Here is a 72,089-nt window from a genome sequence, read left to right as displayed (position 1 = left end):
CTATAGCCCATGAATATGTCTTGTCAGGCACCTAAATTAAGTTCGGTCTAAATGGCTGCTTCTTCGCATATATCACTTCCCACGCATGCGCTGACGACTGGGTACGCGGTAAATAAACGAATAAGCAGAGAATAATTTTCTCGCAATAATAGAAAAAACGGTAAGCCTATAGCCCATGAAAATGTCGTCTCAGGCACCTAAATTAAGTTTCGTCTAAAGTGCTGCTTCTTCGCATATATCACTTCCCACGCATGCGCTGACAACTGGGTACGCGGTAAATAAACGAATAAGCAGAGATTAATTTTATCGCAAAAATGGAAAAAATGGTAAGCCTATAGCCCATGAAAATGTCTTGTCAGGCACCTAAATTAAGTTCGGTCTAAATGGCTGCTTCTTCGCATATATCACTTCCCACGCATGCGCTGACGATGGGTACGCGGTAAATAAACGAATAAGCAGAGATTAACTTTCTCGCAAAAATGGAAACAACGGTAAGCCTATAGCCCATGAAAATGTCTTGTCAGGCACCTAAATTAAGTTCGGTCTAAATGGCTGCTTCTTCGCATATATCCCTTCCCACGCATGCGCTGACGACTGGGTACGCGGAAAATAAACGAATAAGCAGAGATTAATTTTCTCGCAATAATAGAAAAAACGGTAAGCCTATAGCCCATGAAAATGTCTTGTCAGGCACCTAAATTAAGTTTGGTCTAAATTTCTGCGTCTTCGCATATATCACTTCCCACGCATGCGCTGACGACTGCGTACGCGTTAAGTAAACGAATAAGCAGAGATTAATTTTCTCGCAAAAATGGAAAAAACGGTAAGCCTATAGCCCATGAAAATGTCTTGTCAGGCACCTAAATTAAGTTTGGTCTAAAGATCTGCTTCTTCGCACATATTACTTCCCACGCTTGCGCTGACGACTGGGTACGCGGAAAATAAACGAATAAGCAGAGATTAATTTTCTCGCAATAATAGAAAAAACGGTAAGCCTATAGCCCATGAAAATGTCTTGTCAGGCACCTAAATTAAGTTTGGTCTAAATTTCTGCGTCTTCGCATATATCACTTCCCACGCATGCGCTGACGACTGCGTACGCGTTAAGTAAACGAATAAGCAGAGATTAATTTTCTCGCAAAAATGGAAAAAACGGTAAGCCTATAGCCCATGAAAATGTCTTGTCAGGCACCTAAATTAAGTTTGGTCTAAAGATCTGCTTCTTCGCACATATTACTTGCCACGCATGCACTGACGACTGCGTACGCGTTAAGTAAACGAATAAGCAGAGATTAATTTTCTCGCAAAAATGGAAAAAACGGTAAGCCTATATCCCATGAAAATGTCTTGTCAGGCACCTAAATTAAGTTCGGTCTAAATGGCTGCTTCTTCGCATATATCACTTCCCACGCATGCGCTGACGATGGGTACGCGGTAAATAAACGAATAAGCAGAGATTGATTTTCTCGCAATAATAGAAAAAACGGTAAGCCTATAGCCCATGGAAATGTCGTCTCAGGCACCTGAATTAAGTTTCGTCTAAAGTGCTGCTTCTTCGCATATATCACTTCCCACGCATGCGCTGACGATGGGTACGTGGTAAAAAAACGAATAAGCAGAGATTAATTTTCTCGCAAAAATGGAAACAATGGTAAGCCTATAGCCCATGAAAATGTCTTGTCAGGCACCTAAATTAAGTTCGGTCTAAAGTGCTGCTTCTTCGCATATATCACTTCCCACGCAGGCGCTGACAACCGTGTACGCGGTAAACAAACGAATAAGCAGAGATTAATTTTCTCGCAAAAATGGAAACAACGGTAAGCCTATAGCCCATGAAAATGTCTTGTCAGGCACCTAAATTAAGTTCGGTCTAAATGGCTGCTTCTTCGCATATATCACTTCCCACGCATGCGCTGACGATGGGTACGCGGTAAATAAACGAATAAGCAGAGATTAATTTTCTCGCAATAATAGAAAAAACGGTAAGCCTATAGCCCATGGAAATGTCGTCTCAGGCACCTGAATTAAGTTTCGTCTAAAGTGCTGCTTCTTCGCATATATCACTTCCCACGCATGCGCTGACGATGGGTACGCGGTAAATAAACGAATAAGCAGAGATTAATTTTATCGCAAAAATGGAAACAACGGTAAGCCTATATCCCATGAAAATGTCTTGTCAGGCACCTAAATTAAGTTCGGTCTAAATGGCTGCTTCTTCGCATATATCACTTCCCACGCATGCGCTGACGATGGGTACGCGGTAAATAAACGAATAAGCAGAGATTAATTTTCTCGCAAAAATGGAAACAACGGTAAGCCTATATCCCATGAAAATGTCTTGTCAGGCACCTAAATTAAGTTCGGTCTAAATGGCTGCTTCTTCGCATATATCACTTCCCACGCATGCGCTGACGATGGGTACGCGGTAAATAAACGAATAAGCAGAGATTAATTTTCTCGCAATAATAGAAAAAACGGTAAGCCTATAGCCCATGGAAATGTCGTCTCAGGCACCTGAATTAAGTTTCGTCTAAAGTGCTGCTTCTTCGCATATATCACTTCCCACGCATGCGCTGACGATGGGTACGCGGTAAATAAACGAATAAGCAGAGATTAATTTTCTCGCAAAAATGGAAACAACGGTAAGCCTATATCCCATGAAAATGTCTTGTCAGGCACCTAAATTAAGTTCGGTCTAAATGGCTGCTTCTTCGCATATATCACTTCCCACGCATGCGCTGACGATGGGTACGCGGTAAATAAACGAATAAGCAGAGATTAATTTTCTCGCAATAATAGAAAAAACGGTAAGCCTATAGCCCATGGAAATGTCGTCTCAGGCACCTGAATTAAGTTTCGTCTAAAGTGCTGCTTCTTCGCATATATCACTTCCCACGCATGCGCTGACGATGGGTACGCGGTAAATAAACGAATAAGCAGAGATTAATTTTATCGCAAAAATGGAAAAAATGGTAAGCCTATAGCCCATGAAAATGTCTTGTCAGGCACCTAAATTAAGTTCGGTCTAAATGGCTGCTTCTTCGCATATATCACTTCCCACGCATGCGCTGACGATGGGTACGCGGTAAATAAACGAATAAGCAGAGATTAACTTTCTCGCAAAAATGGAAACAACGGTAAGCCTATAGCCCATGAAAATGTCTTGTCAGGCACCTAAATTAAGTTCGGTCTAAATGGCTGCTTCTTCGCATATATCCCTTCCCACGCATGCGCTGACGACTGGGTACGCGGAAAATAAACGAATAAGCAGAGATTAATTTTCTCGCAATAATAGAAAAAACGGTAAGCCTATAGCCCATGAAAATGTCTTGTCAGGCACCTAAATTAAGTTTGGTCTAAATTGCTGCTTCTTCGCATATATCACTTCCCACGCATGCGCTGACGACTGCGTACGCGTTAAGTAAACGAATAAGCAGAGATTAATTTTCTCGCAAAAATGGAAATAACGGTAAGCCTATAGCCCATAAAAATGTCTTGTCAGGCACCTAAATTAAGTTTGGTCTAAAGATCTGCTTCTTCGCACATATTACTTCCCACGCATGCGCTGACGACTGGGTACGCGTTAAATAAACGAATAAGCAGAGGTTAATTTTCTCGCAAAAATGGAAAGAACGGTAAGCCTATAGCCCATGAAAATGTCTTGTCAGGCACCTAAATTAAGTTTGGTCTAAAGATCTGCTTCTTCGCATATATCACTTCCCACGCATGCGCTGACGACTGCGTACGCGTTAAGTAAACGAATAAGCAGAGATTAATTTTCTCGCAAAAATGGAAAAAACGGTAAGCCTATAGCCCATGAAAATGTCTTGTCAGGCACCTAAATTAAGTTTGGTCTAAAGATCTGCTTCTTCGCATATATCACTTCCCACGCATGCGCTGACGACTGGGTACGCGTTAAATAAACGAATAAGCAGAGGTTAATTTTCTCGCAAAAATGGAAAGAACGGTAAGCCTATAGCCCATGAAAATGTCTTGTCAGGCACCTAAATTAAGTTTGGTCTAAAGATCTGCTTCTTCGCATATATCACTTCCCACGCATGCGCTGACGACTGCGTACGCGTTAAGTAAACGAATAAGCAGAGATTAATTTTCTCGGAAAAATGGAAAAAACGGTAAGCCTATAGCCCATGAAAATGTCTTGTCAGGCACCTAAATTAAGTTTGGTCTAAAGATCTGCTTCTTCGCACATATTACTTCCCACGTATGCGCTGACGACTGGGTACGCGTTAAATAAACGAATAAGCAGAGGTTAATTTTCTCGCAAAAGAATGTCCGAGATGACACGAAAATGTTGTCTCAGGCACGTAAATTAAGTGCGGTCGAAAGTGCTGCTTCTTCGCATACATCACTTCGCACGCATGCGCTGACGACCAGTTGCGCGGTAAATAAACGAATAAGCAGAGAATAATTTTCTCGCAAGAAATGGGAAAACGGTAAGCCAATGAAAATTTCGTCTCAGGGAGGTAAGTTCGGTCGAAAGTGGTACTTCGCCTACATGACTTCCCACTCGTGCGCTGACGACAATTTACGTGATAAGTAAACGAATAAGTATAGATTGTTTTTCGCGCAAAAATGGTAAAATGCTAAGCATGGGGAGGGATGTATGCGAGGAAGCAGCATTTTCGCCTGAGGCTATTTTACTTGTATGAGACAATATTTTCGTGGGCTATGGACTTGCCCTGTTTCCATTTTTTTGCGAGAAAATTAATCTCTGCCCATTGTTTATTTATCGCCCAAATCGTTGTCAGTGCATGCGTGAGAAGTGATGTATGCGAATAACCAGCATTTTGTGCCGAACTTATATCACGTGGCTGAGACGATATGATCACGGGCTACAGGCTTGCCGCATACAAAACAGAACAGTCCGATTCGCGCGGAATCCAGTCCTTCACGCACTTGTAATGTTGTGGCGAATCAACGCCGCTGCTGGGCGCCGCTCACGTCGTTTAGTTTTCATGTTCGGTTCCTCGAGATGGTGCCGGTTAACTAAATCGAGAACACAAAACCTAACACTGGCTTTTGAAATGAACATCCTGCATGACATACGTGAAGCGCGGCAAAGTTTCGGATGCTGCTGGTACTCTTGCTCGTGTATAATGAAAGTGAATTGAAAGATACAGGCTGCTGGGAACGGCAGCTTTCGTTAAGGATTTGATGCGTATGCCTACATCTCAACGCGAAGAAATTGAGAAGGTACTGTCCTGGTGGTTCAGGCGCCCGTGAAGTGGCAATCTCGCTGTCAGTTGCCCATTTTTTTAAAAAAAAGAAGCAGGCCGCGCAGGTTCCATCTAAAACGGACAGAATGATTTATGCGCGGGCGTTGATATTCGAAGAAGAGCGCGATAACATCGGTTTGTTATTTGCGAGAAAATTAAAATGCCCCGTCAATTTCCGAATAAAACGATTATTCTTGATGTTGGTTTCCTTTGTTTAAACGAAACTTCGGATAAACGGAACAATTTATTGTGTCCTTTCGAGTTTCGTTTAAGTGGATTGTACACTAAGTAAGTAAGTAAGTAAGTAAGTAAGGTAAATAAAGTAAGTAAGCAAAGTAAGTAAAGCAAGTCAGTAAACTAAGTAAGTAAAGTAAGGTAAAGTAAGTAAAGTAAGTTAAGTAAGTAAAGTGAGTAAGTAAGTAAGTAAGTAAAGTAAACAAAGTAAATAAAGTAGTAAGCAAAGTAAGTAAGTAAAGTAAGTAAGCAAAGTAAGTAAAGCAAGTTATGTAAGTAAGTCAGTAAACTAAGTATAGTAAGGTAAGGTAAGTAAAGTCAGTAAGTAAGTAAAGTAAGTAAAGCAAGTGAGTAAGTAAGTAAAGTAAGTTAGTTAAAGTAACTAAGTAAAGTAAGTAAGTAAAGTAAGTAAAGCAAGTTAAGTAAGTCAGTAAACTAAGTAAGTAAAGTAAGTAAAGTGAGTAAGTAAGTAAAGTAAGTAAGTTAGTTAAAGTAACTAAGTAAAGTAAGTAAAGCAAGTTAAGTAAGTAAGTCAGTAAACTAAGTGTGTGAAGTAAGTAAGTAAGGTAAAGTAAGTAAGTAAGTAAAGTGAGTAAGTAAGTAAATAAATGAAAGCTTCACTGCATAGCGCTGCGCCGTTGAAGTGTCTAACTTTCCCACTATCCTGCACGTTTGGAATGAGTGAACCCTTACGACCGCAGCGCCTATGGCGGGCGGGACCTTGAAAGCTCCCATCGCCGGCTCCTGCAGCGCCTCCTGGCGCTCGGGGACGACGCTGCCTGCGGCTTCCGGGGCCGCCGCCGCCTTGTCTCCGCCGGGTTGAGATACTGCTTTATCACTGATCGGTTGAGGTTCTGCTTTATCACTGATCGGCGGAGGTTCTGCTTTGTCATTTGTCGGTTGAGCTTCCGCTTTATCATTGGTCGGTTGAGCTTCCGCTTTGTCGGTGGCCGGAGAAACGGCCGAGTTGGAAGGCTGCGTGCAAGTAGGAAGATGTCCGCAAAAAACGCCCTCTGTGCGAATTGCCTGCAGGGCTGCAGGTATCGTGCATGCGCATATTTCGGCGAAAATCTTTGCAAAATCATTTTCGCGCTTACCGCTGCTCTATTCTTGCTGAGATTTCGCAGAAATGTCACATTTTGTCGTCCAGAGAGTTCAGTGTAGCACTTGGCACAGTTACCAGCCTGATTTGTCAGAGAAAAAAATTTTGCCTTCGTCGGCACGCCTCACAGTATGTGAGGCTTACAACGTGGCGGCTGTCTCTTCCTTTGTTTCCCATACGGTAAAGCGTGGCCTTCGAGATTCATTTGCACTGATTCCTCGGGGGTGCACCCAATAGACGCAGACGAAAGCAATCTCGCATTTTTTTTCTTTCTTATAAGCCAATCAAATAACTGTGCCAAGTGTGCGATTGAGCGATCGGTACCACAAAATGAGGCCTTCCTGCAAAACTTGAGCAAATACAAAGCAGCGGTATGCGCAAGTTTCTCTTTGTGCCCCCACGAATTTCAGCGAAATATGCGCGTCCCTTAATATTGTTGATTTGTTCGTATAGTTTACCGGTGGGGCTGCTGAGTTCGGCGGAGCTCCACCAGTGGTAGTAACCCCGGGTTTCGGCGTGCCGTCCCCGCCAGCGGACACTAGTGTTTCAGGACCCACCGACGACGTGCCCGACGGGGGGCCTGAAGGAGCGCCCGTGGGAGCGTCTGGCACGGCGCCAGAGTCGACTGCCCCTTTCTCAGCCGTCGGGTATTCGTCACCAGCTACTCCGAGCTGCACAAACACGGAATCGCACCAAAACGCCGGAGCAACGAACGCTATTACGTACTGCCACAGCCAGGCGCTATCGCTTGTGGGAGTATGCATTCACACGCACCTTAGGGCAGAGAGAGAGAGTGAGTGTGTGTGTGTGTGTGTGCGTGTGTGCGTGTGTGCGTGTGTGCGTGTGTGTGCGTGTGTGCGTGTGTGCGTGTGTGTGTGTGTGCGTGTGTGTTTGTGTGTGTTAGTGGAAGCGAGATGTGAATGGGCGCCGGTGGGTGTAATCGGGATACAAGTGAGAATGCAGATCAGCGCGCCACTTGTCTTTCTTTAGATCAATCAATCAATCAATCAATCAATCAATCAATCAATCAATCAATCAATCAATCAATCAACCAATCGATCAATCAATCTTTATTTCCGCTTCAATCAGGAGAGGGCTGCAGGAGAAAAACCCGTAGCTTGACGGGCTCGTAAGTTCACACAGAGTTCGATAGTATATAGTACGCATTCAAGGCAAGAAGGATAAAAATAAAACACTGACCACAACCAAGGTTACATGCAGGACTGCAACAAGTATGGGTGACGAAACCATTTAGCAGAAACACAACTCGTCTTAAATAAAAAAAAATAAAAAAAAAGAAAGTAGAACTACAAAAGAACATGCAGAGTAGAAGCGTGTACAACGTGGCAAAATACGGGACATTTCCGGCTCACCAAGACAAAGGAAGAAACAAGTAATCATATAGTGAAATGAAAACCAACAAAATGAATATCTGCATTCTCTAGAAAGGAGTAAACGCTGCGTAATAGCAGTGATATGGCGAAATGACAACGGAGTTCGGCATTACTACACGTGCCTGCATCAAAGACCACAAATTTTATGCTGTTGAGCAGCTTAGGTAAATACTGTTTTAACATCTGCGATGCATGGTTTGCACATGGTGTGATAGAACAACAATATCTTATTCGGCGTAGATGGTACGTCGGTATGTGAAGGAAAAGTTCAGTTGGATCACAAATAACTGAAATGTTACGTTCCAGTTCGTGCTTGTTGCGAATCGAAAAACGGGCATCGTAGAGGCTAAATACCTTCACTGCGTTTGCATTCATAAAACTCTGAATTTGGACAGTCTGTACTGAGATTAAATATAATTCCTTGGGTCTTTTTTTTAATGATATGAAGTTATTAAGGCTCGTGTAAGCAGCAGCTCCCCAAACAAGATGACAGTAGTGAAGATGCGACCGGAATAACGCCTGAAAGAGAAGTTTCACATAGGTAGCGAAAAAAATTCTATGGCGGTATAAAATACCAACAATACGAGCAACTTTTAGGCTGGCGTGATCAATATGCGTATGCCAGAGTAGCCTATCCGAAAACCATACACTTAACGTTTTAAACTTCGTTATTATTTCGATATCTTTCGAGTCATTGCGAAGTATTATTGAGTTCAAACATAATTCTTTAAAATCCACTTTGAGCGATACAGAGCATTGTTTTGCCTTTTCAGGTGCCATTTATGTACGCAGGCGGGCGTTAATCATTTGAGCGATAAGTCGCAATATCCAGGCAGGTAATTGAAACGATTCGATTTTTTTATTATTCGATTTAGTAGGCCAGACAGGAGCCAGCAGCAAGTTGTCTGCACGGGCACATACAGAGTGTCCCATGCATACATACATTGATATTGCGAGAATAGCTGTCCCGCAAGCTGTTCCCAGTAACGATAACCGCATTACTATACAAACAAAGAGGCTAACAGAATTCAGAGAATTGCGGACGATAGACAAGAACTACTCAAGAGAGAAAGCAGCCAGCATCAATTTGTACATTCGAGTGCATAAGCAGAGGCCCACGCTGTCTGCTTTGCAAGAACATAGCTACTGGCCCAAGCTAGTAGAACACTTAGGTCACTGACTCACTGGGTATGGCGAAAGGAGTTAGATACATGCCGCACACTGGGTGAAGTACTCCGAGAATGTTAATTTCATTAATATATACTTATAAAGAAGAACAACAAGTTCAGAGGAATGGGGACAATAGCTAAATATCCCTATATTTCATCACAGCGTGTTCCATACATCACTGGACAAACTGGTTTACAAAGCCATCATCGATGAGCCTGCAAGGCTTCAACTATCTAGAAAAAAAATGCTACACGAAGATAAAGACTTCAGTGCTGGGAGCGTGCAGGATAAGCTTAGAATCTTGTTTAGCACCCCGATTGCTTTGTTGGGATCCATGCACGAGGTGTGTCATCCCAAAAGGTTTGCCTTTCCGCGCCGCTCATCCATGCTCCACGAAGGTGTGGTACCGATGGTACAAATGTCTCGAACTTCAGCGTTGGTGCAAAGTTCGTGCCACAGCGATCCGTCAGTATGCTTGTGGTATCACTGCAGTGTTCCTGGCTGATACATATTTTAAATTATTTAAAACAAAGTTTTCTTTGGTTTGCTCCTTCGACCTTCCTCGACCTTACTGCTGCTGGATGCTGTTATGCCGAATATGTAGAAAACTTGGACCATTCGGTATGTGCCCGAACAGGCAATTTGCTGCTCGCTGCTGTTTGGCCTAGAGTACAACCGCGACATACAGGTACGTGCTCAGACAGACAACTTCAGCAATGGGTATGTGCAAATGGACGTTTGCCCACCGGGTATGCGCCCATCCTTGTCCCATCCCCTAGAACGAATCTTCTGACGTGACGGCACGGGATGGGAAGCCTTGAGTGCATTTAAATGTGTGCCGCTTTTCTCTGCGCCGTATACCACACATCAGCATTATTCTCTCGACAAGCATCAGACATCGCCTACGTCCTCGTGACGTAGACAGCTAACGGCTACAGGCAACGAGGCCTGTGCTCGTGTCATCGACTACTGGTGCTACCTCGCTAACTCAAAAAACAAGAATCGCGGCATTTCAATTACAACATTATGCTGGACCTGCGTATGTGTGTTTGTGTTTTTAGTTTAGTCAACCTGACATGGAATATATAACAAGTTTACGACATCTCGCGATATCAGCCACTGGGAGAACCACTCGTTGCGATGAACACACCGTGGGAGCCTCCGGCTTCTGGTTGGCGTCTTCTTTCACGGTCATCTCTTGAGTCCCTGTTACTGGTCGGATGGCAGCGGCCGCGGTGATCTGCGTGCCGTCTGGCCGGTGAATTGGCGGTAATGGCTCACTCGGGGACATCCACACGGGCCTGTTGATAAAGAAGTATGCGGAAAAAAGTAAAAAAAAAAGTTTCGCCCGAATCGCGAATCATTGACGCCGAAAGCAAAGTTTATTGCTGCGTTCGTCGGACGATTCGAGCCCTCCGAGCAATACACGGGCGGCGGCGACTTGAGATGACGCAGTGCGCACCACAACTTTTACATACGCAACAGAAACATCACCCTGGACGCTACCACGCAGGCGTTAGATAGAGATAGCTCGACGTTTACTGCTCGTCCTATTCAGACCATGTGTATGCACCACGGTGCGGTGTACACACACTTGCTCAGCAGGTATACCGAAAGAACTGCGCATTGTCTGATGACCCATAACAGTGTCAATCATCAGGTGACTGAGGGGTTTGGAAACATTTATTTTTTGGTTTCTTTGAAACGTACGAAACCAGCCAGCTCCTATTGCTTGCGGTATGCGCGAAGCTCTTATACCAGACCGTAGCCATGCCAAGAGCTTTAGTACTGGAAAGCACGATAGCGCAGGCGGAACTCTAAGCACCGAATGCAAGCGAAGACAGTAAGGACAGTCACACTTCAAAGTTTGTACAGTGTCTGTGCAGGCAACTTCTGGACTGTTTTGTCGTGTCGGATTCTCTTCCTCGCCTAGCTCCACAGTTGATTGTCAATCCAATGATTGACAAAAGCCAACTAACCAACTAGCCCAACGCGGAATGCTCCATAATTGAAAAAGAAAAAAGAAAACACTCTACGAGAACGGGCGTAACCATAAGAAATGGTCAAGTTGCTGACCGTCGAATAAGTCAACTCCGCTCAAGAAAGTGTGCTTTGAAGTGTACTTTCCTCAGCTGCGTCCCTTTCTTTCTCTGCCACATGGATATTGACAAAGCAGCGCAACGACGACGGACAGTACTTCTCCATTTAGCTACACCGTTTATCATTTCTTTGCGTTATTTTATAAAAGCTTCCGCTACCGAAGGCCTCGCAATCTGTGTCGAACCAAAATGTTTTCGCGTTCGGTTCGGTTTGTAGTTTACGCTTTGTGGTTTTGGTTTAAGTTGAGGTTCGACACGAGAAATGATAACTTTCCCAACCGGTCCGGAGCTTTTCGAACATGCGGGTTTAAACGTCTTTGAAGAAAACGCATTCGCGTGCCTCCAGTTTCCTGAAACGCTGCGCTCCTTTGAGAGACGCAAGTTTCATTGGGTATTGCGTAGAAGTATCGCTGACGTTTTTTTTTTTCTCAGGTTATTTTCATATGCACGTTGGGATTCCAACATGGACGATACTGGGCTGACATGTGGTCGAATCAATTTGAAATGGTTTCTTCAAAAAAGTTCCGGTCCGTCTTCGATTTTAAGAAGGCGGGAAAAAACCCGTTTCTGTCTCAGTTCAGCTGCGGTTCCCGGTTCAGTTACGGTTCGGTTCGACATCCTCTCTAACTTCTAAGTTATCTTGACTAATGATGTTACGGATAAATTACACGCCAAACTGGGCGGAAAGAACGGAGGAGCAGGGGCTCCGAGGGACTCAATATTTTTGTTAGTCACAACCATATATGAAGAAAACAGACGAGTCTAAAGAAAGGAGAAATTAACTGTTACGATTAATTGACATGTAGAAATAATAATTAGGTTAAAGGAAAATGAAAGTAACTTGCCGCAGGTGGGAGCTGAAAAAACACCTACATTACACGTACGCGTTGCTTTACTAGTTAAGGTACCATGGCGACCATTTCACGAGCATTTGCGTATGCGCACGATAGTCATGATGATGATTATAATGATGATGGTGATCTATTGGCATCATCTATGAAACGGAGAAGTGACAAATAGTCACCTAGCCTGCTCGAGTTAATCAAGCATGCTATACATGTTTTTCATTCTAGCACTTTGGTATACATCACCTTAATCCTTTTTTCTCTTCGTTGAAACTTCTACATCTACCTTGTACCTATGCCTGTAACGGACTGGGCATAGCCATCTATTCCCTGCGTTTTCCCCCACCAATACTGTAAACGTCTCTTGCTTATGTAGACTGCTGACCATTTGATGCTTCCATACACTTTAAATCTAAGCGCTTCTGGAAGGTGTAGGTTACTTAAGAGTCTCGCATGGTGAATACCTTCGCATTCCATTAGGATGTGCTGAGTGGCCTCCCGATTTTTGTAGCAGCAGACACGAGCCTCCTCTTGTTGCGAATATTTGTTCCGGTATGTTTTTTGTCCTTAGGCGACCAGCTCTAGCTTCAAATAGCAAGGCATTGTGCATTGTGTTATCTCACAGATTTTCCCTTATAATTTATTTGGTACCATTCTTGCGAATCTCCATGGTACTTTTTGTTTCCATTTTTTGCACCAAATTTACTGTCTCTGTTTTCTTTTTGATGACTCCTGGTCGGGTATCTACACTTTCATTTGCCGTGTACTTAGTTGCCAACTTTTTTTACCTCTTCCTCCATTCTCCACCCCCCTACACCTCGGGAGTGTTAGCCAGCGCCACTCACACCTGAGGCGGCGGGTGCGGAAACCATCGATTCTGGTTTGTAGCCTCCGAGATCGCGCGGGGCACCGGCGCCCCTGGGATCTCGGAGGCCAACCTTTGGGCGTGGAGACAGAGCGGCGTACCTTGTCATGAACATGGAGCCGATAAGCGCGTTCAGAGATATAGCGCCGGATACAAGCAGGGCGCCGTTCAGTCCGTATAATTCCAAGAGCAGCGAGAGCACCAGGGGGTACACGATGGCGGACAGCGAGAAAGCCACGTGGTAGAGTAACGCGGCCTGTTGACGCTGGGCCGCGAAGTGCAGGTACAGCGTCATCTCGTCCACGACCGAAGACAGCGCCGCGCCCAATCCTGCACCCAAACACGTGATCGCGTCATACGAGTACGTAAGCTGGCAGGGCGAGCTATTTCAGCGAAAGTGTAACCTGGCTTGAGTAGTACAAGTTTGTTCATCAAGTATGTCAGTTTCGCAAATAATTGCATGCGAAATTAAGTACTACACAGGGAGCCCCATAGAAACTGTCAGGGGGACTCTCATGCAAGAACAAATTGAAAAATAAATCGAGATGTAGATCAAGCATTGCATGGTTACGGTGGCTGCTACAAGCACGTTGTAGCAAGCGTCCGAAGGAAAAAAATAAAGGTATTTTGCGATGTTAAGTGCCACAAGGACCCAGTTACTGTCGCGAGTATCCTTCAATTTCAATTATGCAGGCTGTTCTCGACGTTTTAGATTGGCATAGCATCGCTCAATCTCCGCACTGAGTAACTTTTCGAGCAACTGCGACATGTCTTGTTTTAATTTTCTTGTAGTGATGATTTTTTGACCGCTATAGTTCATGGACATAATTCTGAGGAGTGATAGCTGAAATTTCATATCTTTTTCTCCCTCATTAAGACAGTTTCACTACGTTAGCGCATAAAACGAGCTATTGTTCAACTTTACTTCGCTCATTAACACACAGTAGTAACTTTGTAACTTTGACATAAGGCCCGACTATGAATACTTATTGTGATCTCAATCAGCGTAGAGCCTTCTTGTGCACATTATTAATGTCAAGGCATCGGGTAGGATGCTCTAAATAGGAAATTCTACCTCAGCAGTTCTTATTTAATTAATGAGAGTGGATATGTAGTGTTGCTCGACATCCAGTGAACCGGCTAAAAAAGAAAAGAAATTGAACCACCAAGGTTTAAACTCCAACTCATAAACAAAAAAATTGATCTCACAGTTGTGTGAATACCTACTGAGGCATCGAAAGTGGATAAAAATTGATGCACAACAAACCACACCAATATCTCTCTCTCTCTCAACATATATATATATATATATATATATATATATATATATATATATATATATATATATATATATATATATATATATATATATATATATACATACAACTCCTTTTTTGAGTACGCGAGTTTTGCCAAACCACAGCAGATATGACAATTTCAAGAAAGCATACATTTTATGCTCACAGCGCAAGTACTTGTCATAATTTTCATATACATATATTTTACGCACTCTATAGTGACTCTATGGGCCTCTGAAGAGCCCTCTTACCTCTGTCCCTCGCAATTCATTCTTCCAATGAAAAGTCGTAATCACTTGCATGGCACTTTTTGGCCAGATCGGCCCTTGCGCATAACATCGTCGTCGTCGTCATCATAATCATCACTTAAGCTGCATCTCATATCAGAAATTTATGCGTGTCCGATGACATAACAGATGCAGTTTACACAACTGCGATATCTACGATATTTTTGTACAGTTACGTACTTGTAAACTACGTGCTGGGTACATTTCTTAATTACTGCCTTTTGGTAGTTTAAAAGAAAAATATGTCACAAGCCATAAATCAATATTCTGCTTCCTAGACTTGGTAGAATTCAGCCTTCTCCCTTATCCGAATTGTAAGATTTGAGGAACTTCTATTGGCCTCGAGATAAAGCCTCATCTTAAAGAGAACGGCCAACAACCGCAGCGCTAATGTGCAAAAATTACAATATCTCTGTTTAAGGACACAACGCAATTATGCTGATTTCCGCCGGGATTTCGAAAACTTATTCGGGCCTATTTGGGTCATACATTCGGCCAAAGTACATCTACTTAATGGGGCCCCGTAACGGTTCTTTAATGCTACCATCTTTTCTCCAGACATATATTTTACACATATGAAAGAACTGTATAAAGAAAGTATGAGAATTAACACTCAGAAACCCAAGTTATCTGTTGGTAAATAATTTCAAAATACAAGCAAAATGAGAGTTGCCTTCCAATAAATTTTACGCGGCTCTAGGCACTACATTCAACTCTACCATGGCGTCGAATTGCGCCATACAGTAGCAACAGGGCGTCAATATTATGCAGCGGAAGTCGGCGCACCATGGTTGCCAATCCTGCTAAACTTGTTGTTGGCATCACCATGGCATCCGAGAGTAGGAAGCGTGGTTTAATCTCGGAGCCCATGGTGTTACTTTCATGGTTCCAACAACTTCCGCGGGGCGGTCTTTGGCGCGCCTTGCTGATGTGGATGTTCATGATGTTGATGTTGACGATGCTGTTTCCATGGTTACAACATCTTGCGCCTGGCTGCTTGATCACGAGACCATAATTAGGTTGGCTAATAAATTTTAATGCTGTAGTTATTTCGCAGAACTTGTGATATCCTGCGAGTACTGCGAAATCACACACTGTAATTTTAACTAAAGACTACAGCGCTGCATGTAGACGTCTCGTCCATCGCACGAAGTGCGAGAAATCGCCGCATCGTGATGCTATTCATGCCACCCAAATAAAACCCCTCCTAACAAATTGTTATTTTTTTCGGGAACGTTGAAAGGCCGAGTCGTTTAAAGCTCGCACCAAATACTCAAATTAATTTTATGGAACGTTCTACGGTTTATCTCTTCTGCTATTTTTTCAATGATATCCAGCTTTTCTCACCGAATCTTATGCACTAGGAGATAACATCACCGCGGTAGCCGGAGAAACTCACCATGTTTATAGCCTCTTAGCTTGTTTTCGTGATTGCAGCCATTTCGCGACATACCGTATCTTAGCTCCTAAGTCCGAACGGAATGCTTAAGCGAAAAAGAAAATCATTCTTGTGACGTCATGCGAGTAATTGGACAAAAACACGGTGGCCTGTCGCCATTTTAGACCTCAGAAATAACATTCTCCACGTGGTGTTTTGAACCCAAGAAGCTGACGCCGCCGCATCCATTCAGGGGCCTAAATTGCAGTCGTCAAGCCTGGCCGCACAGTTCATTAGCCCAGAAAGCAGTTCGAGCGCTTCTTCACTACCTGAAGGCAACAGACTTGAGTGCTCGACTATAGACATCCTGCACCTAACTTAGTGCATGTCAAAGTGCGCTACGGACTCGTGTTTTCTCTCTCTCTCTCTCTTTCACTCCCCGTTCCTCCACCCACGTGTAAAGTAGCAAACTGGACTCAGTCTGGTTGACCTGCTTGCCTTTCCTTCTTCCTTTCCCTCTCTCTCACTCTGCAATACTGTCTTACAGGCCGCCAGAAAATGCGAAGCGGTTCACTAGCCGAGTCAGAGTTTTTACAGCTCAAAGGCGTGCGAATAGAATGGAATTTTTTTTTTTGTTTTATAAGCCCATCTCATTTGCCTTAAAGAGGCCACAAATTTCATATAAAAAATGGTATGAGACTCATGTTCGGTGCTCTTGCAATCTCGCACAGAAGTATTTCGGACTGAAAGTCAATTTTTTTATTTCACGCGAAAGAATTCCGCTTATTAGAGGTCAGGCTTACAAAATCTCTCGAACGCGGGGTTCACTATTTGCGCGCAGATTTACAAAGCCCGTTATTAAAGTGAAGCCTACTTTGCGAATCCTCCCAGATTTCCCTAACCGTCGCTGCTAGGTGCTGCTGCTGTACGTCTGGCCGGATAGCTCACGCTTTAAAATTGAATTGCGCGCCCGGGGATGGTATTGAACCCGGTCACGCAGCACACAAGTGAGGGATATTCTGTAAGATTCCGCCTAATGGACGTGTCAATTTCGTCTGCTGCTGAAGTGCAGATTGGCAAGGCTGGGGTACGCGTCAGGAGGAGGCAGGTACTACAGCCAATCAGCCTTGCAGCAGCAGACGATATGGACATGTCCACTAAGCGGACTCTTGGCGATTACCCCCCCCCCCCTCCCTGCCCTGTGCTCTTTCCACCAGGGCACGTACACTTCTATCGTGCCAACGCCAATGCGCTATCTTGAGATGATCGCCGCGTGTGTGTCACATTACGTAGCACGAGTGCACATGCGACATGCGAGGGCACCTGATCAGGCGCGACGGAACTGCGTTCGGACAGCTTGTAATGCGAATGATGTGGTTTAGGCGAGGACCTTCGGTATGATCTTGCGCTGACATCACAATGCACACGTTTCAGCACGTTTCATGTCAGTTTAAGCAAAGCCTCGCTGTATTTATATTCCAACAAGGCACGTTGGACCTGCTCATTATTTTTGTTACGAGATCAACGCAGGATCTACCTCAGTACAAGTTGCCCCAGGGCAGACGTGGTTTGGACGAGAGACCTTCGGGATGACTTTGCGCTGACGCTGCAATGCACAGATTTCAACACGCTTTGTGCATTTGCTTTAAGCAAAGCTTCGCTGTATGTAGATTCCAACAAGGTACGTTGGACCTGCCCGCTATTTTTGTTATGAGACCCCCCCGCATTAGAATCTACCTCAATATAAGGTGCCCATGGCGAGACGTACCACATGAAACGGCGATCGCGGGAACGAGGAGGGCGAGGCTGCCAAGGGCGTAGCAGACTATCTGGCCCACGCCAATCAGCAAAGCGCCCGCAACGGACAACAGCCGCAGCGACATCATGCTGCACATCGCCATAGTGACGGGAGCTGCGAGGAGTGGAGGCCGGTGAAGGAATGGGATGAGCGCATGGTCAAATTAAGAGGTTCGACTCTGTCTCCGGGTGCTTCTACCCGGTTATGCTATTCCGGACGTTGTCACATTCGTGCACATTGCAGCGTCGACTTATTCGTTCCGAAATCCTATATTTTTCACTCCCTATATAAAGCAGAATCTAATTTATATCGATTTTGATGGTGCTCATGTGAATGCACTAACTGATAGCGGAGCTCAGATATCTATTGTGAGCAGTAGGCTCCAACGTGATACCAGTGGTACTAATAAGACGACGCTATTAAGATGTGGGGATAGCGCATGAACTGCTTCTAAGTTTCTCGAATTATGGTCCTATCGAAATCTGGGCCGTCGCGAATTAACCAGGAGACCCTGTGCTTTAATGTCTTAGCTGCTGAGTACGGAAGCTCTGGCATCGCGTAATAGGAAAGTTAGTACAAAGTACTTTGCCGCTGATGCCGAAAATTAGAAGCATTTTGTGCTTAACCCAATTTGTATTAACCGAACTTGTGCCTAACCTAATTTTTAGAGTGAACCGCGTTCGCCGGCTCGCCCTCACACGCTTTCACTCATGTGGAACCTCACGGCGACGGCGACGGCAGAAATGCGCCTGCATTGTTCATATAATTGCTATCGCAATGAAAAGCAGAGAAAGCCAGCGTATCCAGGGACTTTGCGATGACCCAACTGCATCGTCGACTAACACCCACTTTGCATGCCAAGTGCCAACCTTGGGAAAGTCAGCATAACCTCACGGCTCTTGATACGATCACCGTCTGCCGCTTTTATAAAATCACCAAACACGTTCAGCGCGTCCACAGTTGCGGCGGCAGTTGCGAACGCTCACGAGTTTCTAAGCCTCTGGTGTTTCTCGTACAGATATCTCATTGCGCGTGGTTCCGGAGACGCTCAGTTCCGGGGTACTGCGCCTGTGCGCACGTTTGCGAGGATGCAACATTGAACGCCTACTTTCAGGTATAGTGTTCCAGGTATACGTGTAGTGCCCGGCTGAAATCTAAACCACCCGACACGATGAAGAATGCGCTGAAGCTAATAGCAATGCGGTGCTTACACAGCGTGTATGCCAGGCTGTAGATGAACGCGTTCGTCCAGGCGACCGAGCCCTTGGCCGTGGTGGCGAACGTCTCGCCCACGGCGTGGAACATGACCGGCATGCCTCGCCGCAGCAGCGAGCAGCAGAAGATGTTGAAGGCAGCCGCACCGGCGACCATCCAGCTGTGATCGCTATCGGGAGCGAACGCCTGCTCGGCCGGCTTCGCTGGCAGCCGGTACGGCCGTTGCTGCAGATACGGCTGTTCAAGAACCTGAGGCTGCTGAAGTGGCTGCAGCTGGGGGTCAAGCCACAGCTGAACTTGCCCGTCAGGCGGCGCTGTCGGTTGTTCTTGTGGCTGTGCCAGCGCTGCAGGTTGTTGGTCTTCATGCGGCTGCGAGGGATACAGTCCGAGCTGCGGTTGCAACAGCTCCGCCGGAAGCGGGTTCCCTGTGGCCATGAACCTTTGTGATCGGGAGTCTCTACCTGTGCAGTTGTTGAAAACACGTGTAGTGTTTGTGGCTGCGTATTATTGTGGTTCCTTGAGCACACATTATAATCTGCTGGACGAAGTGCTTTATTTCTACGGAGCTCCTTATTGGGAGCATGCGACACATAGGCAGACGTTGAAATACATAACAGTAGCAACAGGGACACGAAGACAACAGTGTGCATTAAAGGGCAAGCGGGGCTCCGTAGCAGGCACTCAAGCTGACATTAAGAAGAAGTTGAGCTTTGCAGAACATGTTACGCGCAGGGCAGATGACCGGTGGTGTACCAGAGTTACAGGACGGGTGCCAAGAGAATAAAAGCGTAAAAAATTAAATTACGGGGCCGTAGGTGCTAAAAAAAAATGTACGATATACCTATGAGGCACGCCATAGTGCGGGACTCCGGAATTACTCTTGACCACCGGGGCTGCTTTAACGCAGAGCAAAATCAAAGTACTCGAGTTTTATTCTTTTTTTTTTTGCCTTCTGGCCTAATAAGCCACTGCAGCTGGGATCGTGCCCGCAACCAGCCCAATGCCATAACAATTACTCTACCACAGCGGGCAAGGAAAGTATAGTCGGGAACGGCAATGAACTAAGTGGTGTGATGAGATGGCGTCCACAAAAACAGCGGTAATAGCAGATCATTGGCGAGAAGCCTTCGTCCTGCAGTGGACACAAATGCGCAGGTGCTGCTGATGATGATGCTATATCTACAGGAAGAAAAGGATTATACTATACCTCACTGGTAGGCAGCCTGCTGTTCATTTTAACTGATGGCTGATGTTTGCGCCTTATTTCAGGATCTGTCACCTCGTTGAAATATTTCGAATTATTTTGACTTGTCATCCTTTCGCACAATGTTGTAACTTCGCTCATCTCATTCGGCTCATGAGCAGTTAACGGCCTGCCGTAATCTTAATTTCTTTAACCGAGACACGTGACGTTCACGTTCGTACCGCATCTACTGCCTTACTCCATGTGCAGGTGCATCTGCTTCACGCGTTTAACGTTTGTCCCACCCGTTTAGTCAAGTGCACATTCGCATATGTGTATGGATACCCGAAACTGCGAGCCCCATATCTTACTCACATTCTCATATCTTACTCACACGTCTGTTTTAGAGCGCAGTTCTTAGGCGCCCGTTGCTGCGGCGAGCGTCGGCGTCCCTCGTAACCGAACGAACGAGCACAGCGAAGGATGAGAGAGCGAACGCGGAGCGCAGCGGGGGATGAAAGACTGCGATAGCCAAGAGAGCGTGAGGAGGAACGCGGAGGAGGAGGGTGCAGTGGTACCATGAGGCAGAAAGCGGAGGAGGAGGGTATGGCGAAAGTGTGAGAAGAAAAGCGTAGTGGCGCGCAAGACGTGCTCTGCGGCGACGATGGCTACGAGACGGCACCAGAGTAGCGCGCGTCGTCTGTTCGCCGATGACGCCACCGATACCACGTATGGAAAGAAAGCGCTGCATGAGCGGAGGTCTGTCTGCGGCGGCTGCGGTGAATCGCGCCCACGCGTCCCCCGCGCGCTGCCTCTCGCGATCTCCCGATTAGCGGGACAGTCACGCTACACTTCGCTCCGGTTGCAGTGTGCCGCACAAGACAGGTTGTGCGCGGCGCAAGCCAATATATCGCGAAATGAAAACACTTATAGAGCTGCGCTCAAATTTCGCATTAGGGAGTATAGCAATCGTCGGTAAACTCCTTTGGTCTAACAAGCATCCATCCCTATGATTGGAGCAATATGCTTATGACTGCAAACGCCAGCACAGTCGCCCTGTTTTGATTTTTTGAAGCATCTACGTTGTCTTCGAATCTCCATGTTCCCAATTCTCATCGAGTTCGAGACCGGATGAGTCAATTTCGACCTATTTCAAAAACAAAAACAACGTCTAATAAGATTTATCTAACATTCCCAGTAAATTTAGAATGTACCAAAACAGTGGTCTAGGAAACAGTGGATCGCGGATTTTTCGTGCAATTCAGAACTAACAATCTTGCCTAATCTTTCGAAACATGCTCCTCTGTTGCTCCAACGCACGATTTTCGCTTCTTTTTTGTGTACCTTACCGACACAACCCCCTACTTTTGTAAGTTATTGTTCTTGCTCTATTTCTGACGCTTTTCTCGTTATGTTCTGATGTTGTCACGTAGAATGGTGCCCTACGTCCCCTCGGTATGCAAATTCTGCGGGCCTCTAAGGCGAAAATCATTTAAACGAGAGAGAAAATCAGCCTCTGCCGGTTAGTTTATTTTGTTGGGCAGTTTGCTTCGGATGAAATGAAGCAGGAACGGGCCAAGGATGAGGTCGCCGCGGAGGGGCGAGGTTTAAAGGAAAACATATAAAGATATGAATAAACTGAAGAAATAAAAACAAACGCGTGAAGAACCTCGGTTATGAAGCAGGACGAACCAAAGAATAATTATAACTGATTTCAAATTACGAGGTTTTACGCTACATACAGCAACACACGGACCACGAGTCGCCGAAGTGGAACTCTGCGGATTGATTTCGGCTCCTTTGGATTCGTTAATGTGCATATCGGTCTGAGCACAGGATAATTTTTGCATTCTCTCTCCCAGTAAGAGCATAGCCCCGCACAGCTAGGAGTCGAACCCGCGGCCTCGTACTGAGCAGTGAAATGTCATAACGACTGAACCATCACGGTGCGTAAAAAAAATTAAAATTGAACAGGCAAGATAATCCCTAAGGAGATAAGACACTTTGCATGCCAAGTTCTCATTCAATAGTATTTAGATCATGATGCTACAAACGCTTCTGAGGTCGACGACCAGAGAGGTTAGATCAAACAAAATGGCCGCAAAATGAACAAAATGGTTCTCTCCGAGTAGATTCATGGTCCCCACTTGAAAACGTGCCGACCACTTAACGGGCCCTGTATCATGTGATCAAGAACCCTGTGTGGCCTACGGAAATGAGACCAATAAGAAAACTAAACCTGCGAGAAATAAGCATTGAAGGGAAAAAAAAATCTTAGTGACGATTCATATAATCTCAAGAAAGTTTGCAAAGCGATAGGTTAAAACCTCGACTCCCGGAAAGGCAGCTTTGCTGCCGGCCACAGCACACCGTTTGGAACAAAGTTGGGTTCCTCTATACATAAGCGAAGCCCTTCCCGTTCTAGAAAGAACCGAGAACAAAACGCACCCACTTTCTAAGATGGGATGCTTGTAAATCTAACACACCGTTAGCGGTGTGTCCCACCGCATGCCCTTTCCAATATTACTCGCGGTTCTCGATATACACACGGTACGTGGTTTCCTTATTAGTGATAGATCTCCAATAAACTATTGCCAGTGAAGCTTTCCATCGTACGCTTACCCTGGCGCCGATGTCCTTCTTCTTCTGGCAATCCTAGGACGCTATGATGATGGTGATGACCTCTTAAAACGGCGAAAATCCCTTGTGAAGAACGTCAATCACCTGGCAGCAGCAGGACAATGAAAGCCAAAAACCGCACTGTGTGTTCCTTTTCTTCTTAATTACTTGAACAGAATAGCTTGTCCAGTGATGCCTTCAGGTCACTGTTGTGGTAACCCGAATAAATTTTTCGCTGAAACTTTCTTTACTTTCATATATGAAAGGCCAGCGGCATCGTTAAAAAAGATTCGCTGCAGATATTTTATTTGACAGCCGCCTCGAACATCGCTGCGTTAGGTGGGAGAGAAATTAGCGGTAATGTGGTTTCAACTCTCAGCAGGTATTTGAACCAGATTTCAACCGAAAACCGGGGGAAAAAAAGACATTTTTGCGCGACCCGGAACTGAACCAGAACGTTACATCTTTTTTTTTTTTTTCACTCTGGGGCGAAACCGAAAAGAAATAGAAAATAACAGTTTTCGGTTCAGGTGAGCCGCCTTCTCTGGAACTTTTCATCCATGCAAAGCCTGTATTTGTGGAACGACTATGCTATTTCATATCGATATGCACACGAGTTTCTCGTGATTTTAGAAACGACAGCGCAGTTATGATGGTTTTCAACGTGTAGCGGCGTCGCGAGGCAGGCATGTTAGAAATATAGTCGTGAACCCTTGAAAAGTGGTGATCGTCAAACAGTTGTGTAGAAGCTGGTAGCAGCTGCGAATACACCGTGCAGCAGACGACGCGCTAACCTCCGACAACGAATTGCCTCTTCTTCTCAAGACCACGCGGCAAGAAGCAGAACAACATCAAAACAGCAATTTGTTTTATTTAGTTGATGTGTAGGTACTCACAAAATCGGTGTTATCATCTAATTGACAAATGATTCATTCTAAATGTTTGCCTTTAACTCTTTAGGCATGTTGTTGGGTGTTCTTTTCATTCTATAAAGTGTGGCCAATCCACCTCGTGGGTACGAGTCATGTTTAAAGCAGCAGCAACAACAACAACAACAAGATCTCGCCTCAGACAGGACAGAACGATCGACTTAGAGAGGACAAGGAACTTCGGTAGCTGCGCTCTCCTCTTGCGACGCAGTGCAAAACAATGGCCGCTAAATGTTAGCTGCTTCTCGTCGTAAATACAACTTATTTATTTTGTGGCCCACCTGTTTCATTCCTCGGCTAACGCCACAATAGTTCTTTGTTAAGAATCGCCTCCTAGCTGGGCGACAGCTTTTGGTCGCACTCTTGGTTATGTTATTTGATGCGGGTGTGATAGAAATGACGCCATTTTAAAACCGAACCTTCATTTGCCAACTACTGTGGGTTGTTGGGGATGTTTATTTTTAATAAAATGGCACCACTTTCCTTTTATGCGTTGCATATTGCAATCACTCAGTTCAGCCCTTGGGCGCGGCCGGGCAGCCACCATTGGGGGTACGAGCCACCATAGTGGCTCATACCCCTACACTAGAGTTTTATGCGTTGCATATTGCAATCACTCAGTTCAGCCCTTGGGCGCGGCCGGGCAGCCACCATTGGGGGTACGAGCCACCATAGTGGCTCATACCCCTACACTAGAGTTTTATGCGTTGCATATTGCAATCACTCAGTTCAGCCCTTGGGCGCGCCGGGCAGCCACCATTGACCTTTAGCGCAACCACGTGACGTGACGTCACGACAGCCGGAGGAAAAGCTGGGCCCCGACACAATATGCAACGCATTCTTGGCTTAACCAAGCTAAGCCTGGCCATTTTTTGGTACGTGGGAACCGTCCTGAAAGGACAAGGAGAAGGAAGAGTAACAAGGTGAGGGCAAATTAAAACTGCGCAACGACGACTCCCAGAGGTACTCTAGGAGAGAGTCAATGACTGTTTTAATGCGTTCGCATTCTTTGAGTACTTCACGCACTTGCCGGAGGCCAACTTTCTATCTATGTTTGTCTCTAACCGCTCTCCCACCTACCTGGGTCACTGAGTAGTCTGTGGTCGAATTGGGCTGCTGTGCGGAGGGAACAGGGTTACCAAACCAACCATCGGACCAGCTTGAGCCGCTGAGCATGCGGAAACATGTACATACGTACCGTTCTTCGACGAACCTATTTCACGCCGATATGGGTCACTGTAGACGCGGGACTGCGTAGGTACCACTGTGCGAAGAAACTCTTAGACGCCGACTTGGAGCACTGGGTATATGTGCCACTCGGTCCGTGCTATAGTGTCCAATGAATCTCTTTATTGGAAACTTTGGTCACATGGTATGTGCCAGTAGGTGTGCGCTACTCGTGAAAGAGCATCTCTGACGCCAACTTCGGTAGCTATAGACCGTTTTTTCGTAGGCGCCGCCATATTGTGAACGCAGTGGCGCCGCCTATGAGCAGCGCCATACTGGCTTGGGTGAAAGCGGTCTTTTCCATGGGAGGTATACGCTCGGCGGCTGGTTCTGGCGTTTGTTTTCGCGGTCGTGCGGTCTGTTTAGTATGACGTGCGTCTTCTACGTGGTAAACGGTTCTGTGAGACCTGCTGAAGTAGTTTAAGGCGTCATGGCCGGAATTTCTGCTGGCGTTGAGGTAGACGGAACACGCAGCGCGATGTGTGCGCGCATATTCGAGTCTACAATCAGCCTCGGAGATGAATTGTGTATTTCTAAATGTTCCACTCACTAATGTGACCTTATTGCAGTATTATCCTCTATTTCTAAGCTGCGATTTAGGAGCCATGAAACATACGCGACGATCGTAACAGCGTGAGCGTGGGTACCGTTCTGCTACGATAGGAGCTGTGATGTTATACTTTGACAAGCGTTCAAACTGTTCTCTGCAGGTTACATTGCGTAACTACTTGGTTCGATGGATGAGGTTTCCGCCCCTGAATAAAATAGTTTTGGCAAGTGATAGCAGCATACCTTACAGTCTGAATTACGCTTGTCCAGCAAAGGGACTGTTTACGAACTGCGCGAGCGTCCTAAGCAGTGGTAGGTGCTGGATTACATATATCTTTGTTCTATAAACCGCATGGTCCAAGCATTCCGCATCAGCGGTTATATATTTATAAAAGTTGTGCGGCGTGACTATGCGAGGCTCTTTTGCGGCGTTAGCGCGTTTTCTCTTGCTTTTTCGAGAAAGAGGATGATAACCGAATTTCTTTTTCGGTTGTGTTCGTTCCGTTCTTTACGATGCAATCACACGCATTACGGAAATTTTGTCCTCAAAAATAGGCATCGCATTCTTTTTATGCGATCCCTCATATATTATGGCTGTATGCAGGCCAAAAAGGCAATGCCGAAGCGCACAGCTTACATATGTACCGTGCTGGTTCACCAACCGCAGTGATCGCTGTGTTGAGCAGCGCCATCGGCCTCATGCAGGAAGGCTAGCGTAGACATATAGTAACTTGAAGCCTACTAGACTTGAAATGCGCGAGAACGGTGCCAGTGCATCACAAATATTTGATTGCGCCTGCCGCTTAGATGTTTCGTGGTTGCCTTAGGTTGGCCGTGCACGAGCATGCGCTCTTATGCTTTATGTTTTACTCCCTACGCCAAGCGATCAGATAGTGAGCAGATTTACCATTTCATGCTGCTAATACAGAGACACCGGTTTTTTTTGTTGAATTAAAACCTATATAAGCAAAATAGTTCACAACACATACACACACCGCGACTGATAATGTGCGTACACCGCGGCTGATAAAACGCATCACATTTTTGCGCCCCCAAAAGGCATTTCCAAGCCTACTGTAGTTACCGATGCACCGAAAGGCTTCCCTGACGACCTTATATGAACGGACACTGCGTGAATTCCACAAAGTACGATCTAAAACATCTCAAAATCGATCCGCAGCACGCGACAGCAATACTTTCAAGCAGCGCCGCGCCGGATCGCCCAAGCCAGAGAGGAGGAAAGGCTCTCCGTGCGCCCTATCCTCCTCGCCCGATGAAACGGTCTATAGGTATGTGCCTTTGGAAATGTGCCGCTCTAGAATGACGAAAACGACCCCATTGCTTGAGTAAGCCTCAGCTGCCTGGAACGACATTTGTAAAGCCAATAGCCAAACCATTGAGGAAGTACAACGAAAGTTATAGTCAAAACTTGGGCGCGGCTTCTCCACTGCGAATCACCTTTATTGCGATAACAATTATGTGGACACTCCAGGCGCCTTTTTGCCGTCGTCGTCGGCGTTGCCGTCACCGTGACATTCTGTATAAAGTCCAAGAACGATAACACCATCGCCGCGCGCCGCGTGCTGTATGTGCGAGTGAAAGCGTTCGAGGGTGAGGCGACGGTCGCGGCTCAATCTCGCTCGGGCAAAGGAGGAAAGCGGGGAGGAAGCGCACCGTATTCCGTCTCATGCCAGGCACCGGGGCGATGGGAGTACTGGGGTGTGTGGGGGGGAAGGGGGGGGGAGGTGGCGTTTTACTCCGGCGGCTGCGGCGTACGGCGAGGCCATCTTGAAAGTAATCTGCGATGTGGACAAAGTGCGCCGAGTGCTGGCAGGTAGCTTCGTGTGCGCAGCGCTTTCGACGCTTAGTTCGCGCTGAAGCGAGAGGCAGCACGAAGGTTGATTCGCTCGCTGCTGCTCCCGCGCTTCCTCACTCGAGCGATTTGACAGCTAGTTCTTGCGGTCATCGAGTGGGATGTATTCGTGTTTATTTGTGCGCGCGCGACACCACGCCTGTTAATATAGTTGGTAAGCGAACGTTTCCAAGTTTATATACGGCTGATAAAACTACTATCCTTACCTCGTATAGCTGTCTACTAATTTGCTATTGCAATCGATGCATCGTCTTAATGGCGAAACTGCGACTTTTTCATAAGTCACTGTCATTGTTCTTTTCCGAGCTTTTCGCTGTTGTGCCATAGTTTAACATATTGTTCAACTGCCTTTGTCCTCATTTTTTTACTGAGCTTGCCCCTTGTATGTACACTCTCATTTTGAAGATTGTTCTTTTTATTCATAGCTTTTTTTTGCTTACATTCCCCAGTAATTTTTTGAATGTATGCATACGCTAGCATTTAGATCTCATTGTTGTTCCTGGGCACGGTAAATAAATGATTGATTGATTGATTATTGTTTTAGCTTCTTTTTAATATGTCAGCACTCTTTCCAAGTACACTGGAAGCTCGAAATAACTTATCAAGCACCCAAAACCAATTTCGCTGTTTAGGTATACGGAAAAGGAAAATGCGCTGCGCTTACGTGAACGCTGCACTAATTTCGATCGCAAGCTCAGCCGCTGAGAAGAACATGCAAATTATGATAACTGTCCTTAAGCAAATTGAGGCTCAAATTGCCACATTTATAAAGGAGCCATAAATCGTGTAATTCGAACGCCTCAAAAAACTTCATTTCCATCGGTGTAGCTCGAATCAAGGACAAAAACGGTATCGCTACAGCCATTACCTTTAACTGAGGTAAAACGCGAAAATTTGACGTCCTTCTAATAAAAGGCCTCATATCACCACAATTTACCAATTGGTCTATCAGCACGAACCGGCGAGTTTACGCATGTTAACATTATTCACTTCCATGTCAGGATGGAAACAGGAAAGCGCGGAAGACGATCTTCGAAAGCACAACGAATGCCCCAAAAGACAAAAAATAGGGGGGGGGGGGGATGAACGGTACAGCGCCAGCGTGAGCTAGACGTTTGCAGTACGCATACGTCGGCTGCGTTTCGCTGGTTGTCCCCGTCGTCCCGCTGTTTTCCGTCCACACGGCACGTGATGTGTTACGTTGGTCACGCCACGACGCGGAAAGTGAATAGAGAGTTTTAGTATAGGGGACGCAAGCGGCTTGCGTACGCAAGAACTAGGGGCCACGGTACTGCGCATGCGCAGAACCGTCTGCGCATGCGCAGTACCGTCGCCCCTAGTTCTTGCGTACGCAAGCCGCTTGCGTCCCCTAAACTAAATATCTCTAATGCCTGCGACAGACGCGCAAGTGCGGACCGTTGCGGTGGCAAAGCAGCGGTCGTGGATAGGAGGATATGAATTCCCAGGCGTCGACAACACACACGAACGCGCGGTTGGTGCGACGAGTCGCTGCACATACTATTACATACATAACAACATCGCATAACGACAACATAACAACACAGCGAAAGCTGCGTTATCGCGTCAATGGCTCATAGCGAAAAAATGAAGCGCCTAACAGACGCCCGCCGCTTCCGCGAGTGGAGGCAGCCTACGATGATGACGATTATTTATTGGCGTCCCCTTTGAAATGGCGCGGTGACAAATAGTCACCTAGCTTGCTTGAGTTAAGTATGCTATACGTGGCTTCCATTCTAGCATTTTTGTGTACATGTTCTTAATCTTTCTTTTTCTTCCTCAAAACTTCCCTACCTACCTTGTATCGCTACCTATGCGTGTAACGGACCCGGTCGTATCAATCTTTTCCCTGCTTTCTTTTCCCCCACCAATACTCTAAACGCCTCTTGCTTTTCTCCACGGCTGATCGGTTGATGCTTCTGTCCACTTTACGCCCAGACGTTTCTGGAAGCTGTACGTTACCTAATAATCGCACTGAGTCAAACCCTTCGCATTCCATTTGGATGTGCTGAGTGGCCTCCAGGTTTTTGCTGCAGCACACACAAGGCTCATCTTGTTGGGAATATTTGCACGGGCATGCTTTTGTCCTTAAGCAACCAGCTCAAGCCTCAAATAGTAACGCACTGCCCTTAGTGTTATCGTACAAATTTTCTCTTCTAATTTATTTCTTCTCATTCTTGTAAAGCTCCATGATCTATTTGTTTGCGTTCTTTGCATGCAATTCACTGTCTCTGTTCCTCTCTTTTGCAGCGAAGCTGTTAGCCTCTGGTTCATCGGCAGTTTTCGTGTCCATGTCCGTGGGCAAAAATGGGGGCCGATCCCGTAGATATTTCAATACCGGGCCGACCCGCGGCGGAGGTGAAGCAGGTTTCAAGCACTCAGCAAAGTGATGTGAAAAGTGCATACATTCTTTGGAATCACGCACGCAACATGCCGAACAGTGTTCCTTTTAATAAACAAGCACAAAACAAGCATTCAAACCACATATTTGATGATAAGGCGCTCCTGATAACAATGCGAAGCATGTAGCGCTCCCTGCAAACGTTTCCCGGTAAAGATTACGTGTGGCGCAAGCTGCCGCGGCGACGGCAGCTTGCGACGTGGGGAGTGACGTCACTAGCCTTTCGTATATAAAAGAACCAGCCTAGCAACTGATTTCCTTGTTGTTGCAGCACCGCTATGGGTTAGCAAAGCATAGTTATAGGACCCCCGAGGAGCAGCGTGAATACTAGCAGCGACAAATGAAAAAAAAACGGCAATACGACCAGTGCCGGTGTGCTGTCAAAATTACCGTTACTCCGATTACTACCATTGCTTTAAAGCAATAAAGCGCTGCTTTATTTCTTACTTAACTCTAAATATCGCATTCCTTACATTTGTAGGCCTCCATACGCTAGACAGTCTTAGAGGCATGCGCACTAGTGAAGGTAACGTGGCATCAGCGTTGTGACAACATCAAACATCATCGGCAATATCGCGTAAACGACACGCCGTGCGTCGCAGTCCTCGCGTTCTACAGACGTGAAGAAACGTCCCATGCAGCGGCGCTGCATGGGAACACACCCTGCGCAACTTAGAAGGCGACTAGAGCCCCCCTGGGCGGGCCCCGCCAGGTTGAGAACCAGGAGGAGGCACCTTGGCTTCGGCTTCGTCGGACAGAGCCAGTCCGGCTTCGTGGGCGTGGTGCTCTGCGTCACCGGCGTGCTCGGCATCCGGTTCGTGCACTTCTGGTTCCGGGTGATCGACAGCCACTTCCCCGGATACTACTGCGTTTATCTGCAAATGAGGGAGGGAGCAGAGAGTTTTCCCCCTAAGTTACTCCGGAGCTGCGATTGTTCGACTGCTATGGGAAGACGCCTGATACGTGGATTTGTCTTACCTCCATGCTTGCGGCTTCAGACGTTCTTGTAGCTTTGTTCACTATGCTTTAATTATCTTTACTGGCCTAACTTTGGAAGTAATCCTATTTCATTGCGATAGCGATAACACGAACGCTCGAGGCGCGTTCACACCGCCGCCGCCGTTGTTGTGCTGTCCCGCAATTGAGGGTGTATGCGCAGCTCGTGTGGGAGGGTTAGCGGGTCTCCGAATACACTGAGTCCGTGTGGCTGCAATAAATAAATAAATAAAATAAAAATGCCCAAACGAAGTGGACGCACCGTCAACGCTCGGATCAATCGGCTCGGTGGTGGAGGCAGGCCAGCGTTCCCGCCTTCCGCGGGCCTTGTGCGGACGCACGCTATAAGCACACTAGCGTCTCTACTTAGCTGATGTTGTGCATGCATTGTCCTTTGCGGAAGGGACAGTAAGTGTCAAGTTATAACGTTATCTAATATTACACTCAGTGCTGTCGAACGCAGGCGTTTTCCCATCGGTCTGAACTCGCAGTACCGGTCCTCCGCGACTCCCGCCCTGCCCTACATGGTCCTCCTCCAGAGCCTGCAGTGAAAGCTAAAGATGGCCACAGCGTTGGCCTGCATTGTTGACCCTACTGCGTGCCGTCCGGGGACAGTGGTGTCGAACTCTCCCTTTAGCGACTCCCTTCCTATGGAGGAATTCAGGGGAATGAGGAGGTCGGCACGCTGGCCAAAGGAGAACGCTTTTCGGCTCCCGCCAGCACCACCGCGGTGGCTTTCGACTTCACGAGGCCCACCGTGCGTCGGCTGCTCACCGCATTCCCACCCTGACCCTCGGGTCGCCGGTGGAAGCGCACCCTACCTGCTACCCTGAAAGACGGCTCACAAGGAGAGAGCGCGATCTCTCCTCCTACGCTTCAGAGTAGATTGCTGCTGGACTGCTGCCAGAAAATTCAGCGATCTTTCACTCTTCCAGCAAAACTGCGAAATTTTTTTCTAAGCGTACGAAGGAGCAAAAAATAATCTACGTACATTACGCACATGTATAAGCACCGCGAAGTGCGGCATTTACAAAGCAATATTTTTTGCCGAGAATGACTAGTATTGTAAGTCGCCGATACGCGTTTGAAGCCATAAGAGCGAAGTTTATGCAGATCCGTGTGCATAACCATCACCCCGTGCAGGCCGATCCGCCGTTCTCACAACTGTGTGTGTGTGTGTGTGTGTGTGTATATATATATATATATATATATATATATATATATATATATATATATATATATATATATATATTTGAGAGTGGCTATTACGACAGTGCACGAGCTCGAACAGTAGGCCAACATGGCTGGTATCCGCGGACACCTGGTCCGGTGTGCGCCGCACGGAGATGGGCCTCGGTGGTCCTCAACGATGGGGCAATCTATTGTGAATTATAGTTACAGCTCTAAGAAACGCGAAACGGAAACACGAAATCATGCACTGCACGGCGACTGGTGCAGCGTGTGCAAAGCGATGCGATGCATAAAGAAAGAAAGGGTCGGGGGCCAGTACTCGTCCAGTTCGTTCAACTTAATGCTGTAACTATGGTTCGTATATAACCATACCAGTGACCAAGTCGACCAGCTCTCAAGCACTAGTAATAGGCAGTCCACTAGCGTGCGATTAGATTAGGACTGAACGGTTTTAACTTTACCTGGAACAAAAAAAAAAAGGCAAGGAAATGACGACATGACAAGGATAAAAATGTCGGTGATTCAGTCAACCATCTCGGAAACCGGGAACTAGAGTTTTTTTTTTTTTTTCACATTGAAGCGCGCAACCCGACTCGAAGGCTGCGTTCGAATGACAACTTGGTCTACTGAGCAGGCAAGCGTATGACCGCGCTCTCCGTGCAAATGCAATCGGAGCCCGTCTAGCACTTCTTTTTCTCGCGTAAGACGTGCCGATGAGGCAGCGGGGCGCTTGGTTACGTAATATACTGCAAATGTCGTAATTCATTGACGCACATTAACTTTGCGTATGCGCATCCCTCACAATCTGCCCCACATTTCTTTTTTTCTTTTTATTATGGGGTTTTACGTGCCAAAACCACTTTCTGATTATGAGGCACGCCGTAGTGGAGGACTCCGGAAATTGCGACCACCTGGGGTTCTTTAACGTGCACCTAAATCTAAGTACACGGGTGTTTTCGCATTTCGCCTCCACCTAAATGCGGCCGCCGTGGCCGGGATTCGATCCCGCGACCTCGTGCTCAGCAGCCCAACACCATAGCCACTGAGCAACCAAGGCGGGTGCCCCACATTTCAACCACTATAAACGCGTACCTAGTTTAGTTCACTGAGGACATGGGGGCAACGCTATGCGTGCTTCGTGTAGAACGCATGAACAGAGGCTGAACACGAGGGTTCGGTAATAGTTCGCGAAGTTGATAATTAAGCCAGGAACGCTAAATTTTGGTCATGCCTTAAACTGAACGTGCAATCCATTTTTCCCCGAAATGTAAATTTGGTGTGGCGGCGTTCGCTCGGGTCACTGGGAAACACAGCGAATAACGGCTGTGTTACCGCTTACAAGCACTTGTTTAAGAAATTTTTTAACAGTCCGAATTTAACTGACGCTCTTGAATATCTGCCGCACGCATCGCCCATATAGACTCCCCCGATTTCCTTAAAACATTAATTTTGTGGTAGGTTGACTAATTTAAGGATATACAGCAAAGTTTTCACGTGGTTCTCAAACAAGCTCGTTAAGCTCTAGAACGTTTTTGTAAGTAATTTTCAGCACATGCTCTAATTATCCTACACACTTCAAACTTTCCTTGCTGATCACCCCCATAACAAGGTAGGTCTCCTCTCCAAACATAAATTTGCTGTCGTTATTAGTTTTCCGAGGTCAATGGGTAAAATTTGTAAGCGCTTCACAAAACGCCTCTAAACAGGCGGGAATGGAAGGTTCATCAATATTAATTTAACTTTTAATTACCCCGACAAATTTGAAGTTCACCTGCACATCACACCTAGTACGCCTCAAATTTTTTTTTAAGTAAAGACGCAGTGAATAACTTAGCTTCTTTTTTTTCACGGCCATGAAAACATACGTTTAACGTTCTCAAGGGCTAAGTCGAACTGATAGCTTCACTGTAAAATAAAGCGTCCGGTAGTGGGATGGAACCATGTTACCCCGGCACTAAAGCCTAATGTTCTATGCATGTGTACTGTCAATTTGTGACCTCAACGTTTTTACAAAACTTATCAAGATATGTAAAGCTAGAAAATGCAGACCCACTGAGTTCGCAAAACCTGCAGTTCTGCACCAAAAAACAGACACCGCATATCTGTAAACGGCGTCTATTGGAGCATCACATCAGAACAAATGTGATATATTATCAGACAGCTTACGTGAAATCGTTGCAGTGTTTACGAGGTTCCTTCAAAATTCCTACTACCAAATTAGTGGTATTTGCTAGACAGGATTTTTTAAGCCATAATGATCGAGGGTACTTGGTAGGTCGAACATATTGCCAAACACGGTATATATAGTGCCTCCAACAATACGGTTCTCTGTAGAAATGCGCAGCACATTAAAGTGAAATGGAGGGATTCTTTTGCGTTCCATTCACTCGAAGCTCAATGTCGACTGTCCGTACTTTTTTTCTTTGACATATACCACTGCACACAACTGGCAACAAGTCTCGCACGGAATAGCGTACAGCTTTCCAAGAGGCTACGGGGAACGTCGACCAACACGACGGTCAGTATCGTGCCGTCGTCGAGAGTAGCTACGAAAGAAGCGATGGCACGCGCATGCGCACAAAGCAGGGTCGCGGTTTGTGGCTACTCTGCGCCAAATTGGCTACTTTATAGGATCGTGTCTGGCGACAGAAACTTCGGATTGGCTCCCTGGCCACTTTCTGGCCACTTGTGACTTACATTTTGGCACATTTGGTATAGCCAAGTCTTGTTATCGATTTCAAGTCAGAATTAATCAGCCTGCAAAAAGAAGATTACCCATCATTTTTCAGCCTTTGCTATCGTGATAGTTGTTTCGGACCGTTGCTATCGGGGCACTGTGAGGGAAAGCTGCAACCAGTTCTTGGAGCTATTGGCGATGTAGCTTCAACAGCGCCTTTCCGATGCTTCGTCAGTGCTTCGGAGGCGGAAGGCCATAGATCTTCAAGCAATAGGAAGCGCGCATAGCCGTGAAAATATAATGAAGCGCGCCTCTTCGTGGTTTTTAATGCTCAGTAACAGAATTGGAATCAGAAGTCTGGAATTTAGAGGCAGTTAGCAGTAAGTTCATGCCTGAGTTCTTGGCACGCAGTGACCACCTGCAGGGAAAGTCGGGGTCAAATGCCCATTTATACGCCTGGCGCAAGGCACGCTGAAAATTTCGACACTTCTGCTTTCATACGGCGACTCTGAGCGTGTTTTCCCCCACGTAACTCCGGCTATAAACGAGAACTCGGGAACATTAACGAAGCTTGACTTATTTTTCGCAATGCTCAGGCTTGTAAGTATGGGCTGCGCCTTCGAGAGGGGGGCGGCTTCAACCTTCGATGCGCCTTCGATGTTGAAAAGGACGTTCCAAACTCACCCTGGCTGTAACAGTATGGTCTGGGCCACAGAGCGTACTCCTGTCCGAGCTTAGTGCGCTATATAGGCTATTCCGGCAAGCTTCCCTGTCCGCTGCTGCTTATTCGAATCCAACGCAAACACAAATCAGAACAAGTGCACTCCTGCACGCATAATGGTTAAAATAAACGGTTTGCTAACGATATATGCGCTCACAGACCGCTGGGGCTACGCCCGATTCGTTCAAATCGCCTAGCAGACGATGTTCGGCTCCCCAGGACGCTCTGCGCATACGTGCGTCTGCACCCTCGCTGCTTTCTTAGAAGCGGTCTGTGACGCGGTGCTGACTGTCGTTTAGAACTTCTTGCTGGGCTAGTCGGTGCATTGCTTTGAAGAACCAAGTTGCGTATTCAAATAAGACAACCACAGGAAAAGGTGACGTAGACGGAAAGAGCGCAAAACTATCAAGTGGTTTTATTTGTGTCGAGGTGCCTTACATATGCAGAATGGCACCCGATAAAAGGACTGCGCAGAAAAATATTTTACTTTTCGTGCAATTTGACGGAAGTGTCGCTAAGATATTTATCGTCGTTTTCCTTATGTGGTAGACCTCCAAAAGCTCACGCGCTGTTTTATTCTTACCTTTTCCTAGAATTTTTATGTTCTTAAGTAGACGCTCGCATTCACCGCATGCGAGGCAATGAGCGGGCAAGTTCGCTCCTTCTTTATTCCGGATTGAACGGGCCTCCGCGCTCATTCACGTGTCCGATGACATCCCCGTGAAATTATGAAAAAAAAAAATATTGCAAAGCTGCATATGCTGTGACGGAAGGTGACGTGTCAAAGCGCCCCAGTATACTCTGAGCTATAGGGGGTTCAGCGCCGGGAAATTGCCCAGCCGAACATATCGTAAGCACCCTGCTTTCATTACTTTCATTGCCGCGGAAAGTAGTCCGTGACTGGAGGAGCACACGTGCAGCGGGCTTTTCTGGAATGTACCGGAACGAACTTTTACGCTGTCCGCGAGTATATAACCGTACGTGACATTTGACACACGACTTGAGCCTTGGGTCCGCGCTGCGGGACCAAATGCCGGCGCAAGTGTGCTTACGTCGATTCCCCGGGGTGGAGGAGACGCGACCGCGGCGGCCGCTTTCGCCCGGGCCTCGTCCAACTCTTTCTTGAGGCCCGGCAGCCAGAGTGCGCCGGCCAGCAGCGACATGAAGCCGGACACCACGAACACCGTCGAGTACGACATGGATCCGCTGTCGCGGAAGACCACTGCACGAGCATGCGGCGCAGCGTATGGTTCGAGTCTGCTCGTACAAAGAAAGAATGTTGGCAGTGAAAGCATTATTGAGAGGGATATCAAGGTATAGCTTCGGTGAAGCTCGTGAGGCGGTGTTCTAAACATACGCCGGGGGCGGCACGCTGGCTCTACGCGACACGGAGGGCATCTGCTGCTGTGTGGCAGAAGCAGCACCCTGGAAGACAACAGGCGTCTCAGCATGCTGGCGCGGTGAGTAGCGCGGCGGGCGACATTGCAGGCGTGTGACGTTTACGCGACAGAACAATCGTGCTGCACCATCGCTCATACGTGTTTACACGTCAAGAAACCTGCTATCCTGTGCGACATACTAAACAGGCCTTTGTGGAAAATACACGAGAAGCTTGTTTTGTACGTGTTCTAGCACAGAAACACAAACCTTTCTCAACGTTGCAAACGCGACAAGACAGTATGAAAAGCATTGGCGTTTGTAGCTTTCAGCTTACTTGTAGTGTATGCGACTACGCGTACGCGTCAAGGCGTGGCATACGCACTGCTCCTCAGCAGGCACGCTACTTTTTGAGCACACAACGTTCATGCCAGCAGCGGATGCGACGAGGCTGCCCTGGCTACGCTCCAGAGCCGATTGAATGGAGCGTGATGGTCCGTCTACGTGGCGTCGTCGTGTTTGCAGCCACACGAACTGCGCGTCTGAGAGGTCTCTAGAGACCTAACCCGCCAGGCATGGGTCACGCGTGCACCGTCGATACCGTGACAGCACGACGGCGTCGATGCGAAGAACATTTCACGAAGAGAGACTGCACTCAGCAAGCCAACGTTCCACACACGTTGCAGAGTTCGTCAAACGCCTCGTTTACGTCCTTAACTGTGTGCGCTTACAGTTATCTTTGGTGATTAGCACTGTCGCCTCGACATATTCAAGGCTTGATTGGCATAAGGTGGGCAATCTTCAAAAGCGAGCAAGAATTAGGTCCATGTTCCGCAGCTTTGGCATCCACTGAACGGCTTCTAGCAATAGGGGTGCACAACAAGTCGACAACATTAACAGAAGCCCAACGCAGTAGTGAGATACGGAGGCTCAGCAAGACAAGCTGGAGAGCGGATCCTTGTTAGGCTAAGATATACTTCAAAACTAGACGCATGCAGCATTACTACGAAACACCTGCCCTCAAACGTCCGATCAAAAATTACCATCGCTCTACTGCCACCCAACATGCACGCTGAGCACAACTTTAGGCGAAGGTAGGTAATAGTGAAATATGTCGGACGCTTAATTACTAATTAGACAGTCTCTCCCAAACACCCTGTATACACGTTTGCAGCTAAACACCGCTCCCACGAACACCCAGTTGGAATACCAGCATATAGTTTCCCAACACACGCAAATCGCATTCTTCTCACCGCACATCAAACAACGAATACGTTCCTATTTGTCTAGAACCCTTCAGGACATGCAGGTTAGGACAGCGCAGATGCAGCTGCGCGAGATCTTACTCGCCGGGAAGCGGAGGAAAAGCTATACAACTCTAGACACAAACACGGAATTTTTAGGATACCGGCAGCGGCTGCATATGGCGCCGCCAAGTACGGGCCCTATCTTGAAAGCGACCTGCGATGGGGACGGAGTGCACCGAGTGCTGATAGCTTCGTGTGCGCTGTGTTCTCGCTGCTTAGTTCGCACTGGAGCGAGAGGCAGCACGGTCATTTCGCTGCCGCGCTTCCTCACGCCAGCGTTTTTGAAAGCTGGTTTCCTCGGTCATCGAGTGGTGTGTTCATGTTTGCTTGTACGCGCGAGACACCATACACTATGCTTGTTAATTTAGTAGGCAAATGATTGTCTACAAGTTTATACGGCCGATAAGACTACCATGCTTACTTCGTATAGCTATCTAATAATTTGCTATCGCAATCAATACTTCACCTTTCAGACGAAACTGCGACTTTTTTCCCAAATGCTGCGGTCTCCAAACATCTGCTCACGACAATACATGTTCCTTTGATAAATCCTTGATAAACCGCAGTGGTGGTGAAATGGTCGAGCGTCCGCCTCGTGTGTGGAAGGCAATCAGATCGAATCCCAGCGCCGCCGGGAATCTATCGGTTTTTCGTAATGGTTAAAGATGTCCCCCGACGCGGCGCTCGGTTGTTTGTAGGGATTCTCATATCGAAAGACAGACATTTGAACTACAGACATTTGAAAGGATGTCTGCCGGCCGCACGCCGGCAATTTCCCATCAGGTGGGTGCCCTCTATAACAGTTTAGGACCCGTATTGAATTGAATTCCGAGGTTTTGCGTGCCAAAACAAGACTTGATTACCAGGCACGCCGTAGTGCTAGAATTTCCTCTATTAATTGTATTAGGGACCTATAGAGGCAGAAGGGCAAACAAAGTGTCACGTTAAAAATAAACAGACGATAGGCAGACGATAGGCATACGATATGCATACGATATGCATACGATAGACAGACGATAGGCAGACGATACGCAGACGATAGGCAGACGATACGCAGACGATACGCAGACGATACGCAGACGATGAGATGCGCCCATATGTTACTGACTGACTAGCACCGGCCCGAGCAGGCAAGCGACGCCTGACGCTCCTCGGCACAGACCCAGCTGTTTGTCCACGATGTCCGGCTCCACGAAGCGCTGCAGCACAGGGACGGGCAGCATGTCCAACGTGCTGCTCAGCCAGCCGAGGGCGAAGCTGACCGGCACCAGCAGGAAGATCTCCTCGGCGAGCGCCATGAGGAAAAGCACGCCTCCCTGCAGGAACGCCTGCACAGCCATAACCTGCGTTTACACAAGAGGAAGCTTTAGCACAAAAGCTCCTATCTAAGTACCACACGAGAACGGGAAAGTAGTTGGACACTCCACCTAGTTCACCTAGCGGACTGTCCATTCAGGCTGCTGCTGAAGTGTTGATCGGTTGGGCGAGAGTACCAGCGAGGAGGAGGCAGGATCCCCCAGCCAGTCTAATTCTCATTGGTACAGCTCCAGCCAATCAGCGGCGACAAATGAATAGTCCACTAGGTGTACCCTCACAAAATACACCCTCCCCCCTCTCGTTCTTCAAATAACCGCGCGCAAAGAACATGGGACGAATGCAGAAGAGACATACACGGCGCTCCTACATCCCTCCCTTGTTCTTTGCACGCTGTTATTTGACAATCATGAATAACAAAGTAGCCCGAATTTCAGCTCTAGTGAAGTTCACGTCCCCCCCTCCCCCTATCCCCGGTACTAGCGGTACCTTGCGATGTTCCCCGGTCGCGAGTAGGATCTCGTAGCCGACGCGTCCGAGCAGGTCTCCCACGCCCAGAGAGACCAGAGCGACAATGGCCGACAGGGACCTGCGGCGGTCACCGGCCATGGCATAGTCGTAGACCACTGCCCCGGCAGTCACCGACAGCGACGTAAGGGCGCAGTAGAAGACCAGAACGATGCCAATTGAGTTGTCTGTCCCCTGCCAGCGGTCAGAAAGCGCGTGCAACAATTCCAAGTGTTTCATATTTTTACGACAGTTAACCGGATAACACCCAGTGACAGTGAAGCGAGAGAAAGCGTAGGGGAAGTCAACTCTTGATACAGTATACAGGGTGTCTCACACAACTTGAGCCAAGAACTTAAAGATCAAAGGCGCGTCTGAAGCGAATTGAACCGAACGCGTACTATTCGCAATAACATATATAGCAACTGAGACATTTTTTCCCCATAACTCACTAATTAAGTAAGTTTAATTACCCAACGTTTTAATTATTAGCTGAGGACCCCAAGTATGATACGAATATTTGTAAGGCACCTTCAGAAACCACCGATCGGGTTGTTTCCTTTCCGTCTGACGTGGTCCTTTTTTCCGGGTTGCATAGAAAGCCCGCGAAATATGAAGAAAGCCACGTGACGGAGCGTTTGCGCCGTGGTATTGTGCTGCTCTCAAGCGTGCGTTCGGTAAACAAGGTCGGCTCCCGTCGGATGACGGCGAAAATGCATGCTGCTGGCTGAGCGCTGCCGATTACATAAAGAACGCCTTACCGCGTCTTCGTCGCCACTCACGATGCAGCCGACCTTGTTCACCGAACGCACGCTTGAGAGCAGCACAATACCACGGCGCAAACGCTCTGTCCCGTGTTTCTTTTTTTTTTTTCATAATTTGGGGACTTTCTTTGCAACCCGGAAAAAAGGACTGCGTGAGAGGTATCGTAAAAGAAACAACTCGATCGCTGGTTTCTGAAGGTGCTCTACAAATCATACTTTAGGTCCTCAGCAAATAATTAAAAAGTTGGGTAATTAAACTTAATTAATTAGCGAGTTATGGGAAAAAAAAATTGGCTAAGTTACTACAGGCTATTGCGAACAGTATGCGTTCGGTTCAATTCACTTCAGACGCGCCTTTCATCTTTAAGTTTTTGGCTCAAGTTATGTGGGACACCCTGTAGATAATATGGTATCGGAGAAATCCGGAGTCGTGGAACTACGCTTTTTCGACCCTGTTGTGTTGCGCTACACAATATGGCCGACCTATCGCGCAGGGCACAATTGAGCTGAGAGGCCTGCACACAGCAAATATGTAGTAAGGAAGAGACGGTGATATTAATAGCGCAACAATCTGGTGAGCACCATCTGTAACGATGTGAATAACCTGAGTTGGGACAATGTGGCTGCCGCCACCTTTAGCTAGAAGTGTGAGAGGCTCTGCAGGCGAACGCGGAGCCCCCTTTCCCCGCCAGGGTCTGTCTATCACGCAGCTCTATGACTCCTGCCGGCTTTCATATTATTCTGCACCACAGTTTCGTTCATCTTCAACCGAAGCCGTTGGTCATGTCAACGTCGCCCTGCTCGGCACCCGCTTGTGCGACCCTGCTTTATTTCTACTTGTAGAGTGACGGCAGTCATCACGTGCAGGTGAAACTAAACGAGATGAAAAGCCCACATGCAAAATTTTGCATATCCTGTATTTATTATCAATAAGTGCTTGCGGTGAACCCTCATTCATTCATTCATTCACCAAGATTCGACTTCGACAGCCTCAATGCCTTGATGTACACTTTAAAAGAAAAGTCTATACACTTTGAAGAATATCTTGCCTCCAAACGATAATCGTCATCTGTTTTGCTTGCGTTTCCTTTCTTTAAAACTCAGTGTTCGTAACTCTCCTGTCAAGAGCGCTGTGTCATGCTGATACGCGGGCACATACCGTACGTTACCTGAAAGTGCTGGGCACGCAGCTTTAGAGAAACGGAAGCCACGCAAGATAAATTACGATTACTGTTAGAAAGCATGACACCGTTCAATAAGCTTATCTTATCTTAAGTAAGCTTATCTTAGAGTGTAGCGCATGCGGGTTTGTTGCCACTTGCCCACTCCCGAGATCGTACTATGCGACCCGCGCGGCTAGAGAATGCTCCACATGCACCACCATGGTCCTGGTTGGCGCTGGCTAACACTCCCACTCGAAGGGACGTACACTTTTGTTTCACCGTGTGAGAACGAGAAGTTATCAAACGAGGTTTACCTCAGATGATAACCTGTGCGCACAATGTACTTACTATACCGCAGAGACAATTATGAATTACACAAGTACAGCGAGTCAGGGTGATTTTTTGTGTGTGTACGGAACTACGGATTTGTAAACATTGTGTACCAACATCTCTTAAGCACACTGATCTTCCTTTATAAAGTTCATAGAACTTATGAGACCTTAAATTGAATTACGCTACTTACGTTCGATATAACTTCACTTTTTTTGCTTAAATTCATCATTTTTATTAAAATTGCTTCAGCGGCTATATGTAGTAAGATTTCTGCGTTCTACCTTTATTTGTATAAGGAAATTGGAGTTGTCATCAAGCGAACACTTACTTTAAGAGGAAGAATTACCTCAGCAGGCTTTTATCAATTCGAATATTCCAAAACAATAATCACCTTTAAAGTACCCTCTCTCTGATGCGATGGACTGGTTTCACCGTTTCAGCCACTGTTCAAGATTGTTTGGAAGCCCATGCATTAAATGTCATTCAGTGCTTCTGTCGCTTCCTTCTCTATCTTCTCCACATCTTGAAAACGATTTCACCTTAAGCACTCGTTTGAGTCTCGGAGAAAAGGAGCCGCTAGCTGCAAGATACGGCAAGCAGGGAGAGCGAGATAAGCTAACGCTGGCAGAACACCTTTATCAGGAAGCTCACGCTCAGTGTTTCGTGCGCTCGGCAGCGCTTATCGTGATGCACAATGCACTCGTTCGAGCACCACAGATTGAAATTAAATTACAGGGTTTTACGTACCAAAATTATAATCTGATTATGAGGCACGCCGTAGTGGGGGATCTCCGGATTAATTTGGACCACCCGGGGTTCTTTAACGTGCACCCAGATCTAAGTACACGGGTGTTTTTCGCATTTCGCCCCCGTCAAAATGCGGCTGCCGTGGCCGGGATTCGATCCCGCAACCTCTTGCTTAGCAGCCAAACATCATAGCCACTAAGCAACCACGGCGGGTATCACCACTGATTGAGGGCATTCTCTGCTGCGAATTGCACAACGCAACCGCTTGGCCATTTCAACGTAGGACTGCCGGTTTGGTTGTCCAATTTGCAAATTGCAAAACTGATCGTTTGCAACAAAATTTTGTGCTACAAACGCAACGACCCACATTGATTATGCGCGCACCCACAGCCTTATTGCCTTCTGCGTTTAGAAAAAGTGGGACTGGTTCAAAACTTGGGTCAATAAAGGCAGATACACGGCAGTATAAGTAGAGCCACAAGAACAAAGGTTACACAAATCCACATGCTCAACATAATTCCACTGGTAGTTGAACAAACGCAGAGCCAGAGCTTCCTCTAGTAACTTTAGTAGGACACGTTTTGGTGCGTGTTGTGTAGCTCCGGTACTTCGGAAGACGAACGACTTTGCCACTTCCGACACTCAGCCAAGGCTGACCTCTGTCGTTGATGCACAGCTGCACGCTGTATTTTCAATCGATCACTTCCGGGAATCGTCACTTCCTATGGACGCCGATTGGCTAAACCGGCCGTCAGAAGGCCGGTTGCTGCTGTGAAGCGTCGCGCCAGCACAGGCATTTGATCAAAAGTATGCGGACCAGGGTTTCGGCGAAAGAAAAGAAGAAAACCTTCTCAAATCGACTCGACAAACTGCCACTCGTCAATGTACTGCGATATTCGCACTGCCAAGTATGCAATACGGTCCTCCGCTTCGGGGGAACACGCCAAGGCATCGAGGAAATTCAGGGCCCGTATTCACAAAGCTTCTCGCGCGTAAGTGATCTGCTGCCATTGGTCGGTCGCCTTCGCTAGTAGTACGTCCGGCATTGTAGGATTGGCTGGAATTTTCTCTCGCGAACAATTCAAGCGTAACAACTGCTTGTGAATTCGGCCTCCAGATTTTTTTTGTTGTTGTTGATTCGCTCGGTACGCATACCTTCGATCACGTCTGTATACGTCACGCGAGCATCCCGGAAAGTGGTCGACCAATGATACGGCCCCTGGGTCTGCCACGCTAACCTGCGCTGCTCCTGGAGCCGAGACGTTCGTACAAAAAAAAAGAAAGCTAACTTAGGCGATAGCTGCAAGCATGGCAGTCATGTGAGCACAAAAGATGACGGTTAGCACGCGCATTCGTCGAAAACGTTGTCCTTTTTGCTTTAAACAGCTTTCTGGCTCTGCAAATTGATAATTTCTAACAGAAGAATATTGCCTCGTACACCCAACAATCCGCTATACGATATGCTTGGGTACAGAGAAATTGCTTTCGTGCATTTTAGAAATGTTTATTGAAGCACGAGTCACTCAGAACTAAATAAAGAATAATAAGTAAAGTCGCAAGAATGCCTGAAGCTACCAGCACTAAGATCAGATAAATCAGCGTACTAGCCGTCATTCCCATGGGAACTGACAGATCGCAGACGCCGAGTTCGTTCTAGTAAATATTGTGTGCAGGTATGTCCCGAAAGCCTACGCAGAGCGAAAGAAACAGAACGAATGGACAAAGCACTGCCTTTCAAAAGAGTATTTCTCGTAAGCTGTGCCGTTAGCGCGATATGTAATACAAAGCTCGATTGCTTTAATACGTTCTATAAGGTTAAAGGCAGCGCGTGGTCCAGTTGTTCCGTATGAATGTGTGTTCTTTTTTCGTTCCGCATAAGTTTTTACACTACTCTTCAAACATAAATCAACTTGACCAGTTTACTACTCTCCCTGATAATATTACTCTTTTAGGAAGCTTTGTGCCTGGAAGGGATTTCTCGCGGCGCTTCAGCCCGCTCCGGTACTTGTCTTTCAACACATACTCCGAGAAGGAGCAAGATAAGGTACTCGGAGTTTGGCTCAACCTGAAAGCGCCGAGTCGAGCACCCGCTTCTACTGATGACCGCCTAAGCAACTGTCGCCACCAAGGTGTCCCACTGAATTAAACGACGTCGAAAGCTCTCGGTGCGCGTAAAAGCATCTCTCACGGCGGCTGTCGCCGTCGGCGCTGCCTCCTTGCTGCGAACGGGGTCACCGATCGTGGCGCCCTGCCGCTCGGCCAGGGCCACCATGGCGACGCTCGACTTGCCGCAAGTGTCCCCGGCCTCCGTGACTCCCGGTGTGGCCATGCCGCTCGCCGCTCCTCTCAAGGCGGGGCGGAAGAGCGCGGCGACGCGCACAGCCGACGGAGGTGACGCGATGCCGTCGACGGACACAATCCCCGAGGTCGCTCCTGACGTCACGCCTGACGTCGCACCTGAGGTCGCGACTGAGGTCGCCCCAGAGGTTGCGCCCGATGGCACGCCAGCCAGCGCCCTGGAGGCGGGGTCGCCGTGCTCGCCGGCCGGATCCGGCACCTGCGAGTTGGAAGTCAGTTTCCTGATTATGACCAGGGCCAGTGGTTCCCGTAAAACTTCTTATGAACGTTAAATATGTTCGTAAGAAGAAAAAAAAGTGACAGCCAATCCTGATGCTGCACGCATTGTTAGCGAAGGAAGCTGGCCAATGGTAAAGCGTGCGCTTACGAGTGGGATGCTTTGTGAAAATGCTTTTCGTTCGTAAGCACTTTTTAGCATTGCGATGGACGGATTCCGCCATTTGTTATGTGTAGGCGTGGGCGTGCGCATCCAAACGAATGCTCTTTAGTGACACTAACTCTAGCAGTGCGTAGGCAGCCTACAGTGACGCGCGCGAGGCAGCTCCATCTGGTGGTGTTGCAGGAAAGCGAGCTTCGCGTCACGTGACTGAACTCTCCGCTCGCATTGGTGGAAGCTCACGCGGCATCGAGAAGCGAGGCGTTTTTCTGGCTAGAAAGGAGACAGCTTGTACTCGAAAAGAGGTGTAGGGCCACGCCTATACGACGACGACAACGAGGTGCCACATGTACAGGAGTGGTTTGGCAAAGAAAGCTTCGCTCGAGAAACCCGATACCTTGCTCGAGTCCGGCATGCCGCCAGCGAGCGCGTCCTTCGAGATTCCAGCTGCGTCTCCTTTCGCGTCCTTCCTCAAAGGTGGCGCTGGCGGCGGTGACTCCACCTGTGCAACGATATCCGATGCTCGCCGATACAACGGTGGCAGCGGAATGTCCGGCGGTAACCACACGGGCCTGCGGATATTTCGTGCAGGCAAGAATGGAACCATTGCAGCAGGCTCTCCAGAAGTGTGTTTTGAGCGTGGTTACTTTTTTGTTTGTTTTTATCGTTAACAGATTTTTTTATCGCCAGTAGAATCTAGTGCAGTTCTACCATATGAGCTAGATTGTTTTAGAGGCCGATATTGTATGCAAAAGAGTTAACACAAACATTTGACTAATTAACAACGATTCACTAACGAATGCTAAACTAATTACGGCACATATTTCAATTTACGAATTATAGCCAGGCATTTCGAAAGTCATAGCCACTTGGAATTGGGCTTGAGGATTTAGACACCAGATCCGAGATATGCGCGTTGTCGAAGTATGCGATTAAATGCGTTGGCGTTCCAGGAATGGTTAAGTTTCAACGCGTGAAAAGGCGGTTTGTTAAAAAAGTAAGTGGAACAGTGCATTTTTACCGCAACTTTGACAGCGCCTGTCTCAAAACTGACACTATAGTTTCAACATTCGTTCCAAGTGGATGTGCCCACGAATTTACTGGTTTCAATTCGTATAGTATAATACGTGGTCTAAAATAATTAATTAGGATTTATTTATTTGGGAAACAATGGTAATAGTTCAAACATGCCTTTGGATTTTATTGACAGCTCGTTGCAAAAAAGAAAGAAACATCCTCGTATTGTATTTTAAGACATGTCCGCGTGCTCCAGTAATCCAGCTCAATCAGACTTCTGCTGCATGCCACACGCGATTTTTTTTTCATTGTTAAGGTTAAAAAAGGAGGACCCGGTATATAAAGTGATTATTTGACAAGAAGCCTCTCAGATCACAAAATTAGAGATATCATACACGATGATCTTCAATACAAGCGATAGCCGAACGCTTCCAGAAAGGGCTTCGCTTTACTAAAGGAACGATGCGCTTGAAGGCGTGTGCCTTGTGTAATTCTGCGAGCAACAGAACCGTTAACCTGCACATATGTACATATAAGCCCATTCGTCATACGTGTGTCGTCTCCAGAGGCACAATAAGCGCCGGCGTGGTCGGCGGCGACTGCCCGTCCTCTTCTGTCGCAGCAGCCACAAGGGGAGAGGGTAGCGGGGCAAGGGTGCTGAGCTTTCCGAGCACCCCACCACAGCATCAGACGCCACAAAGACGACAAAGCTCTCGCGCGACCGCACGTCCGCCTCTTTGATGCGTGTTGGTTAGTAATAGTTGAGGCGCACTAGTTAGGCGCAGTGGTTAGTTGGCGTGTCCGCCAACTAGCGGCCCAAACGCGCCCCGCAATTCGATTGCGCAACAGCACGCTCCATTTGCACCGGAGCCTTTGCATCAGCGCTGTAAACCAAACCAACCCCGATCCATGGATGAACCGACGACGACGGGCGACAGGGGCGAAGGAAGCCATTCGCTCTTTAACAACTGCACTGTGAAACAGCGAAATGAGACTCCCGTGACAGCGTTACCTGCGTAACGTATTTATAAAAGCACATGGTCGACATTTTCTTCTTTCTCGAAAATGTCGCCCAAAATGAGCTATCGATCCATATTGGTGACCAGAGAATCTCGACCTATCAGTGGTGAACAAAGCTAGCGATAGTAAACCGACCTAACGGAGTCCCTTCGTCGCGCACGCCGTGAGTAAGTTTAGGTGGAGAGATTATCGAGAGTGTCCTTAAGAAATGCCGTGTGTTCAATGCAATCGACCGCACCGATGACGACGTTGTTTGAGGTATACCGAATGTGGCTGCGAAGCATCCGACGAGGATGAAGCTTGTGGTATCGTATAGCGAGGTCTAAGTAGTAGCCGAGCTTATGATAAATGAAGTCGATGAGCATAGCTATAGGGGCTCGTTGGTACGGCATCTCTTAGTTTGTTAATAAAGGGAAAACCAAACATCCACCCATTCCTAGCTATTGCTACAAAGGAAACTCATGCGGGTTCGTCGAAAGAAAAGCCTCGCAGTTGAAGAAAAATTCGTCCTGGTTCGGGACTCAAACACGGGACCACCGCCTTTCCGGGCCAGCCGCGGGTGGATGTCTGGTTTTCCCTTTATTAATTACTTCTCTCCACCTTGCGGGCTTCCGCAGAACTATTACGTCAAACTCTTAGTTTGTTGTAGCGCATCTGAACGGCGACGACAACAGAAAGGCACATTTGACACACACAGCGCTATGTTTTTTCGGCGCCTAATCTGAGTAGAAACACAAGGTCAGAAAGAATCACACGCACCGCATGCGGAAAGGAACATAAAAACAAGTTCCTTGATTGCATCGCGGGTGTGGTATACCGCATTCCTCTCAGGTGTGGACGATCCCACATTGGCCAAACAGTAGCACTGTGCGCGTCAAATGTGCCTTTCTGTTGTCCTTGTCGTTCAGCTTGCGCTACAACGAAATAAGGTCAATAAAGGTGTATCACATTCAAAGTTTTTTATTTTTTCTTTCGAGGATATTCGAAGAAGGTGATGTGGATACTTGTATTTAGTGGGACGCGCCCATAAGCAGCCTCTGGCTGATCTGAGGACGACGACATGCCTTGCTTGATGTTGGCTGGCTCTCATGCTGGTCAGTGCTCGCTACCCATTGTAGATACACCGTGTAAATAGTTTACCCACTGTGCTTCCACGTAACACTATTATTCAAATCATTATTGTTATTTTTCATTTCTCGATGGGTCCAATATATAGGCGTCGACCTTTGTTCGCGTTTGACCTGTGTTCGAGTAAATACTGTAGTTGCCACAGCGTTGCCTGCTAAGTACGAAAAGGATTGTAAAAGATTCTACAAGGTAACACCGCTGCTTTTTATCCAAAATGTATATCTTTAGCGTCGCATCGCTGATGGGAAGGAGCAGTGGCGAAGGTATGACGACAAACGCTTTCCCGTGATACAGCTATGTCGGTCAGGAGAAGAGCAAGATGGCAGCGAAAAAAAAAAAAACTGTCTTTGTCTCCATATGGAGACGCAAGTTTCTTTTAAATGCTCCGATTAATGACGTCTAGAAGGAAACCTTGACAATAACACTGAATGTAAGCGTAACCGTCTGCCAACTAAAAACAAACGCCATAAGTCACTTTATAGTACGTGGAGTAATGTGAAATAATGGCATTTTGAGACGTGCACTACCACGTTTGAGTAAATGTTCGACCGCATTAATATATATATTATATATATATATATATATATATATATATATATATATATATATATATAGCTTGTTACAAGTAGAGGCGCTTATCCGACGCAAAAAAGAACGCAAATTTAAAAGGAGGAATGATTTAACAGGAGAGCAATGATTATGTAGTATACATGCATCATGTATACGTCGCCAGTGTGCGTAACCAATTATTCTTTGGACTTATGACGACTGGCCTTGTGTCACCTAAATACTCATGCTGCAGGTCGTAACCTCTTTCGACAAGCCTTGTTACACGTTTCCAGGAAAAACAAAATGTGTATACATGTGGAGGCCTTGAGAACACTCAGCCGTAATTCGTCACCGAAAGGGGTTGTCAGCCCGACACCGCACTGAGTTTGTGCCACGCACCTGGTGATAACCACCGATCCCGCGAGACCGTTGAGCGAGAGCGCGCCGGAAACGAGAAGCGCTCCGTTGAGTCCGTAGGTCTCCACCAGGGTCAGGAAGAGCGGCGGGTAGACAATGGCCGACAGGGAGAAGGCCGCCGCGTAGAGGGCCAGCGCCTTGTGCCGCTGCTTCTCGAAGTGGAGGTGCAGCGCCATCTCGTCGACCACCGTGGACAGAGCCGATCCCAGGCCTGCGAGAGCAGTCCGCAGGTCGCGAGTGTGTGTTAGAGAATGAATGAATGTCAAAGGCCTGCGAGCCCAGTCCCCGCGCAGTGAGTGTGTTTTCGGTACCAAATGAATGAATGAATGAATGAATGACACATCTTTATCCGAAAAGAAAAGGACTGGTCTGCGGCCTAGGTGGGAAGCGGGCCGACTAAATAAAAATCAGAGGGCGCGGCGTAGTCTTGATTACACTGTGCAACATGGCAGCACAGCGGATGCGCCGAGGACCCCGCGTCCCGGCTACCATATTTTTTTTTTTTTTTTTGAAAATTTCGTTGTAGTGTTATGTCGGTTTGCGCAGTTTTGTGGCAGGAGAGGTGCTTCTTGGCGCCTAACACATCATTCTATTTCGAACGCGACAGGGAAAAGTGGGTAACGGGGCTGATGCGGTCGCGTTGTATGGGCAAACCCCCGGCGTTAACAGCGGACCCGCACGAGATTCCGATGAAAGTCACCGACGTATTCCGCGACTCAGTGGCCGTGGAGGCGACGTACTCGCGCACTGCTGGATTGTCGGAAAAGAGCGGGCACTTTTCTGCTGTTTCGAATTCCCCGTTAAGGGCGCGGATGTCGTCCTGCGTTTCAAGCGTGCGGGACAGCGTGCGGAGAAGTCAGACACATCACGCCGGCGACGCCAGAATCGCCGAAAATATTTGCTACCCGTACAGTTGGACACGTTGAACGTGGCCCGCAATAGCGCGGCGATAAGTTATTAAAGCAGTGCGTGCGTATAAGTGGCGTAAGCATATGCACGTGGCTAGCGAGCGTAACGTTTTTTTTTTTTTTTTTCGTTTGGTGAAGGAGCAATCTCTGCACGCTCTGTTCAGTTTAATGAGCGAGCGAACCCAAAAGGAAGGTTTGCACTTTGTCGTGCCACCTAGTTCGGGCGGCCCGAACTACAAGGCTGCGGGGAAGCTTTCCAGCTACTTTTTGCATTTCGAAAAGTCTTATCTGTTTTTCATCCAAGATACGTGCGAGGCTCACTGCTGCTTCGCCTAGCCGTTATTATTTAGTGACACTTGGTTGACACTTTCTTTGTTTACGAAGAGGCCAGGTGGGCCGATCACCACAGATAGTGCTGTTTATGGTGTAATGTGGTTAATTTTTCGACAATAGTGACACTAATTACGCGCCCGAATTTCAAAAAGTGTGCCGTAGGGCGACTTTGCCTCAGCACGATTGTATTTGCGGCGGTGCACCCTTTACAGGAGTAGGGTGTAACAATTTGCGAATGTATTGGCGCTGAACTACGCCCGTATCGTTCATGTTACCATACTGTGGACTAAACCTCGCTTGTTGCCTCCTTCGGACCTACATTTTGACACCTCTTGCGACTCGCTAGGATTCTCGGTAAGGACGAAATAGCGTTTTTTAACGCGACAGCGTTAAGGAGCTCGTGTCGAAGAAATGCCGGTGTCGGCGGCGTTGGCCGTGAGCGAAAAATTCTGGAAGGCAATTCATAAATAAAAACAACTTCCAAGATATGCTGGGTGGGAATCGAACCAGGGTTACCACTCAGCCATGAGTTTGATGGTTCAAAGCACGACAAAAGCGCCTCCAGTGAATGCGGTGTTGCCTTAGAAACGTGCCGTAGAAAGTTATACTGCGGTGTATATCGGTAATTATCAGCACGTAAATTACAGAAGTCGCAGTTAAACGAGTAGCGAAGTACGTTTCCGCTACATTTATTCTACGCTTGGCGCACACGCAGAGCCATCTTGCCGCAAACACAGAAGACCCCCTCCTCGCAATGTATCGCGTTCCACCCTTGAAGGCGAAGCTTAAGAGTCCTCCAATTTTTTTTTACTGGAAGTGGTTACAAGGTAACCAGATCCATATATACATATGCCAAACCTGTGTGAAGCCAGCTAAGATCTCGTCTTCAAAAAAGGCTGTACCGAGGAAAATGCCTAGAACACTCAGCTATTGTCGTCATTTCAGCATTAGGATGAGGATATTGACAATCCATGGTGTTTCTTCGGTGCCGATGTTTTGGTGCAGGGACAAACTTGTGCACGGAAACAGACGTGTCTTTCCATCTGGTTGATGGACACTACGAAACGCACCATAATTGCGTGGCCGTGCGCACTTATTTAGGTGGTGGCTCTGTCGTTCTACGGGCGCCCCCGATCACAGTACTACGGCTACGGAGGCTACGGGCGGTAACGTATGCTGCGACGTTCCTTCGAAGTTTCCTGCACTAATCGCTAGGTGTCGCACGGATTGCTGGAGAATGCTGGAGAGAAGTTCCACGAGTCATCAGATAGAAATTTAGAGAAATAGGACAGTGAATTGGATGCGAAGAATAGAAAAAAAAAAAAACAACGAGATTTACAAGAATGTGAAGCAAGAAGTTAGAAAATGAAATCCGTACAATAACACGAAGGCGAGTTTCTTGCTATTTGAGGCTCGAACTGGTTGCCCAAGGACAAAACATTATGGAGCAAATATTCACAACTACATGAAACGTGTACGCTGCAGCAGAAATCAGGAGGCCGGTCAGCACATCCTAAAGGAATGCGAAGGGATTCACCCAGTGAGACCCGTAGGTAACGCACACATTCCAGAAACGCTTAGATTTAAAGTGGGCAGAAGTGTCAACTGGTTAGCAGTCGAGATAGGAGAGCCATTTAGATTATTGGGGCAAAAAGCAAAGAAGAGATTGATTGAAGATTTGTTACAGGCATAGGCAGCGGTACAATGTAGGTAGATAACTTTTGAGGAAGAGAAAGAAAGATTAAAGAAATGTATACAATAATGCAAGAATGAAAAGCATGTATAGCATAACTGAGTTACTCAAGCAGGATAAGTGACTATGTGTCACCGCCCCGCTTCAATGGAGGTGCCAATAAATAGCCATCATAATTAAGGAGATTATGGAGTTCTATACAAAAATGGGAGAGCAAAAATCATGTACAACATACCTTTCAAACAGGCTAGGTGACTATATGTCAGTGGCCTGTTTCAAAGGGGGTGACAATGAATCATCATCATCATCATTATCGTCATCATCGCGTAAGAAGCGATTGGAGGCTTGGTGGGGAAAAAAAGTAGGGAGACCACAAACAACAGAGGCGTATAAAAACAAAGTTCACGATAATGGTTTAGAAAGCTTTGTTTGAAGAGAGAGCGTTCGAGAAAACGGTGACTTCACGCTCCACTTGCGAGCTCTGCGCGCAACGAACGAGTGCAATATTTTACTGAGATGTTCACATTAGCGTACCCTATCCGGGGACTGAGCTTTTTTCAACAAGCCCGAGGGGTGGTTAAAGACCTCTTCAAGCATTATGCGACTTTCCTTTATCTGAAAACGTAAAATGAGACACGGTGTACATCGAAGCAACCTAAAAACACGTTTTTGTTCCGGTGTTTAGTAGGCTGTAAACACATCACTAGAAATTTCTTGGGGCTGCATGCTCGCTGCTGTTACACAGCGCGCAAAACCGTCTTAGAAACTGCCATATAGAGTTTCCAGGAGAGCTTCCTCACAGTACGTGCCGGTAGGTGCCGTTGTGTTCATGCTGCGCCCAACCGTGAACTTGAGCTCCCGTATAACCTCCAAATAGGATACTACAAATGATAAAATTGGCAGTAACAACGTGTCACTACTCAGTCGTCTGCGGCCTCTAAAGTAGCAACTACTAAACTGTAGTCCTCTCACCCCCCCTCTCTTGATATCCGTGCTTGGCACCGGATCCCTCTGCTTCCCTTGGCAGAAACCCTCAGCGCCAAGCTTTGTGGTAAAGCATAGAAAATAAAAGTCACAGTTTCGCCCGATAGACGAAGCATCGATTGCGATAGGAGATTATTAGACAACTACACGGAGTAAGGATATTAGTTTTATCGGCCGTATAAGTTTGTAAACACTCGCTTACTAGCTAAAGTAACAAGTATGATGGCACGCGCGTACAGGCAAACATGAACACATATTACTCGATGATGGCGGACACTCGCTGTGAAAACGCTGGCGTGAGGAAGCGCCAGGGCAGCAGCGAGCGAATTGACCTTCGTGCTGCCTTTCGCTTCAACGCGAACTAAGCGGCGAGAACATGACGCACACGAAGCTATCAGCACTCGGCGCCCCTAGACTCTGTCCTCATCGCAGATCGCTTTTAAGATAGGGCCCGCACGAACGCGCTCAGCCGCGCCATATGCAGCTGCCGCCGAAGTAGAACGCCCCTCCCCCCCCCCCCCCCCGAACCTTTCGAGCGATGGAAGACGGGGCGCTTCCTCCCCGCCTTCCTCCCTTGCACGCGCGAGATGGAGCCATCATCCTCGCATCATCGTTGCACGCTTTCACTTGCACAGACAGCGTACGGTGTGCGACCAGGATCTTATCGCATTTGGACTTTATACGGAACATCAAAGCGACGCTGACGGTAGAAATTCGCCAGGAGTGTCCATATAATCGCTATCACAAAAAAAGTTAATTCTCCCTCTCCAGTGAGCCTGAATGGGAAGAAGCCGTCAAAAGCCCGGACCTCAGACTCCAACTCAAGGCCGTCCAGAGGGCCCAAGAACTGGCGGAGCGTCCCCACGTTCCCGTCCCGACTTCGGCGTCGCCTACGGTTTCGGCCCGAGGAGCTCCCCGCATGGGATCTCCAACGGCTTAAAACTCCTCAGGACCTTAATAAAGTTCGTGACTGATTGACTATGAAGCTAATACAGAAAAAAGGCGTCTATGCACCCCCCCCCCCCAATTCAGCATTCAGCTTCCCGTTTACAATCATTCTTTGTATGTTCCCCTCGGAAGGGGAGGATACGGTACGGGCGCTCGTCGCTTAGCGCCTCTGAGGTTGCTGAGGGCGGCAGAGCTTTCGCACATCTAGCGCGAGTTCTAGCACATGTAGATCATGTATGCCATCGGCGGCGACGTCGGAAGTGCGCCTGGAGTGTCCATATAATTGCTATCGCAGTAACAGTCCATACACTTCTGAACCCAATGGTGAAAGTGGTGTGAAAATACATAAGCAGCGTGTCCTTTTCTGGGCAATGCCTGGCTTGGCGCGGAGCATAGCATAGCGGGTCCCTCTGGAGCGTACAGTCGCGGCCCATCGATCAGAACAGCCGAAAGTCTACAAGAGTGCGTTTTGAGCGAGCGGTCATGGTACAGTATGGAAACTTCCCAAAAGTTTCCTGCTACAGCTGAACTCTGTTGCTATGAACGTTCAACTGCAATGGAAACGGCCAGCAGTACATGGATTTGTACAACATTCGCACTGGTGGCTTCAGACGTTCAGGCGGGGCTACGTATTAGACTTTATCTTTCAAAACTTCCCTACAATAACACTTTTCTAAACACAGCGAGTCAATAGGTACGCGTACACATGTCTAATGAGCGCAAATTCTGCCGCTTTCTTAACGCAATACTTAGTTAGACGTGATCAATTTGCAAAAACGCAAAGCCTTTTGAAGCCAAAACGACGAAGCTTATGCTAAAAAGCCTCTAAGAAGAAACCGATAACGCAAAATTTTGCAAGTGCATTGTATTACCGAAAATTTCTATTTATTTCATGCTGCCGTCATTTAACATGATTCAACACACCAATAACTACCACATAGCAGTGGCTCTATACCACACAGGCATTCAGGAAGTGATCTTATGCAAGGAACACACGGCGAGTCCGACGCTATCTCCATTTTGTTGACCTGAAATTCTCGCGCCAGAGATGGTGCCTGCGGGTTAGACACGTACCGCACAAGAGTCCGATCACGGGAACCATGGTGGCGAGGCTGCCCAGGAGGAAGCAGATCACTTGGCTCGCTCCTACTAGGATGGCGCCAGCGACGGAGAGCGAACGCAAAGGCAATACGCGGCTCAGCGTAGACATCACCGGTGCTGCGCAGATTCACACACAAGTGATATTCTGTGCAATAAGGACGTTTTTTTTTTTTTGTTATCCACGCAGGAAAGCCCTCCGTCGCACAATTCTTTTTTTTTTTTTTTGATAAGGTGCTTGAAAGAGACATTAGGACAAACACTGAATTAATTTAGATTGACAAAGTACGCAATCTTGAAGAAGTGTACTTTCGTTGCTTTCCCGGTAATAGGTTGACCGTTAGAAGAAAAAATTGACGGTCAAGTCTACTTACTTGAATTTCGCGGCAAAACCTTATGCCTGGTACGTCAGCGTGACGTCACAGATTTTAAAGCATTTTTCGCATTTAGGCCGTTGTGGTTCACTAAAGGTTCCTGAAACTTCTGAAGTTCAGTCCTTGGCTCCTGTAGAATACGATGTAGTCGACTTTTACTGTTAAAAGAATGTAACTAGGCCCGAGCAGACGGTGTCGAAATTCATGACGCCATGGCAAGCTGGCGCGGGAACTTCAAAATGGCGTGGACGCCCGTCTTTCCGTATATTTTTTTTTTTTTTGCTTCTTTTTACCAAGTGTCTTCTCGCGGTAAAAGTGGCTTTTTTTGGTATTGTGGAAAGGGCAATTTACTGCCACAGCTGAAATCGGTTTTCTCTTTCGCGTCGCCTTTAATTTCGTCGCACTGGTCGCTGCTACACTCCTGCTGTACCACTTTGCCGTAAGGCGCCTTCATTATATCGCCCAGTGCATTCAGAGGCGGATCCTGAGAATGGGCCGCCAGGCCCGCCCGTCATTTTAATGCGTAAGCATTCTAGGACTACTTCCCACGAAAATATCGCAGTCCGTATGTCCGTCTGCAAGGCGTCTGCAATGCACTCCATAGCGCATAGCTCCATCGCAGTTTGGCCCGATCTAAAGCTCCTTCTTAAAATGGGCTATATAAAATATATTGGCGTTCCAGTCAGCAGTTTCCCAAAAGCATACGCAAAGCTGGCCAGAACAATCTCAAATGGAATGCGAAAGCATTTTTTAGCAAATGTTTGACGCATGTAACTAGCGATAAATAGTTGCCTCTCGGCGTTTTTGCCCTGTCGCTGGCGGATACTGTCGCAAGCGAACGATCTTGGCCACCTGCGGCAATATGACGCGGTTTGCGGTTGTGACATACATTACGCTGTGCGTGATGACCCGCTTTCGTCGTCTCCGCCTCCTCCTGTGCCGACAGTTGTTGCGATTCGTAAAATCCTACAGCAATGTTCCATGCTGATATGATTCACATTGCGCATTTTAAGAGGAAGCTGTAGCTAGGATCCTGTCGCCTGTTCAGATACACGTAAAAATGCAGAAACGCTTTTCTGAGATAACCACAGCGCTGATTTTTATGAAATGTGATGCATTTTAGGGATAAAGTTAACTTCTAGTGACTGTTGGGAGCGTAATTTTGATTTAAGGCCCCAATTCTTTAAAAGAAACTTTCAAAATTAGTAAGTTTGAAAAATATAGAAGCGAGGTTTGCCAATTCGTAGCTCTGTGCTAAGAACAGACATCGTAGTTCTGTAAACTACATTCGTTGGATCATCCAAAGTGGACAAATTTGATATATCAATTTATATCTCACGTAAATTTGTTACGTTGTTTACAAAGGTTTGGCATAAGTCTCACTCACATATTAGTGGTCAATTTGAAACCCTTGTATAATACATTAATTTTGTGTGCGTTAGATGTACCATTATATGCAATTTACATAATAGTGACATCGGTTTTCATTGCCGAGTTACAGATGTGTAAACTCGATAGTTTCGTTTTCTGAAAATTAGCGATTTTCAACAGTCTTTATGAAATAACTGCCGGCCTAAATCGAACATTCGTTATCAACAGTGACTAGATTTTACCTTTTTCTTTTAAATGCAACGAACCTCATCAACTTTGGCGCAGTGGTTGTCGAGAAAGACTATTTCTCCTTATCCATGCATCTAGATAGGAGGCCTCGAGCTAAACCTTGCACTGCAATAAACTATCAGTGATTATACTTGTATATTTATTTAGCTAGCCGGATATTGCACCTTGTCATTGAAGTAACGTCCGCCTTCTTCATGCAATCCACGTGAGCAAACCGAATCGCGCTATGTATATGGTACATGGCGCAGGTCTGCGGCTGCTATGAACATTCAGCTGTGCGTGATCTGTGCCGTCTTTTGTTTGTGTCCGCCTCCTCCGGTGGCGTCAGCTGTTGCGGCTTGTTAGATCACAGCATAAGGAGCACCGAAGCACACGATCACAGAAGCATACATACGGAGCACAGAACGTATACAGAGCGCGTGACGTACACAATGTGTATGCCAGGCTGTAGATGAAGGCGTTCATCCAGGCAACCGACCCCTTAGAGCTGGTGGAGAACGAATCTCCCACGGCACGGAACATCACGGGCATTGCGCGACGCAGCAGCGAACAGCAGAAGACATTCCAGGCAGCAGCCGCTGCGATTATCCAGCTGTGACTGCTGTCCGGTGCGAGAACATCCGGGTACTGCTGAGGAGCAGGCTGCGGCGGCGACGGCTGCTGCTCCTGCTGACCCGACATGCGTGCACTCTTCCCGATGCGCCCTCCCTGCGACGGCGGCGGCAAACTGGAGGAGTAAGAACCGCAAGGCTGGACCAGTTAGGGTGTGTTCCAATTGTGGCCAGCATCGGAGGCAGTCTACGTAGACAGCTAAGGAGACGGCCGAGACAGCTTCGAGGCCATGTTATGGATCACGTTTCTAGCCGTCTGGAAGACGCACGAAAGACGGTTCCGCGACGTGACGCCACCTCGTGGCGTCAAAAAAAAGTTCAGAAAAGCAGACATTATTTCTGTATTTTAAGTATTTGCGCCTGCAAACCTATGAGAAACACGATGTAGCTCATATTAAGGGCGTAGGATAGCGTGTCTATGTTTTCTTGTGCGCGGACAACCTTCCTATCGGCCTTCCAAGCGTTCTGCCCAGCCGCCATCTTGTTTGGACTAGAAAGTAGCCTGCATCGTTTTTGACTTCGATGCTGTCTGCGCGAAGCTGTCTACTTTGATATCTTCGTGAGAATTGGAACAAAATTTAACATGGCTGCTGTCCGCTTATAGCCGTCTACCTAGCCGTCTACGGCGAGTATTGGAACACAGCTTTAGTTCTGGCTGTACGTAGCCCACTGGAGCTTCTAGCTCTTCCACGAACGTACTAACCTTCACGAATGTGAAGGTTAGTACGTTCCTACGATGTCCCTACGGCCATGGCAGGGACATCTTGCGCGTCGCTTTGTCTAAGCATAAAGCGTTACACAAGCTTTTTTGTTACATGGGTTTTTTCGTCGAATAAAAAAAAATAAGTAATGGAGGGGGGCGGGTGAGGGACGCCACGCCAGACAAGCCCTGCTCTCAGGATAGGCACTCACTGGACACGTACTTACCAGCCGGCGATCGACCACAGTCTACTCCTGGAGCACAGTTTCTCTCTTGGGCTTTCTTCCTTCTAATTACGCTGTTAAGTCCCCGGCCTGCGGCGTAACCACTGTGGAAAATTGCACCTTGGAACACATCGGCCCAACGAAGCTATTCTTCTTCTTCTTCTTCTTCTTCATTCAAGACAGGCCCATGCATTTGATGAAAACGGTCCTCAACTATGGTACCCGGCCAATACGAGAGACAGGCCGTACATTATTATATATCGTAGGACTTTCCTATGTGCAAGTGAGCTAAATATAACAATAAAAAATCGAGTGGTAGCTTAGAGTTGTGTGCGTATCAGATATAGCAACACTACATATGGGTCAATGGCATTCTGGTACATTACGCTTGAACTTGGTATACGCCAGGCCCAAGTGTTATCACGTGTTAAATTAAGCCGCCTTAGCTAGAAAACAAACTTCCTCCATCAGGGGTATTTGACGGTGTACCGCGGACAGAAATCCTAACAGAATCTTCGAGTGTTCCATTCTTGCTACCCCCACTTGATTAGAGTGTCGTCTAGGATCGAACAAATACTTGTGGATAAGTTTGTGGAAACGACTCCAATAATGTTGCGATAGTCGGAAGAGAGAGCGAGAATAAATTTTGTTATAATACAGCCCCTAATTCGGAGCTTTTGGTTTGAGCAAATTGATACTGCATTTCTAAATGAATGTCAGCGCGAAACATTCATTTGTACCTCATCCCTTTCTGTTTCGCGCTAACATTCGCTTAAATATCTTGCTTTGAGATTGCCATTGCCTACCAGTTATGACCCGGCACATCACGGACATGCTGGGCAAGGATCTCGTGGACAAAAGAGGTACGCGTTGAGAACCTTGACGTATATGGATGATACTTCCTGCCCTACTTTCCGCTTTAAATGCTAACCGCAGTCGGTCTTAAAGGCCAGCTGCAACGAAATTTCACCTTGGCTAAATTTGTTACAAATCTTGGAAAAGCCGCCGGGCTGGTAATTGCATAGTTTGATTGTTAGCAGCTATTAAACAGCCATTATGCAGACTACGCGTGGACCTGGCGGTTGGCGCTATGACGCAAGTCCTAGCACTCCACCTCCTAGATTTTGCGAGCAAATGATAGACGTTAAGGGATGTATTGCAATTGGTGCAATAAGACTTGGTGAATAAGACAATAAGCTCACATAACCTGCGAACACGACAAGCGCAAGTTTGAAGAAGCAATCCGGAGCGAAGAACTCGCTCCCAAACTCTGGGCCGTCCAGCAGGTCCACGACGCCGCCAGGAAACTCAACCTCCCGGTTCCGTCGTGGGAGACGCCCACTCCATGAGAGCCCAAAGCTCTCGTGGCCTGCAGGACCTCGAATAAAGTTGATTTCCTTCCTTCCCACCTCCTAGATTGGTCAGCCCCGTCGCGGGCTCTCTCGGGCTATAGTTCTCGTCGCCACATCGCCTTGAGCTACGCCACCAACAGAGACAAATCGGAGCACACGGCTGTCCGAGCACCCCGACAGCCGAGATAAGGCACCTCCTTACAGGGCCCTTACCAAGATCGATCCAAACAGGTGGCGAAGCTTCGGGCGAAAAGCGGTTCAGAACGAATCGTCATCGACATCACAAAGGGTGGTTATGGAAGCAGCGATTGAAGCGCGACTATCTTTGGAGGGAACAAACACTGGGAAAGAAAAAAAAGTCGATTTCTTAATTAAGGTGAGACACAGATTCATTCAACAAAATAAAATTTCTTATCAAATTTATATGTGCCTGACGAGTAAAGAAAAGAGAACACTATTTTATTTTATCATTATCAATAAATACCTTTTTTCAGGGCCCATTGTGTGTGTGTGTGTGGGGGGGGGGGGGGGGGGTGCGTTGACGCCGCTACAGTTCCGCCGTTACAAAACGCCCCCCTAACCCGTTGTGCCCTTTGTTCGTCGACGTTTGTCTGAATTCGGTCATGCGGGCAGCGTCATCGTTTCTCAACCTGTTCAGTCAAAAGTAGCGAGTTGCGTCCGCCAGATAATTGCTTACTTTAGTTGTTTTCGTGCGACTGCGCAGGCCAACAGGCTTGGCGTCCGACGATAGAACCAGCACTCTACACCTACAGCTTTCGTCGGCATCCAAAAAAAAAAGAAACATACGTTCTGTTCAGAGGTGCGATTTCGACACCCGAACGGCTGACCTTTTCTTGCATCGCTTTCTGCGATGAAAGCTCGCAATGCCCTTCAAGTCGAAAGGCGGGGTATTTAAATATACAGCTCCAATGGCAGACCACCAAAACAAATTTCGCGCATTTGAGAACAAAATGACGTCACTCCTGCTTTTAACGGATATGGCGTCACATTATTTCTTCTGCCGGAACTGGTCCTTCCTCGTACAGATGGCGCTAAGCCCCATGAACCGCTAGAGTTACTGTATATGCGCTAGAGTTACCTGTGGTAGCATATACTGTAACTGTATGAACCCTCGATGAACCGCCATGTTTTGAACGTATGGGTATAGTGCACTAGAGTAGTACTCTACAGTATGGGCTTTTATGGAAGCTTCGCTACCAGGTACATTTACCTTATCCTTACGGCGAGTTCGGCGAGCGGGCTCGTTGCCGCACCTGTGGTGTCTACACCACGCGGCTGACGCATGCTACGCTAAAGTGAGCTTCTAGCTCACTTTAGCCACGCGCTACTGACGCAATACGCGCTCGCGCGCTCCGCTCTGGCTGTGCTACGGGGAACGGACCGGCTTTGTCATGCACCAGCTTGATCAACGGATGGCAGCCAAATCTAGATAGAGCATTTGAAAGCGCTATCAATAGCAAACGTACGTGATGTCTGGGCTCATCTTGAGAAGCGTCATTTCCGGCGAACGGTATATGACGGCGTTATTAAAGAGAAGCTTTCTTGGCCACATCCCCCAACTTACCGGGGGCTGCTTGCTGGTGCGATGGTCTTGCCACGCGTGCCGCCGAGTTTCTTGCAACACAACCAGATGGCGCTCGTCCCCTGGTCTTGCCGTTTCCTTTTAATTTTTCTTGTTGACATAGGTAGGACATTACGCAATAACAAGAGTGGCTGCACAACCCACCCCGTTCCAAAGGGGGCGCTCATAGCATCCATCCATCCATGCCTCGGGTGCCCCGATGTCAGCACCGCCTCCCAGAGAAGCGTGGCATCGAGGCACCCTACACTCTTAAACAAATGTACACCCTTTGGGGCTTATTTGCCACACAATAATTGTCACCTGTCTTGTCCGCATTTCCTTACTTTAGCGCTGCGAGTCCGGTACTTCCAAGCCACGAACGGCATGCACGTTATCAGCATGACAGAGCATTCTCGACAGGAAAGTAGCCAGCGCAGCGTTTTCAAGAAAGGAAATGCGGGCAAGACAGATGACGATTACTGTAGTGTGGCAAGACCCAAAGGGTGTAAATTTGTTTAAGAGTGTAGATCTTGCTCGCGCGTGCTGCTGGGTTTCTTGCAACACTACTAGATGGCGCTCGCCTCCGCACATTTTTAGTGTCCCTGTTTGTGCACCCACAGGGAGCTGTGCATATACAAAAGCACTACGCATCCGCGTCAGCGATTCAGTTTGTGCTTATGGCATGCGCTGTGCATGCTTTCCTATACGACAAAAATGCAGGTGCTTGGCTGTGGTGGACGAACGCTGGGCTGTGATAGTGTAAACATTTCAATCGTCCATATCCTGAAGAGAGCGCTTGGAGCTGGCGTATCAACAGCGTGTTTGCCATGTATACAGAAAGAGCATGTAAACACGCACCAGCAAAATGCCTCGAAAGTGTGTATGCAGCGTCGAGGACACCCAGGTCCGAAAGAAGCGTCGCAGGGAACAGGAGCGTCTTTGCTCCGCAACGAAACGTGGTGCAGACCGCGAATGTATACAATGCATACATACAATTAAAATGAATAATTGAATTATGCACAGCCCCATTATTCTAGTTTAACACTTCTGCCGCAATTCGATATGCTATGTGAGGCAATGATAATGCTCAACCCTCTCAGAGACTATGAACAATGACGCACAATGCTTTAAGCAAACACGTCTCCCTGTTGTATGTTCTGTGGACTACGCAGACAAACAGCAGTGGTGCATGCAATGTAATGTTTAACACCAACTCCCTACTCTTGTATTGGACTAAACGCTGAGAAAGTTACACATTCGTCGTCAACATCAAAGCAAACAGCACAGAAAGCTACGCTTACATTTATTCCCATATTGCGTGGGATGCGCATTTTTTTTTTTTACCGTTTCAGTATCCAACATGGCTATTTTTGCGAGGTTATTGTGATGCTTCCATTCGTATTTCAAAAGTCAAATTTTGCATGGAGACTCCTCCATAGCTACGCTATCTCATGTGGCCCACAATTTCGTTGCAGTTGACCTTTAAGCTCGGTGGCATGTGCGGGTACCAGGGCATTACTGCATGATTGGCTCCACACTTTCCATTTCACCGGATAAATCGATCCGCTCTTCATCGACCTCATTGCAAAAAAAGAAAAGAAAAATCAGAGCATCCTGCTTTGCAGAAATTGATTATTATCTTACCTTTAGGAACCTATAGGCGTGATGCGCTGCCAAGGCGACGCTGCAGAGACGACGCGGTCAACAGCGCCCTCCATGCTGCTTTTGTCGGTTTTGGGTAGTAGGGCGAGGCTCAGCCGATGAATGCAAGGCGCTGCGCTTTACTCGCTCGACTGAGCTGAACTGCGGTGGTAATTGTGGAGAATTTCGTGCATGGAAAGCTTTGTAGCATGCCTTGCATCGAGAAGGAAGCGATGTTCTGTGCTGTATGTGCCCACTGAGCACGGGAAGTCGAAGACGCAGTGTCGCTGCTCTGCCAATTTTGAGTATGTACCGCCCCAGCCACACGATGTCAAGCTGCAACGGCACTGTTGCAAAATGTGTCTACTCGCTTAACGAGCATCGACTCAGAAATGTGGCCCATGATCAATTATGTAATGAATACAAGAATAAATTAGTTGCTAGAGCTACCACCGTGACCGAGTCTGAGCAGTTTCTGGTATGTGTTGACGCTGGCTGCCATTAGACTGCCAGTCACAAACATGCTTATGCGGCAAACGCATGTTTTCCAATAGTTACCATTAATAAATCGTGTGATTGAGTGTCTATAGCCTTTGAGTTTCCGCGCAGAAATTCTAACACAATGGCGTTAAGGGCCCCGTGTCGCAGGAAATCCGGCGTCGGCGTCCAGCGTTGACCGTCGTTTCAGGAATACTCATTCTGACCCACGCATACCCAACCATGCAGGCCCTCCGTGTAGTGCAAAGAAGTTACTGAACTAATCTAATTTCTCGAAGTAAAATGTGTCAGAAAAATCGCAAAGTATGACTTGCACACAACCTGCAGACATGGTAGCGTCCGATGGTAATTTGAATATACGAGAAAACATAATTCTGTTATGCGAAAACTCAAACACAAACCCAATATAACATGGTAGTGCTTTCCAGCTGCCGTTTGAGGTCTGTCGTAGTAGGAGTGGCATGGCCCCCTCAGTTCCTTGCATACCATCAAAGAAAGAACCACAAAACTCGCCTTTGTGCATAGCGTTCGCCCCAAGCTTTTCCAGGTAAACATCACGGTTACATAAGCTGGAGTTGCCGGGAAGCAAGAGAAGCAGTTAAGAGATCTTTGAATGATATTGCGTTCCACTCTTAAAAGCCGAAGCTTAGGCGTCCTCTAAATATTTCCTTATATAGAGAGGATGATGCAGCTGGAATTGTTTATAGCAATGTATGACGTGATAACGGACGTTTAAACATAATTTTTCATCAATCTGCATGCACCCAAACTCCTGCTGTAACTGGCTCTCTCTACCACGTCAGTCAGTTTTGTTTTGCCCTCTCAGCAACATGTTCTGCACCAGGTTCTACCACTGAATTACCAGTGGCTCTTCACCATTAGAAATTCCTTTAACCCTTTACCGCATGGTGTTATATGCAATACGCATAGAACAACTTACTCTAGCATAAGAAAATCGAAAAGAAAGAAAATCCTACATATTCACCAGCAGGACTCTATGTCCTCTCTAACAAGTAAATACATCGCAGCATTAGTATTTAAAATAACGCTCAAGTTATTTTTCCTTTAAGAAAATGTCGTGGCAACTAATCGCACCATGTGCAAAAAAGTTCATAAATATAAACAGGTTATTTTCACAATTTGTACACTTGAAATCGGCGCACAAAAATATCAAGGTGTTAATTTACTTTGTTCATGTATTCAATTTACCGTGTTACATGTGCATGGCCCTTCTTAAATAATAATAGACCAGCACACATGATTTTATAGACTTGACCACACTCATGCTCAGATTTTTGTAAGGTTAACTAAGAATGGGACACACTCTTGACTGTCAGCACAGACACAGGCGTCTTTCAGCAGCTGAACACCAAAATAAGGTAAAAAATGAAGCTTGAACGCACAAACAAATAAAGCAAGACCGCCTCTACAACCAGGGGCACAATCGGAGATAATTGTTTGAAATGTGCGTTTACTTTGCGTTCAGTGTCGCCTCATGCATTTTGCCTAGACCACACGGAAGGGTGCAATCGACAACTTTGGCACGGCCTAGGCCAACTGCATGAGGTGAAACTGCACGCAAACTGAAAGTGCATTTCAAACAACAATCTCCGATTGTGCCCCAGGTGACAGCATTAATCAATGCAGAGAGCTGCGACTTGTACTACACAGCTAAATTTCACTGCTCACTAATAGGTTGCAGCACGGTGTGTTCAAAATTCCAGTGCACCAGACCTATCAGCCATGCACTGGAATAGTTCCAGTGCAGTAGTGACTCTAAATAGAATCTCGCAAATCAAAATAGCATGAAGAGTATTAGACGTAAGCAAATGTTTGACCTTAACATCCATTTTGCTCCAAATATCAACTTGACAAACCCAAGGACATCCACTACTTACTGCTAGTACCAATACACCTGGCAACTTGTAGAGAGTAATGAGCTGTTGTGAGACCACAGATTCAAAGCAATGCGATAACCCGTGCACAATCAATATACACAATAAATGGGTGTTGCTCATTTGCTTTGTTGTGCCCGAAAAGCACTCATTTCGCTTCAAAGTAATGCTACTTCACCTCAACCTTTCCTCTTGGAATGTACGGTGCAACCTATGGCTTCAAGGAAACAGGCTGAATGTTTGCATTTAGAGGAAGGCACTTTTGGAAGCACTTGACTGCAACAAGTGGATTATTTGATTTGTTCTAGAAGGGCTATTTATTACGAGGAAACTGAACGGAATGTGCCAGGAATCGAGGGCTCTTTTTCCTACTCGATGTGTCTATCCCACGGTTTATGTAGGACTGGCCCTCAAGCCATATTGTCTGTGTTCTCTGCTATGAAAGCTAGGGAAGATGGTGTAAGTGTGCTATGACAGACAACCATCTATGACTGACAATCTTCTGGCTGTGCCCTGGTACTCAGGACATCAAGCGCAAGATGAATGAACAATTGCCTTAGTCATCCAAGTAAATTAGCGAATGGACACCAGACAGAAAGCTACTATGCTTGAGGACATCTTGGCCAAAGAAAACAAATACAGGCATATATAATACAGGAGCATCAGGCAGACAATTTATGCCAAAAGGCAATGGAGAAATAACACTTCAAAAGGACACAAGACGTAATATGAAATACTGGAGAATTGAAGATCTGCAATGAAATTGAACATGAGAAGAATGAAAACAAATAATGTATTGGGAAAGAATATTATTTGACACCTTTAATAAAATATAGCTTAAATGAAATGAGAGTATAAATATGATGAAAAGCATCATGCCTATTTAACATTGTAGGCTCTGTTTACCATAGTTTCCGCGTGAAACTATTTGTTTGTCCCATAGAAATACATTGGTGTATGAGTCATCTTAGAGAGAGGCTTAAGATGCTCAGAGACACTTGGCAGAGGAAATCCGAGGAAATGTAGTAATCTGTATTGAAGGAGAATGTCCACACAAAAAATATAGTACTCAAAAAAGGGTTATATATTAGAGTTCTGTCACTGACTCCAGCTATACAAGTCTTGTTGCTCTTTTCTGCAGGACTAGAAGCATGTTAATGTTGGTTTAAGGTATGGTTGCCCATACCAGGAGACTGTAATTCAGATGACATTGGAATACCACATGGTAGATGGTGAGCTTAAGCTTAGGTTGGAATTCATAGCGACATTTTGACAAGAAACATACAGCGCATGACAGCTTTAGCGCAATGCACCTGATGAGCTCAGTCTTCTTCATGTACTTGTCAAAGATTACACCACGAGATTTAAAGTTACAACTTCAATAATGAATTATTTGGCCTCAGTGCTTGATTTACCATGATCTTCTTGCCGAGGGGGCAATAAATTACTCCTTTAGTCCTTTTCGCATTTACTAGCAATCCATTTGCTCCAGGCCAAGTGTCTAGCGCACTCAAAGCAGCATTACCTCTATTTGCAAGTTCTTCTGAGGAGTTGGTCAGAGAGAGACTGGTGTTGTCTCCATGCAATATGTATGTTAATTCATTGGCTCTACTCGCAATGTTGTTCGCAATACATTATGCTTTGAGAGGCCAAACTAAAACTGAAGGTCCTGAAGGACATTACCTGTTGGACAATGGACAAGTGCCTTACTACCTGCATCAAACAGGGCTGCATGCATTTATTTGCACCTTTTGCTTACTTTTATTGTACATGTGCTACACAGTAAGTACTTTAAAAAAAGAAGAGTGACTTTTTCCTTTTTTATGAATATAGCCATCTGATAAGTGATTGCTGCTATTATTGCCTTCTTTTTTCTTTCTTGTGTTTCTTTTGTTTCCGTAACCACAGATTTACACACACATGCTTTGCGTTCATTTTCCTGTTGCACTGCTTGCTGTGTTATGGTCTTTTTCCCTCTATATTTAACAAAAGCGCCTCGTGGTTCCATGTACTGAATGCAGCACATCTTTGATTTATGGCATACAAGTATGCGAGAGTGCAGCTCTTGCTGTTGACATGTTTGGCTATCTTTTTTTTTTTTACTCCTACCATTGTTCAATGCCATCGTACTGCACATCGGGGGACCGGGCTTTGTCAAGCTGTCCCTAAGCAGCTTTTAGATGACTCCCCCTTTGGCCCTTGGAGTTGCAAGAAAGATTGGTTTAATTTGATCCTGCAAGGCACCCTGGTAGCCCAACATAAAGATGAGCACGTTCAAGAAGCAAGCAGGAAAGAAGGCTGTTTCGTTCTACGTCTTAGAGCATCATATAGCAGCAGGCTGAAGAGAGACATCAGATGGCTTCCTTTTAAAACTTCATAAGAGCCACTTCTTACATTGTGATGAAGCCCACAGGGAGCTTCCCACGGTTGTACAGTTACACATATTATTATACAGTCGCGGCGGACTAGGCGACCCGCTACGCTGTAACCCGCGCTCTTCCGACCAGTTGCGCAACTGATGTTGCGGACTTCCTCCTACATATTATTTTGACGCATGGTGCTCCGCGTCAATTGCTAACAGACCGTGGCCGTACGTTTCTGGCCAAAGTCATTGACGACATCATGCGCGCCTGCTCAATACAGCATAAATTTACCACCTCCTACTACCCCCAAACGAACGGCCTCACTGAGCGTTTGAACCGCACATTTACAGAAATGCTATCCAAACACATGTCAAATGACCACCATGACTGGGACCTGGCTCTACCTTACATTACCTTTGCATACAACTCTTCCCGTCTCGAAACCGCTGGCTTTTCCCCGTTTTACCTCTTGCATGGCCGAGAACCGATGCTACCACTGGACACTGTGCTTCCGTCCGCCACAGCTTCAACAAGCGATTATGCCTGTGATGCAATCGCCCATGCTGACCATGCTCGCACTTGTCCACAAGTGTCTCAAAACAAACAGAAGCAACGCTACGACTTCCGTCTACGTGATGTCCATTTTGTGCCCAGCAGCCTCATGTTGCTTTAGGCACCATCGCGTAAAGTTGGCCTTTGTGAAAAACTGCTTTCCTGCTACACGGGCCCATATCGCGTGCTCCGCCAAGTGACCAATGTCACCTATGAAATTGCTCTAGCCACGCCCACTACGTCCTCCGCTGTGACAACCAGGGACATTGTCCACGTCGCCAGACTCAAGCCCTACAACTCTCCACGCGCCTTGGATATTTAAGAGCACCGCGACGGCACTTTTGGCGCCGGGGGGGTAGTATTACGATACCATCGAGTGATGCTCAAGAGACGAGCCACCGCGAGAACGATGATGAAGTTGGTCGGTGCTCATGGCGCGAGCGAGTGTCGGCCTGGCTGTGTGGCTCCAGTGTAAATAACTTGTAAATAGCCTCTTTCGTCTGTGTCTTTCCACACGTAACAATATGTTATCGTGAGACAGTCTTGTGGCAATAAAGCATGTAGTTAACATTCTGATTTAATAGCAATGAAACTCAATGTGTAAGATCACGCTCAATGAATTCTAAAATGCCTCCCAAGTACCCCGACATCTGTGCCTATGGTGGACCCTCATCATCTGCAGTGGATGTGCCCTGGGACTAAGGCTATTAGGCACAAGATGCTCGGACATTAAGAGACAGGAAGAGAGCAGTGTGGATCATGGAGCAAAGAAGAGTAGCCAATTCTCTAGTAGACATTAAGAGGAAGCTTTAGCTCGGATGCTCCTATCTAAACACATGTAAAAGGAGAATCCGTTTTTCTTGGCAACCAATGCACCAAATTTGACAAGGTTTGTTGCATTTAAAACAAAAACTTAAAATCTAGTGACTGATGGTTTCAAATTTTCGATTTAGGTCAATTTCTTATTAAAAATTGTCAAAAATCGCAAGTCTTCAGAAAATGAAACTACCAAGTTTACAACTCTAGCTCAGCAATGTAAAATGATATCGAAATTATGTGAACTGCATCTAATAACATATCTAAGGTTGACAAAATTGAAATGTTACACATGAATCTCAAGAAATTTAGTAATATGAAATTACAGCTTTCGCAGAAGCCTTGTACACAACGTAACGAATTCACGTAAGATATAAATTGACATATCGAAATTGTTCGCTTTGAATGAGCTAATGGGTGCCGTTTACAGAACCGTGATATCTGTTCTTGATACAGAGCTATTAATTTGTAAACTTCATGCTTCTTTATCTCCAGAACTTTTGAAAATTCTGTTTACAAAATTCAGGCACTAAATTGAAATTTTGCTTCCAACAGTTATAGAACTTACCTTTACTTTTCAAATGCAACAAATTTTATTAACCCTTTGAAGGTTTTCGCCGTACATGTATGGCGGCGGTTTTCTGTCCCGCAAGGTCTTTGCCGTACGGGTACGGTGCCGACCCTCCGTTTGAAATTTCGCGCCATAATGACGATGAGCGCTCATCGGGAGGTGCTGCCACCTCTTAGCACTTACAAGATGCGTTTGAAATTGGTGTTACCTTCTTGGGGAGATAAACAGAGCTGATTGCTAGCTTCAGCGCGTCGCTCAGACTGCGGCAATGCCCCTTTGGCGGTTTCGGTTTCGCCGCGTGGCCGCAACGGAGGCGCGCGAAACGTCATTTTTTTCTTTGTCGGCACTCTCTTGCAGGGCGGTGGAAGTTGATTTTGATTTCTATCTTGATTGGCGCTGCTCTTAGCTTGCTTATAGCGGCGTTCGCGAGGTATTCCCGCTCTCAGTGGCAATGCGCTTTCGCGGTTTTGGTTCCGCCGCGTGATCGCAACGGAGGCGCGCGAAACGTTGTTTTTCTCTTCGTCGGCACGTTCTCGCAGGGGCGGCGGAAGTTGATTTCTATCTTGATTGGCACTTCTCTTAGCTTGGTTATCACCACTTGCTTATCAACGCCGTTCGCGAGGTATTCTCGCTCTCCGCGGCAACGCGCTTACGCAAGAGGGTGCCTCAGACCTCTGCCCAAGGCAGCCGCACGCAGAGATGGCATGTGTGCGCCAACACAACTCCTCGCTTCAAGAGAACAGACACGCATTTTAGGTGTGCAGACTGCGATAAGGCGCTGTGCGTAGACCCGTGTTACAACGAGTACCACGCTCGGAAATACTATTGAACATTTTGCAATTCTGAGTGATGCCGACACCAAAATACTGTTCCTAATTATTTTTGACTATTTATTCCCGACTTAATACATTTTGGACATTCAAGATCCGCAAAAAAATAATTTGACCACCTGGGAAAGTTTTTCTCAAAATAATTCGACCCTCAAAGGGTTAAAATCGGTCCACAGGTTTTCTCCGAAAAGAGTTTGTGTTTTACATGTATTTGAATAGGCCACGTCGGAGTTGGGCCTGAGCTAAAGCTTCCTTTTAAGAGAAATTAATGGAGCTGGGAAGGCCATGAACCACTGAGGCTGGTGAACCTTAATGATCCACCACTCTGCCGGTGGGCAGACAGGTGGGCTATTAGAGCTACAAAATGGGTGCCAAGGGAAGGGAAGAGCAGTTGAGGACAGCAGAAGATTAGCAGACGAAATAGGGAAATTTGCAGGCGCAAATTGGAATGAGCCAGCACAGACTCCGTGACACTAGTTCTTGTTTTTTGCATATGCCCCTGGCAACAGTACTTGTAGCTGTATGTTCTCATCATAGGCCTTGCCTTCTGCCTTGCTCTATTCCAGTTCTCAGGCACAAAAAACAAACAATAAGATTACTGTGACGGACTGCTCAGGCCTGTCTACACTGTTTCACTGACACTTGCACACAATCATTGGTAAACTTATGATTTCACTTCGAACGGAAGAATTCTATACTGACCTGTACAATACCCAGAGGAGTCAGGATACCTCCATTAGAAACAGTAATCAACAGGATACAGAAACTCCTCCTATAACTAGCGATGAGGTCAGAAGGGCCTTACAAAACATG

General features: G+C 46.8%; 1 protein-coding gene across 1 annotated transcript; it reads right to left on the bottom strand.

Annotated features, from left to right (window-relative positions):
• Positions 1-30,404: 30,404 nt before the first annotated feature.
• Positions 30,405-56,943, bottom strand: LOC129381626 (uncharacterized). Its single transcript, XM_055064640.1, has 8 exons — positions 55,624-56,943; positions 49,666-49,894; positions 45,950-46,124; positions 45,007-45,375; positions 39,794-40,006; positions 39,099-39,333; positions 36,179-36,528; positions 30,405-30,596 (listed from the first exon to the last, which is right to left on the bottom strand). The coding sequence occupies exons 1-8, from the start codon at positions 55,757-55,759 to the stop codon at positions 30,405-30,407; spliced, it is 1,899 nt and encodes a 632-aa protein (XP_054920615.1). The 5' UTR covers positions 55,760-56,943.
• Between the last annotated feature and the right edge of the window lie 15,146 nt (positions 56,944-72,089).

Source organism: Dermacentor andersoni, chromosome 11 (genome assembly GCF_023375885.2).
Source record: "Dermacentor andersoni chromosome 11, qqDerAnde1_hic_scaffold, whole genome shotgun sequence".
In the NCBI taxonomy this organism is placed as follows: domain Eukaryota; kingdom Metazoa; phylum Arthropoda; class Arachnida; order Ixodida; family Ixodidae; genus Dermacentor; species Dermacentor andersoni.
The sequence above is the reverse complement of the archived record's forward strand: the minus strand, read 5'-3'. Positions and strand labels throughout refer to the sequence as shown.

What these genes read in the sequence shown, in the direction of transcription:
- LOC129381626 (XM_055064640.1), bottom strand. Translation starts at nt 55,759, where the DNA reads ATGTCTACGCTGAGCCGCGTATTGCCTTTGCGTTCGCTCTCCGTCGCT. An exon ending in CGTGATCGGACTCTTGTGCG is followed by an intron (nt 49,895 to 55,623) that starts GTACGTGTCTAA and finishes CTGCTCTCGCAG; the next exon opens with GCCTGGGATCGGCTCTGTCC. An exon ending in GCATGCCGGACTCGAGCAAG is followed by an intron (nt 45,376 to 45,949) that starts GTATCGGGTTTC and finishes TCCAACTCGCAG; the next exon opens with GTGCCGGATCCGGCCGGCGA.